Consider the following 64,025-nt stretch of genomic DNA (forward strand, 5'->3'; position numbering starts at 1 on the left):
TGGGTGTAGATTGATGAGGGAAAAAACATTTGAATCAATTTTAGAATAAAGCTGTAACGTAACAAAATGTGGAAGGGGTCTGAATACTTTCCAAATACTCTTCAATTGTTTACCCTTAAAGTAACTGTCCAGTGAAAATATGTTTTAGAAGTTCATATTCTGTTAACTCAAACCCAAATAATGTTATTGATTCATCCTATAGTCGTATTTGTGGTCAAAGCATAAATTGAAGAAAAAACATATTTAAATATTTAAAAAACACCTCAGATTTGTATTTGTAACTATTTCCTCTTAGAGGATGATGTCATCCTCCTGAGGAGGATGAACTGGCCAATCAGCAGTCTACTCGCATTAATATTTTTTATGACCAGTATATCCCACACCATTCTGTTGTTGGGGTACACTCCAACACTCCAACACAGAAAATATGCTTTTTAACATACTTACTTTAAAAAGATTAGAAGGAAAAATATGTTGCTCACATTGACATAAATTATAGAAGAAGAAACCCTTAAAACTCAAAAAGAGAAACTATACCCTCAATAGTGAGAAGATTTCATTTGTAAAATATATGTATTTTATTTTATTTTTTTAAATCACAGCATTTAAAAGTGCTTTTGTGGTGAACTAATTGGCAAATTAACTTTTAACGCTCAGCAATCGGACCCAGCTGAAGCTAAGGTGAGAGCCATGGGTCCAATTATGTAGTGGGACACAGAAACGTTTAGACAAGAAAACTAGCTGTGGACATCGGTAATATATCAAATGCAACTAAGCAAATAAGCTGTGCAATTCAATGACACACTTTGACAGAAAATAAATGATACACAGAGAGTTCAATTTCAGCCCTCGGCACAAATGAACCTCATAGATCAAGACCAAATGATTTTCCTCCACTGATAGTTTTTCTTTCTTCATTAAAGTGACTGTCGCTCCACATCTGTGCTGAACGACTCCATGCCTTCGAAAACCTCAGCGTAGCTGTTTCTAATTTCCAGTTCCTTACACATTATTAAACTTCACCAATAGGCTCAAAGTGAATGGGGGATAAGGAGGGTGGATTGGGCGCGGGGTGGAGGAGGACCCCAAAGACGTTAATAAGCACCCTGTGCATTTCTTCATGCTTGTGGGACTCTTCAGTGAGAAGGCTGCAGAGAGATGTGTCCAGATGTTTATTGACTCAATCCCCTGCTCACTGCAATGCCTTTTCAGACACAAACAAGTGGTCTTATAGGATGTGTTGGAGTTTTGATTCATCAATATCAATCAAACAAAGGGGGCATGTGGCAATTGAATAACATAAGGAATACATCAGATGTAACATGTTTGTTCAATGTTGCAGTTGATGCTAATCACTTGCTGTTCACTAATATTTCAAGCCCTGAGCTTTAATGTCTTAACACACACGTGGGAATGCTACAAACGGCTGTCTAAAACCCTGCAAGTCCCATTCCATTAGTTGTGCAATTCAAGCCCTTGGCCATTGGCAATGTAAATACAGTACATATACGTGATGAAAATCCATACCAAGTCCTGGGGGTGAGCTGTGTCGATTCAGCGCAGACATGTGCCTGGGTTTGGGGTTTATGGTCTGGCTGAGATGCCCATGGCCTGGCAGGTGCCTTTCCTCATTCTTTAGTGGATGTCGAGCTGAAGGGGCAAGCGCTCACTCTCCCCAAAGCGAAATGACCTGACCATAAGTGCACAGAGGGCCTATAATTTATTTGACATGGATGTCAGCCATACTTTAATATCCAAAAATAAAATAACATTGAGGGTGGAGTGCTTGGCTAATTATAGAAGTGTGAGAAAACCACACAGACCGCCAGAAGGCTTGAGGCGTGGGCTACTACCACAAAGGACCAGACGCTGTAATCTACCTCACATCGTGTTGTTTAAAATGGAGCAGCTCTGTGTCTTGGCCTCCCTTCACCGTAAAGGACAGAGACGAGAGACAGAGAGACTGGGACACTGGCATGGGGAGACGGAGGCCAGCTCTAGCTCATTAGAGTCCATGTAAGATTGAGCAGGTCTTTGAACGAGTGCAGCCCTGTGACTGTACCACCACAAAATAATGCATGGGAAAGCAGAAAGGTTGTCATGTTCATATTAAAAAAGCCACAGATGTTTGATAATGTGGTAAACCAGAAAATATGAAACATCTTTTAAGCTCTCTGGAAGGTGTACTGTGTTCAGGCAAGCTTTGATTTGATTAGAAATGATTTCCCTCAGAATCCTTGCATCAACAGTACGCACACATTTTGTTCTGTTATTTGTATTTGGGCATGCATGGTGGTCCAATCGCAGACATGGGGAAGTGATGTGTTCTCTCTCTGGTTCTTAATGGAGTTGAATGCTGCTATGGACAGGTCCTCACTAGCTAACAGGACAAGGTCCTTCTCCGGACACACCTGCAGGTAATTTGTAATAATTAGCCTTAGGATGTGAACATCCTCCTGGACCCAGAGAGTTACCCTCAGCATCACACGAGAGGGTCACAGCGATGGTTCAAGATGGATCACAGCAATTGTCCCCACATCACAGGAAAGGCCTTGCCCATCCATTTAGGGTGATTGCCTCATTTATAAAAATTTAAAAAAAACTCTCAACAGCGTGAGAGGGATGTCCCCTCCTTCATCCTGGCCTGGTTCTATGTTGTTACACAGCCAAACTGTTCCGCTACGAATCTTTAAAAGTGCTAGACTGCTATACAGGCCATTAGCTTGTTCAGGTCGTGGATCATGTACAGAGCCACGGTTTCTACTTATAGAGTAATACACACAATGGGACACATTACATTAACAGTGACTTATAAAGTCCAGAGATTTTCCTCAAATGTACTCACATGCCAAACAGTGGGCCTGTAGTCAATCTAACCCAATTAGTCTTGTCAAAGGTTACGCAACATACATTTTCAACAACCAAACTAACACAAGCATTATGTAACTACCCACTAACAATACCCCACTGATGTGGAAGGAGAGGAAGTTGATAACTAAACAAAGCAATGCCTTAGTGCCTCCACAGCAGAGGACCCCATTCACAAAATAGTGTTTGTTTTTTTACTAATGCCCACAGTTCGGCACAATATGACGTACTGTAATCAATGCTCTGATTTCTCTATGATTTAGCAAGGCTTTGATGTTGCCTGATTCCACACAGGGCTTGGATTTGCAGACACGTCCATTTAAAGGAGCTTAAATCTCTCTCCCGTTCAAACACTGGCCGTTAACGGAGAATGACCAGTCCGGGGGAGAAAATTAAGTTGCTCTGGATAAGAGCGTCTGCTAAATGACTTAAATGTAAATGTAAAATAACCAGTGAACCAATGAAGACATATTGCCCCATTCTACCCTCTTTGCTCTGGAAATAGAGTAATGGAGGTGTAAACAACTGTGAACAGACAAATGGCGTCTGGAGGACACATGATTCACTTCCACCTTCACTTGTGTCAGATCTGCAGATCCCATGCAGAGTAATTAAACATTAACTATTGCAAGACCTGTGCGCACCGTATCATGCAACTGGGATGACATAAAAAAAATGCTTTATGCAATTTAAAGGAGCTGCATCCTGCTACTGGGGTTAAATGGGTTCCCACAATGTTCCTACGGTGTGTGTGTGTGTGTGTGTGTGTGCGTGTGTGTGTGTGCGCGTGCGTGTGCGTGTGTGTGTGTGTGAGAGAGAGAGAGAGAGAGGAAGAAATCTGATGTAAAAAAGAAAGTCTAAATTCCTGCTCATATGTTTATACGTTTCATTCTGATTTTTGTGGATGGTCTGTGAGTGCAGCAGCTTTAAAAAAAAATGTTTAGCCTACAAGAGAGAGGTCAACCTTACCTCTCTAAATATACATGACTGTCTTTCTGAAGAGGGCTGTTACCTCCCCATGCCTCTAAGGAATGACAGATATCATCCCTTCAGAAATGTGCTTGTATGGCAAATACAAGCACGTATTTATCTGATGGTGAACATGGCTAATTGCAGTCCTCAATTGGTTATGAGTGACATGCAGCTTCAGTGAGCTTTACGTTAATTGTAGAGAGCATGGGTGAACCCATATAGATTCCTCACTGCACAGGCTTGGACCTTTAGCCATTTATGTAGCCAAGCTATCGTTACTCATTGTGTATTTATTCGTTGTTGTTTTTTCTATGTTTTCTCTCTACATTGTCGGGAAGGACCCGTAAAGTAAGCATTTCACTGTTAGTCTACACCTTTTGCTTGTGACGCATGTGATAAATAAAATGTGATTGGATTTTTAGATTTTTTTTTTTTACTAAGCAGTTGACCATAATATTTTCATTTTGCAACCGTGTTCAGAAGACACCAGATTCATGATTTTCAGTTTTCCCTCAAGGAGTCAACACCTGTCAGGCATCCGGACATTCATAACATGTGACACAAGTTAAAACTATGAAATGTATATAATAATGCATTTGTAATGATGCTTTTGGTATTGACCAGATGTGAAGACAGGTTTACTGGTAGTTTATATGGTGCCCACATTGCAGGGTGCTCTCTTGAAGCGGTAACACCATTCTAATTTCACAGAATGTTTTTTTCTGAACATGAGAGGCAGAGAGAAATAAATATCCAATTCACCGTTTCACTCTAACCCAGGGTTTCCCAGACTCAGTCCTCGGCACCCCAAGGGGTGTACATTTGTTTTTTTACCCTGGCACCACACAGATGATTCAAATAATCAACTAATCATCCAGCTCTGATCATTTGAATCAGCTGTGTAGTGTTAGGAAGAAAAGAAAAACCTGCACCCCTTGGGGTCCCGAGGACAGAGTTTAGGAAGAGATGCTCCAGCCTAATATTTTAATACTGTAGGAAGCATACATCACTCAGTTTGATTTATTTTACAACCCAGTGTTTAAATTCACTTTGTCATCATTCTAAAACACTAATTGATACAATTTGTATCACAGCTGGGATGCCGGTAGGGTGTTCTGGTCGCAATTTACTCATTTAATTGGATCTAATCTTACGATTGCAATAAATGTGTATTTTTTTACGAGGCTCATTTCTAAGTAGGTTTTTAGCTCCCTGAATCACAAAGCCAGCTGGCCATGTCAATGTTGTAATTACAAGGGTTTATAGCAGCATGGGTTAATTACATGCTCTGGATGGACCCAAGTCACTATAAGTCATAAACCCTGGTATAGAACCGAAGAACCGTAAGATGTGGTTGACAGAGTGGACATCTCTTGGACTGACTACAAATAAGTTGAAAACGCTTTCTGTGGTGCCGTGGAAATGTGACCATAAGCTAAACCACCCGTGTGGTTTTGTAAACGCAATTAGACAGCCACCGGTTGAGGTCGGACATCTTGATTCTGGTGGCCGACGAGTCATCTGCACTCAAACCCACAGTGGTAGTTGCTACAGACAGTTTCTACAGCTCAACAGCAAACAAATGCTCTCGTTATTAAAACTATCGTGCCCCTGCAATTAGAAGGATTAATCAATATCCTGTGAAAAGGATATAATTAGAGACTGTAAAATTTAAGGGGATATCTTTATAAATGTTTACCTGTCTCACAAAAGAGTGGATATTAATTTATACATGTACTTCTGAGAGACTGATTACCTACTAAACATTCTATCTGGTTATGCTAATCTGGCAAATATTTTGACAACAAATGACCTTAAACACGTTGCGTTTATTAGAATGCAATAACTTAGACAAAACACATTTCAAATATGGAACAAGGATGGGACCAACATTTCTAGAGCAATCCGAAGGACCTCACTAAGGACCTCACCTATCAGCCTATGCATGGTTCGAGTGGCGTGGCTATGTACGACTGACTACAATGCCTGGCAGGCATCAGAAAGTGCTAACACACCCCACAAATGCCCTTACCACAGACACGCACATACGCCCACATGCACTTCCATGCTCTCTCTCCCGTTCATTTATGCTCCTAGGCTGTGTGAAATACTGTCCTCTGTGCCAGCTCTCACATGAACGCTGTGTCCAGGGGAGAAGTGTCCTTTTGTCCTTAGGCTAGCAGGGAGCACTGCTACTCTCTGTGCCCTGTTAAAGATACTGAAAATATTGAAAATGGGTGCATAGGGTCAGTTCCCCATTTTATTTCCTCTTGTAGCTACAGTAGCTACTGTTGTATCATGTTGTATCAATGCATGTAACCTTAAATGTAGCACCATTGTGATAAACAGTAGGGAGTAAGGACTTCCCCAACACACACACACACACACACACAAACAATAGCACATGCCATACACTACCTGATCAAACAAAGTGGTACAAACAGAACCCAGCTCAGCAGCTTTATTGTGCCTCTGGCTGGATAGTGATTTTAATTGGGTGGGAGTGCTGTACTTCAAAGAGCCCGGAGACTGAACTAAACACTGTTATTTGACTGTGGGTGAAACAATGACTGCAAACTAATCAAAGAGGGAGGGATGTTTGTCTTTCCCTGACCGGGCTATACCCTCTCCTGACAGGGCAACCAGATAAATGAGGTATTCGTACCTACTATGTAAGAAAGAATCAACCTAAAAAAAAAACTATCGCATGTGAGAAAATGCTCACTCTCGGCCAGTGCCCATGATGCCGTTGGAGTCCAGTAAATTGGGGTTGATGCTGGCGAAAGACTGGACAACACAACTCAAAGTCCCTTTCCAGTGTGGCTGAGAATAATGTTCCTCTTCCATCTTTACATGTCCTGACCCTTGACACAGAAAGTCCTAAGAGAGCTTGTTCCCTTATCTCCAATGAAAGGGAGAGTGAGCTTCAACATTGCGTTACATAGTTTGAAGTAATTTGAAGTGGGAGTGCCAACCTTTGATTTCTTCGACCAGACCAGGCATGAAAGAAAACGTGAAAGTCCTGGAAAGCAACTAGAATGAACTTGAGAAATAATCAAACGCTATATAAATTACTCTACACTCAGACTAGTGTAGTGGTGGGATATTAGGACCCAGCAGCTTCAAGATTAATACCAAAACAGATGCACTACGTGACCAAAGGTTTGTGGACACCTGCTATTCGAAGATCTCATTCCAAAATGATGGGCATTAATATAGAGTTGGTCCCCCCTTTGCTGCTATAACAGCCTCCACTCTTCTGGTAAAGCTTTCCACTAGATGTTGGAACATTGCTGCAGGGACTTGCTTCCATACAGCTACAAGAGCATTAGGGAGGTCGGGCACTGATGTTGAACGATTAGGCCTGGCTCGCAGTCTGCATTCCAATTCATTCCCAAAGGGGTTGAGGTCAGGGCTCTGTGCAGGCCAGTCAAGTTCTTCCACACCGATTTTGACAAACCATTTCTGTATGGACCTTGCTTTGTGCATGGGGGCATTGTCATGCTGAAACAGGAAAGGTCCTTCCCCAAACTGTTGCCATAAAGTTGGAAGCACAGAATTGTCTAGAATGCCTTTGTATGCTGTAGCGTTAAGATTTCCCTTCACTGGAACTGAGGGGCCTAGCCTGAACCATGAAAAACAGCCCCAGACCATTATTCCTCTTCCACCAAACTGCACATATGGCACTATGCATTGTGGCAGGTAGCGTTCTCCTGGCATCTGCCAAACCCAGTCATCCATCGGACTGCTAGATGGTGAAGCGTAAATCATCACTCCAGAGAATGCGTTTCTACTGCTCCAGAGTTCAATGGCAGCGAGCTTTACACCACTCAAGCCGACGCTTGGCATTGCAGTTCGCGGCTCAGCCGTTGTTGCTCCTAGACGTTTCCGCTTCACAATAACAGCACCTACAGTTGACCGGGGCAGCTCTAGCGGGGCAGAAATTTGATGAAAAGGTGGCATCCTAAGATGGTGCCACATTGAAAGTCACTGAGCTCTTCAGTAAGGTCAACCTACTGCCAATGTTTGTCTATGGAGATTGCATGGCTGTGTGCTCGATTTTATACACCTGTCAGCAACGTAATTTAAAGTGGTGTCCACATAGTTTTGTATATATAGTGTATAAGGAAGTGGTTCAGGTAGGGCCTTATTGTTACTTTAATGTGTGAAGAAACATGACAGTTGGAACACACCTGAGAAGGAGAATACCTTTGAACAGTGACGGGTGTTGCAGGTTGGTGTTGGAATTCCCCATTTTAATCAAAAATAGGGCTCGGCATAGGCCAACAAAATCCGTAGGCAATTCGATTAACCTTATAGGCCTATTTAAGAGAACTTGAGTCTTTGATTTCCTACTCTTCGACAGACAGAAACGGCCTACTCATGAGGAAGAGTCTATAACGTGCACTTCGGTGAGCAAGGGGTTAGCGTGTTCCCTTCGCATCTAGACTGTGTAGACCTAAAAATATCCTCCGCTAGTGCTGGATCAACTGGGGCAGCAACACCGACGTGAATCCCGCCCCGACATTTAGCCTAAATCAACTAATAGGAGGAGCATGTAGGCAACTAACTCTACAGTGGCGCAAAAGGCCCACGATAACCACTTTAGAGCAGAGGCGAGTGAGTGGGTCGGGTTTCAGCTGTTCAGAGAGCGCTCTGGTGATCTTGCAGAGATAGAAGGCTAGATAGAGACTGTCGTCTGGGACACTGCAGGACCGCTTTGAAGATCTCGTCAAATGGCAACGCTGAACCACAAGGCAAATGAATAAAGCTCCCTTTCAAATCGGACATGACTGATTGATTGATCCAAATCTACAGAATGTCTCATAATACTTTGATATAGACACTCATCTGAATATAGTAAGGTGGTTGGAGAAGAGGACAGCTGCAACTTGCCCAAGGCAACTCCCCTGTCAAAAGTTAGGTCGCAAGGATATATATCCCTTACAATTCGCTTTTCACCTTTCTCCCGATGAATGTTGGAATTTCGTTGTGGATAAAAATCTAATAAACACAACAAACATGGAAGAAGATCAAAAGTGGGGAGTTGCTGGTAGAAGTGTAGGCAGGACTTGCAGTGAGCACCCTTGCAAAAAACGCTTTTGGAGGAATTGGAAAGATTTGTCAGGTATAACTGTCGGCATCGTATTCTCTGTATTGTCTCTTGGATTTTGCATTCTCGTTTACCTGAGAACCTCGGAGCTTCAGTCCAGGATCCTAAACTTGGAAAAACAGAGAGATACGCAGCTCTCCGCGTGGATCTCACTCGAGCAGGTGGAACCAGTTATCTTTGGCCGAATAGATCAGATTCTGGAAGAGGTAAGGATTATGGCCAAATTATTCCACATTAAACATGTATTTATCCATATTCTTACTTTTGTAGGCTTACTTACTGTACCATTGTTCAAATGATTAGGCTATAGGTTATGAAAATGTTTTTCACACCTGTGGGGAAACATTTTAAATGACTATTTATTCATTCCTTTGGTCATGCTACTGAAAATATTGACGAGCCTACTTTCTAAAAATCATATTGTGTATTTTGTTTACATATCTTATTTTAAAGGGCATGAATAGGATGTGTAGCCTACCCCGCATATCGATGTCTCTCACTCATTCCATAAGTGGTTGAAGCCGCGGCAGTTCCGATTGGTATTAGACCAGCTGCTCATGTTAACATGCACGAGAATATAATGTCCAAAGTACAAATAAGTTTGTTTATAATACTTTTTTAGCAAGAAAGATATTAATTTGCGGATACATACATGTAATATTGCATTTAATCACATGCACTCTCATTGGCTACCTCTAGATTCCGACGGAATAGCACATGCATGGAAAAGCGCGTCACATCCATAGCACGCTGGCTTTAGTTCAAAGTCTAGTTTATCCCTAAATTGAAACCGAATGGGAGGAGAATTTGCGTACGTCTTTGGGACATCACCATAGTTTAGATAACAGGACTGTGAATGACCCTGGGATCCCGTCTGTTGTTTTAAAATCTGCTTTTCAACGCACCCTTGCGCTGGCCTTTAATTAACCACTTCCACAGCTATACCAACAACTCCTTATCTTGTGATTGAAGTCCCGCAGTGCCCCTGCTTTCCCGTCCCTTGTTTACTTTAGCCCACCTTTGTTTGTTATGTTCCCCTCCACTTTTACTCGGGACATCATTGTAAATGCACTTATTGCAGAGACTGCAGTGCATAAGAAGACTCTTTTTACCAACTGCAATCCTGGTCACCACACTCTATTTTTAGGATACAAATGTATGTGTTCCTATAGAAAATGAACAACACAGATTACATCCTTGAAATCCAAGAAAAGAGAGCCTACAAGTGAAAGTGAATATCAGCTTTTGGAATTTGCCGACTTGACATTGTGCATGTCACAAATACCCAATGATCTTATAGGTTTGATACATTGCTTATCATTCTTGTAGTTAGTGAATATCTGCTATGCAGCAATGAGCTGGTGGGGCCCATAATCATAACCATAATCTTCATCCAGTCTCGCTGATTAGATCTGTTTATATAAATTCACATTATTAATGTGACGGAACAGCAGATGTGACCGCTTTTTGCTGACAGCTTTTGCCTGTTTCACACAACACATTCCAGAGCCTCCAACAGTTAAAAAAAAAAATTAATCTAGTACACGTTGAAATCCTCTCTGGAAAATGTAGCTGCACAGGCCTAAATTATTACTCACTATTCACATTCAGATTTTTGAGGTAATATCGCATACATTATTGGATAATGTACGTGGTTCATGTTTTTGTACTCTAATTTTTGTTGCTCAAATATTATACATATTTCCTGCTCTGTATCTCTGTATTGCTCTGAAAAAGCACAGCTGTATGGTAAAAATGACTTGTGAGCTTCCTTTCTATGCAGTTTAAGCCACTCCTGTAGAAATATAACATTTATTCCACTGATTGAAACACAAATCAAGAGTCTTGAGAGACACTCATTCCAAAAATGCTCTGACACCCCCTGAACACATCACCCTAAAACTGGCCTGTTCAACATTAAAATTGACCACAAAGTGTTCTCCGTAGGCTTGACAGAGGCCTAGCGCACATTTCTCCCTTTTCAAGCTCGTGTGAGTTTCAGTCCAGATTCCGAGGTGTAGAAAAGTGAGAAATACGTCTCCCCTTGCCTGGGTTTCCTCGCTCTGGTCCCTGCTGGTCTGTCACCCCACAGTGTGTAAACTAGATGTGGTGTTGAGGTGCTCTGGGCAGCCAGACCATTGCTGAGCACTGAGCACACAGCCACCTGCCATCTCTCTGCATGTAATCTACTGCTGCAGTCCGATAGAGCAGAATGCGCCAGCAGAGTAGCGGGGATAAATGCTCCATGCACTAATAAGACAAGGTAATAAAAACAACACACTCTAGGGGACGCCTCTGTGCTTTCTCAGAGTAAAGTTGCATGATAGAGTCAAGGCCATATACTGTAGGGCTGAGGCCGAGACCGGAGCTCAACCTCTCACGGGGATTTAGCAGTAAGAGGGTTCAGGTCTAAGTGAAGGATCGGGGCTGAGACTTCTGCAGAAGTGGATAAGAATGAACTCTCTAACTTTCTGCATTATGGAAACACTTTACAATTCTCTTCTTGTATCTCAATATTCTGGATACCGAGCCATTTCCAAACAACCATAGGCTCTAAGGAAAATGTTGTGTATTGTAGATGTGTACTCTTAGGGGGAAAAATGTGCTATATAGAACCAAAAAGGGTTATTCAGCTGTCCCCATAGGAGAACCCGAACACAGAGGGTTCGACATGGAACCCGAAAGAGTTCTACCTGGAACCTAAAAAGGTTCTCGTATGGGGACAGCTGCATAACCCTTTTGGAAACCTTTTTTCTAAGTGTGTATGGTAGAGTTAGGGTCCTTCAGCAAGCAAAGAAGTTCCTTTTACAGCTCATTTAACAATCTACACCTGTGGATCTTTTGGCGTGTCCGTTGGGTCCGTAAGGAGCAGAATTTATAGAGGGCAAACGAGTGTGGAGATTCATCTCTTTATGACACATGGAATCAATGCAGAGATTGTTGATTAGAACAAAAAGATCAGTAATGTACTTTATGTCCTGGTGTTAAATGATTTAAGACCATGTGACTGATGATACCAATGTGTTAATGGCACGTCTGTTAGAGAAATCAGTGAGAGTCAAGTGGGGTATAGGTTTCACAGCAGAGCTATGGAGAATACGCCCCAAAGTCCCTCATTCCAGTAACAGAGATGTAGCCACAGGACAGGAGGACAGCGCTCATTATAGTGCCTCCATTGCAGGGCCCCTGGGCAGCAAAGTCAGAGGGTCTTAATATTAATCTGACTTTGGAATTGTATAATGTTTTGTCATCCTTTTTAAAATAGAATATTAAAACCAGATCAAAAACTCTGGCGTCGGGTTACCATTAAAGTGGGGAGGCAGAGAGGCGGAGAATGTACCTTCCTCTTTACCCTCCCTTTCTCTCTCCCCTTAACCCAAAAGGAGCAAGAGCCTCAGCTGCCATGTCTGCACCATAACACCTCACCATCCGTCTATCCAAATCATGATGCCTGTTATCACTCTCAAGTCAGTCTGCTAGTAAAGAGACCACCCTATTCATTCTTAATCTAAATAAAGATATGCCTGTACATTTTCTTAATATTGGTCGTTTGAAGTCCTGTAATTACATATTTTTCTTCTCCCAGCAGACTTCTCTATTCATTGAGATTTAAAGTGGCTGTGGTTGTCAACTGTGACCTTTGATGTGGTTTCGGAAGCTTTTAGTGTCACGTGACAGATGAGATTCAGGACCATCAGCACTACGTATTGTCTTATTTTCTTTCCATTATCCAGGTGGGAGAATTCTTTAGAAATGTTGGTATTTCGTTTATTTAAAGTTTAGCTTGGCATTTCAGAGACAGTAGAGAAAATGCCTGGAGAACAAGTATCTCTCATTGTGGCTGGTCTTTTTTTAAAGAGATCTCCAGCTGAGTCTGAGAGAAAGGCTTGCCAGTATCAACTAAATACATTCCTGGACCCATTCATGAGTAATTTAAAGTCGGTTTAGAGAAATATGTCAAAAGCCAGTTTGAGATGGATTTCGCATGAGAGTTTTGAATGACGGTGCACTTTACTTCCAACCCTATGCTATCTGGAGCCAACCAGCCAGCCAGCCACATTTTAGGAGCATGTCTGGCTGGCTTGACATGACCGTAACCGCGTATTCCCATGCTGACCTGAGTCAGTGATATGTACGGAACAGCTATAACACATTCATAAATTTTAAGTTGATACCAAGAATGGATTCCCTTTTCCATGGCCAGTTTGCTCCATTCCAGAGTCTCTAGTGCAGTATCTTGGTGAGAGGCCGGATAGGAACATTGAGGTAACATACACAGTACATTTACTGTACCCGATGCTTAGAATGACAGAACACTCATAACTATAACATGTCAACTCCAGCACCTGTTTGAGGCCTCTAAACAGCACACGTGGCATGCCTCTGATAGTAAGTACTATGAATGTCCCTGACTGCTATGCAGTGGGACAGTACTGGCAGTTCTGTGTTAGTTTAGGGTTGAAAAGCAAACTGTTTTTGTTTATCTAATGAGGTCAATTGTCAAACTTTGATACCTTGATTAAAGACGAGAGGGGTCTTTGTCATTTGATAATTAGGTTGATGTGCTTTTGAACTCTGATTCATCACCATCCACAGACTAACATTCTCTTCCGTTTTTTTTCCCCACGTGCAGAAATTGGCGGCTCGACTTCCCAAAACACGAGAGGCCAGAGAAGCACCCCATAGCTGCGTCTGTCCACCAGGTAAGCCTAAGCCTCTGTCCCGCCAACTCTCATCTCCGATCCCTCACACTTGACTGATTCCAGCACACCTCTACAGCTGTGCTCAGGCGTAATCAAGGGTTTTATCCACCGCGACTAATCTGTGCTGTTCAAATCCCGCTTTGGTTTCACCCCTCTGGGCGAGCTCAGTTTGCCCTGCTTAAATGGGTCACTACCCTGAATATGTAAGCGTGGGAGGGGCGTTTACATTTGGCAAACCGCTGCTGTAGGCTGGAGGGTTGAGTAGGGATGGTGAGATCTGTGTGGCCTGGTGCCAGTCTGCTTCTGCTCTCTTACCAACTTCTTATGGAATTGTAGACAATGACAATGGAGTAGGCAAAAGCACAAACAGATCTGGGTTCAGGCTACCATACAAGGATCTTTAAACACCTCTAATAGCATGTATTGTTTTGTATAATGGTATTGCTGTAGCAACATTTCATTCAACAATTTTCTTTATTCGTGTTATATATTTGATTGTGGTCATTCACTGCACTTAGGTTGTCAATGGGAATAGTGTGCAACACTAATACATACGTGGACGATGAGAGAAGGAGTTTAAATGAAGTTATCTCAGTTGCCTAATAGCACTCTGTGCGCGTAAGGACACTTTTATGATTCACTGCTGATTGATGTTGGATACTGATACCTTGTGTGCATGTTTGTGCATGCTTCTGTTGTTGAACGTGTGTAACTGACAGCCATTAGAGATACGAAGCAAACCATGCAAACACTAAAAACGTCACAGCAAGGTTGGAGGGTGAAAAGACAGACCAAGATCAAAGCAAGTAAGGGAGGATTTTATTGATGCAGCAGCTATGGCACTGCCGCACAATGCAGGATTCATTGTCTGAGTTTTAGGAGGGGCGACAGATGCAAGGATCCAACAGGTTTTACTGGTATATACTATGGTTACACTTGATACTGTACATGCCAAATCTTGCTATCCTTTTGCACGTGCCCTCAGGCTAGCTTCATTATGACGACAGGTGTAGGTGTATTTTGGGCACAGTTGGCAGTGGTTGGCGGCGTAGGCATTTTGTGTCCCGTTGGGTCATGATGCAAGCTGGTGTGACGAGGGCATTCCTTGGCTGCACGACAGGGCACGGCAGCCCACTGATAACTAGCCACATCCGCTACACAACTAACCCTGTAGTTATAGTATGGGTGGACTGAACGGAACAGCAATGACTGTCAAGAAAAAGCATTCGTATTTCGTCCTTCGGAAACCTATGCCACACAGAGTTGTGCACCTACAGCATATATTCCATTAGTACCAAACATTCTGGAACATCTTAATTGGGATTGTTAGCAAACATGAAGCATAGTGTCTGACAAGGAAAACTTGTTGTTACGCGGAGTGGAACAGGGGAACCCAAGAGCACACTCAGAAGAGGAAACTGGGATGAAGTAATCAAGGTATTTATTGAAACACAGGGGGAAGATGGAGTGCCTGTCAGGGGAAGCTTGGGTGGGTTGCAGGGAACCAGGTGCAGAGGCTGAGGCTGGAACAAGAGGGGTTGGAACAGGGTAAGCAGGTCCGGATGGGAATCCAAGGGAGCAGTAGAGTGGGGAATCCAGGACAGAGTAGCAGGATGACGATACGTGGAACTGGAGACAGGGACCAGAGTCAGAGCGGGCGGAACTGTAGCGGAGAGGAAAACAGCGTGAGGCAAGGAAAACAGGTGCAACAGGATAACAGGATCTAAATGGTAACAAACAGATAGAATCGTAGACTGACTGAGCAGAGATTACGATCTGGCAGTGTGGAAGTGGCAGGGCTGAGTATTTGTAGAGGTCTTGATTATGGAACAGGTTGCAGCTGGTGGGGATCTGCTCTGACTCCAGCACACCTCTCGCCGCCCACACACAGAGAGAGGGAGAGAGTACTGGGGGAGTGGCAGCAGGTCAAGGAGACACAGGATAAGCAGTAGAGGGTGTGGCAGGAGCAGATGGAACACTTGTATTGGTAAAGGTTCTTCTGTCACTAAGCCCACCTGCTGTTTCTCTGCTCAAACCCCCAGGTGTCAGTCATTAAGTAGTAAAGAGTGTGTATGTGTGTTTGTGAATGAGTGGGCCTATGCGGAACAGGCCTGTGAGAACCAGTGGAGGTGAGAGCGTACACACATTAGTGCTAATTGGTCTTGTCAATAGGATGTCAGGGTCTTAACTGACCGGTAAGTGTCTTCGGAGGTTCCGTGAAAACCAGTTAAGGTGGACGCGCTGTCAGAGCTTCTGAGAGAAACCCTTTCTTTTCAGGTGTGAGAGCCTTTTAACTGGAGGAATCCCAGATGGCTTGTGTTTTATGGCCTGGGCAGACTGTTTGGCAGTTGCTGGTCACTCATTTCGAAAAACTGCTGTTAAATGTACATCTGAGGCCTTGTTTCTATTTTTATTTTGGAAGTATTTCAACATTTTCTCAAAATATATGTTTTCTAAGTACATTAGGCTAACCATTCCTGAATATACTTAATGTGAAAATGTACTTTTGGTTTGCTGACTTAAGCTGTCAGTGTATGAAGACAACAGTTCCAAACAGTAGCATAGCCAGACATTTGTTGGTGGGTGGGCCTGCAGAGATTTGGCTGCCCCTCCCAAAAATTATAACAAAATAAAGCTAATTAAAGCTTAAATATAGGTGTGTTGACTGTGATAAAGGCACTGGACCACGAGCTGTCTTGTTTAATAAATGAACAAATGAAGTAGGCAGTGGCATGTCTAGTGGTTAGGATTCGGCACTCTCATGGCCCGGGTTCGATTCCCGGTCAGGGAACTAAACTTTGGGGAGGTAGGTAGCCTAGTGGTTAGGAGTCGGCACTCTCATGGCCCGGGTTCGATTCCCGGTCAGGGAACTAAACTTTGGGGCGGCAGGTAGCCTAGTGGTTAGAGCGTTGGGCCTGTAACCGAAAGGTTGCTAGATCGAATCTCCGACCTGACAAGGTAAGAATCTGTCGTTCGGCAGTTAACCCGCTGTTTCTAGGCCGTCATTGTAAATAAGTATTTGTCAATAACTGACTTTCCTAGTTAAGTAAAGGTTCAATTTAAAAATTGAACATACCCATACAAGCACCGTGACATATGCCTCAATATGGTCATATTGGGGGTTTGGCTTTCAGTTAGTTATTTTTGGCCACCCATCCCATGAGACTGAATGTCATTGTAGTTCTGCTGGAACCGTGAGGCAAATTCTTTCATATCCAGGATGAAGTGTCAACCACTCCACCCCTCCTGCCACCTGAGTGCAGAAGTCCATAACCTGTAATACATTACGTAGATGGAAGGGACTTCATCACCTACTGGAGAGTTGAAGACAGAACCTCACCCAGAGAGCTGTGTGTGTCAGGGTGTTACACAGACAAATCCTTAGATTTGGGAAAATAGACCATAATAATGGAAATGCCATTCTAGTTCTGGTTAGACAACTGAAGTTGTAATCGACACACAGCATATTTTGATTTGTTAGGTTAAAAATCAGTCTTTATAAGCACATCAATATGATATTTACATCAGAAAGGGTTTTGTCTTTGTAACACGAACACATCCATACATTTTTTGTTGTTGATGTATCTACAGTCAAGCTGGACAATGTTTGTGTAATGTCTACATGTAGCCTACACCTATAGGGATATTAGTTATGGGATTTGTCTTCCAGGAAAGACCTAACAGTGGACATAAGGAGAGATGAGACTAGACAAAACTAGCCAGCATATTGTGTTGTAGGACAGCTGAGCTGACCGAGGACCGCAGGCATTCCACTCGCTGTAGTTTATATCGTTTTCGCACTAACATGTATTTACATGACATGATGAAACGTTGAAAACAAGTTGCAAGCTACTTTAGTAGCAATGCGTTGTAGAACGCGTGTCTTATGAAACACATTCCAGACACTGACTCTCGCTGTCTTGCCATAACGCAATTGACAGAGAAATATACGCGAGATAGGATAGCCAGCTGTAGCGATCACCAAGCTATGCTAGCTAGCTGCTGTCAGCGCAGGCTTTAGCCTACACATGGAACTGAATTAGCTGACTATCTCGAGATGGTGAGTCAGTCAGGAGGGGAGAAGTCCTCAACTTGAATGGCAAAGGCACACCCAAGAAACACCCACATTAAACCACACCTCCAAGACCACTCTTGTTTGCCTTCAGTAATGGCTGCTAGCCATTCTTAATGGTCATTGAGGAAAAACAAGGCCAAATCAGGAAGTGCAGTCGCCCTTTAACAATGACAGATACCCCGGTTCGGTTCATCGGGACAGTGTGGCTGTTGTCCCTTTGCAGCCTGCCACCAGGATTCTGAAGCAATGCATTGTGGGATATGTGTATGTACAGTGCCTTCTGAAAGTATTCATACCCCTTCAATTATTCCACATTTTGTTGTGCTACAGCCTGAATTTAAAAAATACATTTATGGAAAATTAAATACAGAAATATCTAATTCACACCCCTGAGTCAATTCTTTGTAGAATTCCCTTCTGCAAGAGATTATAGCTGTGAGTATTTCTGGGTAAGTCTCTAAGAGCTTTCCACACCTGGATTGTGCAACATTTGCCCATTATTCTTTTCAAAGTTCTTCAAGCTCTGTCAACATGAAGCAGCCACCACTGTGCTTGAACATATAGAGTGGTATTCAGTAATGTGTTGTATTGGATTTTCCTCCAAACATAGCACTTTGTATTCAGGACAAAAAGTTAATTGCTTTGCCACATCTTTTGCAGTATTGCTTTTATTCCTTGTTGCAACAGGATGCATGTTTTGGGATATTTTTTATTCTGTACAGGCTTCCTTCTTTTCACTCTGCCAATTAGGTTAGTATTGTGGAGTAACTACAATGTTGTTTATCCATCCTCAGTTTTCTCCTATCACGGCCATTAAACTCTGTAACTGTTTTAAAGTCCATTGGCCTCATGGTGAAATCCTTGAGTTGTTTCCTTCCTCTCCGGCAATTGAGTTAGGAAGGACGCCTGTATCTTTGTAGTCGGTATATTTATACACCATTCAAAGTGTAATTAATGACTTCACCATGCTCAAAGGGATATTCAATGTCTGCTACCAATAGGTGCCCTTTGCTAGGCATTGGAAAACCTCCCTGGTCTTTGTGGTTGAATCGGTGTTTGAAATTCACTGGTCAACCGAGGGACCTTACAGATAATTGTATGTCTGGGGTACAGAGATGAGGTAGCTATTCAAAAATCATGTTACACACTATTATTACACACAGAGTGAGTCCAACTTATTATGTGACTTGTTAAGCACATTTTTACTCCTGAACATATTTAGGCTTACCACAATAAAGGGGTTGAATGCAGATATTTCAGCTTTTCATTTTTAAATCAACTTGTAAAAATGTCTGAAAACATGATTCTACTTTGACATTATGGGGTATTGTGTGTAGGTCAGTGACAAAAAAATCTACATTTAATCCATTTAAAATTCAGACTGTAGCACAACAAACTGTGGAACAAGTCAAGGGGTGTGAATACTTCCTGAAGACAGTGAAAATATGGCTATACAGTGCTCCCAGTGTCCATCCTGGCCCTGCCAATCAGGGTGGCACACAGTGTCCACATGGCTCCAATTCTTTTGTTTATTTAAGTAGTGGTTGCTATGTTGACTGAAGAGGAACGCTTTCGTCCTGAAGAGCTCTCCAATTGTCCCTCAAACGTCAACAGATGTAGTATTTGATTGATTGTGACCTTGTTGTCAGCTTCACTTGACTGAAAGGAACGTATCATTGTAAAGTCTGCATAGTTGTCCCTTTGGTGCAAAGGTGGTAAATTATGTATGTATGGTGTGCTGTTGAGTGGAATCTGTTGAACTGTGGTCAGAGTGAGTACTTCACTCGAAGGACACAAGGCATTAATTACGGCTTGACATGTTTGTGAGAAGTTGGGAAGAAAATATCCTCTCGTGGGACATGCTAAACGGAGCTGGGTAATTAGCATGCTTTAAACATTTCACTTTTCATTTACGCTAAGTATCATGATTATGATATATTTTTAGAACAATTTGTGACTCAACTCCTCATTTGCCGTTATAACACTGACGACTCTCTAATGTTGTCTAATACCAAGTTCCTGGATATAAAAAGTCAGACATGGCCAATGGCTGAATTGTGCCCATGAATCGTCTGGGTATGCGGAGATGTATACTGTACATCCCTGAGTGTCTAATAAGCATCACATGCTGCCATAGCGAAACATGGCGAGGGGGTCAGTAAGACCCATGTGTCACCTTCCCATTACCTCATGTTAATGGTCACATATTGACCAACGCCAAATAGGGCGATAGTCGTATTCTTAGCAGCATGGATTAACGTATTTCACAAAGCCCTCGGCTCTGAGACTGTTGTTTTGGTTGGCTGGTCATTCACAAATTGTTATTTGTAATGGCTTGGATGTTTGTGGTGTTTATTCTGGATTTTTGGAAATGTGTTAGCTGAACTATTTCACATAGCTGTGGTGAATTGATTATCACAGTGAAGTCCCCCAGTTGCATAAATATGATTTTATGAATATGAAAATAAAACATTCTCAAATGTATGTAAATGTACAGGTAATTCAAGGAGAAATGCTCATCAGCATAATGCTAATGTGAGATGATCTTGGTAACAGGGACAGCAGGGAGTTTCATGTCACAGTCAGATAGACAGATAGACAAAGGGAGTGAAGCATTTGTGTTGTTTCATGCGCGGACGATACAGCGTGTGTATGTTAGCCCTCTGATTTATGGGTGTAAAAATGTGTGTGTGAGTATCTATCGGCTCTGTCATCAACGGTGTTGACATCGATGTCTATGCCGTCAGAGGAGTTGCACATGGCGATATGGTGACTTTGTGCGCGTTTGTAGCAAATTAATAACATTCATGTATACATGTATATCAATATTTCAATCATTATAACTATATTGTGTGTATATATATATATATATATATATATATATATATATATATATATTTATATTTTGTACCGAATACAAGTAAATAATAATCTGTTAAAGTGTAGGAAAATGTCTGTGACAGGGAGATTGATCCAGGCCCTTGTTCCAAGAGTTGACCCCAGATCTGACTTGAATCAACACATTGGATCTAACGTCCGCAAAAAGAGAGCGAGTGAGCCCACCCCTCCCCCTCTTGTCATTTGCATTTCCGCTTCACCAAAGAAGCTAACTCCCTGGATTTAGCTGGTTTGTGGCTTGAAATCACAACAGTGACCAACATTGAGCTAGGAGGGATGGGAGGGTGTATGTAAGGGTAAAGGGGGGGAATCTATCTTTGGAAGAGCATGTCACTGCCACTGGTTGGACAACATCCTGGGACAGGCAGGCCAGAGTGGATCTATCATCTCCACATTGCTTTGGAAAAGAGCAGGGCACAAGGTCTTGTCCCATCCATCTGGGAGGATTAATCCAGGGGAAAAAGGGGAATGGGGGATAGCAGGAAGGCGGCAGAGGATAAAGGCCTTTAAAGCCTGCATCCCGAGAGGGGGGAAGCGGGCTTTGACAGTTTACCTGGCCGGGGTCCGAGGGGAATCCATATCCAGAGACAGAAGAGGGTGTAATCAGAACCCCTTGCCACGGGGCTGGCAGCCTGGCATGGTTGGCTTAGCTGACCCCTGCTCTACCCCTTCACCACCCACGCCACCCACAGAGTCCAGGGCAATGAGGGAGCCAGCCAGGCAGGCAGGCGCTGCCACCCACTGTCCTTCACACAGCCACTATCTGGCCTGAGGCCGGGCATGAAAGCCAACGCACAGCACTGCACGACACACACAGAACTCTCTCCAGGACACCGACAGAAATCTCTCCATGACACCGACAGAGCTCTCTCCAACACTACCCCCATGTGATACATTAGCATAATGCATATTCTTTATTTCCTTGTATTATTTTGTTTACGATATTAAGAGAGTTTATTTGTATTTATATTGTTGTTATTTTAGTTGTTCTTTTTCAGATGTTTAAAGTACAGTTTGAAATGGAGATGTTAAATGCACATCCTGTGTATCAAAATGTGTCAGCGTTCTGGAAAGACAGTCCATTCCTATTGAGTCTACATTAGCATGCTTGTCCATGAATCTAAATTGGACTTGTTTAGAGGAGGTGAAGGACCACTTGGGGAGATAACGCTATGTACAAACATTGACTTTTTTATTGCCCAAGGTACAAACACTTGTCAGTGTTGCTCCAGTGCCAGTTTCTCTTCAGGGTAGTGGCGCTCATTGACTAACTGGCATGCTGGGCACTCAGCGCATGCCTATAGCACGCTCGCTGACAGACCAATGCAGCTCGTGTGTGTGTGTGTGTGTGTGTGTGTGTGTGTGTGTGTGTGTGTGTGTGTGTGTGTGTGTGTGTGTGAGAGAGGGAGAGATCAGCAGAACGGGAGACGAGAGCAGCAGAGAGTGTGTGTAAGAGAGAGAGATCAGCAGAGGGTGTTCAGCAGAACGGGAGAGAGAGAGCAGCAGAGAGATGCAATATGTTTTTTATGTTGTTTTTTAAAACTTGCTTTTTGCCTGTGTAACCTCTGGTGGCAGTGCATTCCACAATGACATGGCTCTATACATAACTGCGCGACTCATTAAATCTGTTTTTGGTTTGGGTACAGTGAAGAAACCCATAGTGGTGTGTCTGGTGGGGTATGTATGTATGTCTGTTTGAAGTGTATGCAAATAGATTATACAAATGGTTAGGCATTTTCAACACAAAAATGTTTCTTAAAAAGACTAGAAGAGAAGTTTTACATTTCTTCTCAACCCTCAACCATGAAAGACTATCAAGAGTAGCGGCCCAAGACAACTGCCCTGAGGGATACTGCACTGTTCCATTTAAGAATACTTTGAGTTCTATTGGATAAGTACCTCTCCAACCATGTGATGGCCATAACAAGTGAGTTTTAGAGTGAGCAAGTGAGAAAGAGAGCAGCAGAAAGAAAGAGAGAGAGGGAGAAAGAGCGAGACGCTGGGAGTGAGCACACACATGGCACCTAAATTAACCCGGTGCAGTAAAGCCAGTGAATCCAGAGTCTCTTTAAAAAAAAAAAAATTGAAACTCTCCCTGTAGATGATAATGTAGTTCAACAAGACCCCTGTTTGCCCTTATAAACAAGAGGTTTCATCTAATCTTTGCGCTGGGGTGGGGGTGAAGAGGTCGTGGGGTTGGTTATTTAAGGAGTCCCCAAGTTCACCTTGATATCCCTGCTGACAGGAAGAGGGGTTGGCGGATCCACTTTCTTCGCCTGTGATTAGTTTTCAGCGCAGCTGCCAGTGTGTGGCCATACTTGGGGAGGGCTGTCACCTGCTACAGACAGAGACTAGATGAGGGAGAAAGGTGGACAGAGAGCAGTCAGAGCACAGTGGAGCTAGCTGACCATCTGGTTTCTACATAAGTCTGGTCCAGACCAAAGAGCTTGCTGCCACTCGATCCCACTACTCCATCTCCAACCGAACAGTCACATCCTAAACTTGTTAGCATCTTGTTTGTAGAACTTTCACAGCCAACCCAATGCTCCAATCAGGTGGAAACGCCTTTATGGCTATTTGCCTTCCTACCAGTTATTTCCGTATTGAATTTGAGGAACGGTTGAGCAAATAGAGAGAGTATGCTCTCTGCAATATCTGAAGATTGTTTTGCTGATATAAATACCAGTGAATCAGACTCTGAATTAGGACTGGTGCTATGTACATATAGGCCTACACTGTGTGTATCCAATTTCACAATGGGCTTTTGGTCTGTATGTTGTGTGAGTAGGCTTTAAGAAATGCATGGTCATTCAGCTCGGGTTGGCCACCAAGAAGCACCAGTTGTGCTGCTACAAATAGAAACATGACAGGAAACACAGAGGTGAAATTAGATGTAGAACACTGAGCCTCCAGGACAATTCTAGTTGGTTAGGAAAACAGAAATGCACCGTCTTAGCATGGAGAAGTTTAATTGTGGGTATAAAACCCAATACAGTACAATGCCATTCTGCTGCGATCTGACCCTAGATGATTCATTAAGGAATTTTTTACATGAATGTGTCTCTGTATGGTTTGTTTTGTTGGAACGTGCCAAGGGCTGTAGGCTGTAAATGTAACTGAGCTTGATAGCCAACTCTGCAGCGTGCATATTTTGCATTGACTTTGACAAATAAACAAAGAAATGGAGGTGCCATTAGATATGCAAAAGACCTAGCAGTATACCTAAATAAATCTCCCCTCTCACAGTTTCAATTATCCTTGACCATACAATGTTCAAACTCCTGTCCTGCATTCTCAGAGGAATACTGGAATACCAGGGCTATTTTCCAGTGTTCCGGAGAACATTACAGAAGTTTGGCCTATGAACATTCATGCACTTATGCATGTGAAGATCTAGAAATGTCAAACTTAGCAAGAGCAAAGAATTTGATCATTTTCTCTGGATGGAGACCAACCAACACAAACATCTATGCTTCAATTTCAAATTCAGTTATGGGATTTGGAGCGGGTTCAGTAGTTCTCCAGATGGTACAGAAGTTAGGCAGAACTCCCAATACAATGGGACTCCAGTCTGAACAAAGCAGAGATATCCGATAGAAACGCTCCAACATTACTTCCATTGATTTTGAAGCAGACATCTCAGCCATGTTTGAATGCCAATATCGCAATATAGCTGGCACTGGTCTGAGCTGAACTTATAAAATCTTTTTGGCTCACTGAACGAGTCACTCAAACTACAGTGTGTGTGTGTGTGTGTGTGTGTGTGTGTGTGTGTGTGTGTGTGTGTGTGTGTATATATATATGTGTATCTGAGTTTCTGCTGACACATTGGTCACAACCACAAACCTCAGACATTTGCAGCCGATTTTTAGTCCCTGTGTGTCAAACTTGTTTCAATGTAACTATTCTAGCAACAGAAAATCTATCAAATGGAAGCCACATTCGATATGACAATACAGTACTTCTAAGTCAGGCTCTGCTCGGAAAGGAGTTTTAGGGGACCATATCTGATCTATCATCTGTATATGCAGAGAATTTCATAACTTCATCATTTTGAGTTATGCATGAAATATAATAGAGCCTGACAACTGTTTAGAATACAGAAAGGCTGCTGTCTTGGAAAGATAATCATGTCCTAATTGGCGTCACGGCCGGACCCTTTAGGTGTGGTAAGTATCAATGAAAGTTATTGGTTGTTAAAACAACACTGCGTTTTCAGTTTGTCAAGTAATTTTACTCTCCCTGTACGATGGAGATTATCCACATTTATCTAGATTTACAGAGTTCTTGCTGCCTGTTGCATTTGACCGTTTTAATGCTTCTGAGAATTTGCTGTGTCATGAATGGAAAATATCAACTAACCACCTCAACAGTGAGCTACTTCAACGTGACATATATATTTTTCAACAATAACAACAAAATATGCCCCTTGTGGCTGTGCAGAGAGGTTGATTATACCTACCTCATTTTTATGAAGATACTTTATTCAATAATGGGCCAAAACGTGATACCATGTGTAATGTGAGTGTGTGGCCCCAGGCCCTAAGGGGCTCTGTATGTTGGCACCGTTCACAGTGGCCCCTTTGCTCGCTCCAGACATCCTGTGGGTATCAGAGCAGACCACAGCCAGAGTACCACAGGGAGCACGGTCTTATGTTAACAGAGCTCGGACGCCTGCCAACAGCAACATATTTCATTGAAATTTAGGGAAAACTGTATTTCCCTATTTCTCTCGTCGGCTACGGAGGGCAACGGTAGTTGGAATTGCAGTAGCTCATTTGCTAAAGGTCATGTATTACCTTTAGGAGTTCAGGCATAATTAGGGAGTTGAAAGTTTGGGCAAGAGGGGACACCGTACACTGGCGCCGCTCAGAATGGCTTCCTGCCACCTCCTGCAGATGGATCGCGTGAATTGACGTCTATAACTCGGACAGCAGATTGGCCAAATGAAAGCGCTTGAGTGTTGATGGTTAATAAGGGCTATTAGGAGCGTGGATGAGTCTTCCTCTTGTCTAATGGGGCTGAAGAAGTGGGACATCTGCTTCCCATCACACTCTGATTGGGCGAGGGACTGGAACCTTGAATAAGGAAAAAAGTCTCTCTAGAACTATCCTCCAATACCTCTGTTTGCCAGTATCCCTTCAGCTGAAACATCAACATCCAATAGGGGGGAGAGGGTGGTTTATTTACCATTTTGACTATGATGGATGTTGCCCTTCTCCTGAGGCCTGGAGAAGTTTCACATAAGATTTTCTGTTTTACACTCTCTTGTCTGACACGTCTTGGTAATGATGATAGTATAATATACAGGATGATAAGGCTGTGTCAGTGAATTTATTTCAGTGGTTGTTACCGTATTAGGTTCTGTTGACATGTGTAGGGCCTATCGTTCATTACCCATTCACCTCAAACCAAAAGTGCTGTGCCTTGAGTTCTGGAAAACCTGTGGAATGTTGAAACACAACTTCTGGATATAATGTACAGGATATGATGCTAGATCTGGGCCAAAAGTACACTGTTGTCTGTACTGCTTTCCCCTCAAACAAACAAGAGATTTAATGGTTGCTAAGTTGCGCCATGCAGTCAATACGAACAGACTTTGTGTACTCTCCACTTTTCAGCCCATGGAACAGGAGGGCCTCAGAAAGCTAGCAGCACTGGGAGTTCTTTATTTCCATATCCCGAAGAATAAGGCTTTCGGGAGGAGCTTGCTCTTATGTTAGAGGTGGAGCTCTGTGGAAATGTAGCTCTTCAATGAATGTGACTTGACACACTGATACCCTGTGTTGAAAATAGGATTTGAATGATCGACTGCATATTAAAGGGATCCGAATCGGAGTGATCCCTCTAATTTTAGGATTATGTTTCTTTTGACTGACTAATTCCAGTGCCTGGGGCTGCATTTAAGCATACAGGCAAATGGTTTTCGAAATATATAAATGGCTAAAAGTATGGATATTGGTGGTCACATCAGAGAGAGCTATTTACGTTTCTGACATTTCAGGCGTTTCAAAGTAAGGTCAAATCAATGACAACACAAACATTGGCACAGACACACATACACACGCGCGCACACACACACACGATAACATACGCACTACACATACACATGGATTTACTACTGTAGATATGTGGTAGAGTAGGGGCCTGAGGGCACACCGTGTGTTGTGAAAGGAAGAGTAGCTGCTGCTTTGGCAGCCTTGGTGCTTGGCTTATGCTATTTCCCCTTATGTTCAATTGCCTTCTGATATGAAACCATAACCCACACATAAACTTTATATGGGTGACTTTTTTAAAAGTGATATTGCCTGGTAAAAATGTGGCCTTCTTCTTCTCCTTTTAATTGCAGGACTGTAAACTTAGACAAGTTAGGGAAACGATTGTCAATGTTACCTGATTTGACTTGAATGAGTATGACTCACTTACTACAACTCAGTCCCAAGCTTTGAAGAGGCCAGTAATGGGGTAGAGAAGGTGACTCGTATCTCTCCTATACTGTACCTATATATTCACAGAGTGACACATTGTGTCAGGAATACCAGTGTGAAATAAAGAGTGTCTCTCCTGAGAGTTTTAGTGGCCTGCCTATCACAGTCATGGCAGTGGTCCTCTCAGTGCCTGGGACATAGTAACTAGCTTGCAGGGCCCTACTACAGGGAGGAGTTAAGTTGCATCACAAACAGACACCAAAGGGCTGCCTCCAGTCCAGGGGAGCGGGATCCATTTCATGCCCAAGAAACTCTTATGGGTCGCTTTGACCTCTGCCCACCCCCAGTTGCCTAAAATGACCCACAACCCTTTGGGAATGTATACTGGAGCCCTGTGAAGGGCAGAGTACAATCACATTCTCATACTCTCTCTCCCTCGAATCATGTCTATCTACGTGTCTACAGTATGCAGTGTATATTACAAAATGTTTGAATTGTCCATCACTCACTCACTCACTCACTCACTCACTCACTCACTCACTCACTCACTCACTCACACAACTCTCATCATTAATCTACTGTTGGTGTCTTATCCCCCTCATAAGAACACTTGGTCTGAAGAAAATAATATGTTGATAAAATAACTCAAATCTGATCTGGACAACAGTGGATCTGTTGTCTGCAAATTATGATGCTTTTGTATGTGTACCTTATGGATGTTAGTAACTACAAGTACAAAAATATAACTGCAGAATTCAGTCAAGTAGCTTTGTTTTGTTGGTGATCTCAATTGCGTGTGAAGTCGGTATAACTTGTTACTGTGTTCGAGCTGTTTTGTGTAAAGTGTTCACATTTATCTAAATTCAGAAAAATGCTTTGGGTGAACGGTAGCTATCAGTTGGCCTATCCATGGACTTCCGAGAGGCACAATATTAACGTTTCCTCTTTGGAGTCAAGGAGATTGAAGGAAAAGGTCAGGTCTTCATATTTCTCTTGAATTTAGTTTACTCTGCAGGACTGTCACCCTTGCTCTTGACATTCAAGCCTTTTCGGAGTTCCTTATTGCTGAAACAGTGGAAGGAATAGAACATGTTTTACATTTCTCCTGCAATCATAATAAAATAATGTTGGTTTCATTCTAAGTTACACCTATGAGGTGTCATACTGGATCCAACTGTAGTGCACTTATTGGAGTCCTCTCAGTAGAGAGGTCAGGTTTGTGTGACAACTTCAATTCAAATAAATGATTGTAAGTTCATTGGTTTTATTCACAACACTCAATTATCTTCAAAAGGTAAATATCGGAAGGTTCGTATACAAAAAAGACCAAGGAATTCATCTCATCTCCGTTTTAATACATCCGTTTCTCATCCAGCTATTATTTTGGTTCCTTAAGGAAACAATCATCTCTCCACCTTCAATGGAAGCTTTGTTGCTGTTTTGACTTGGAAGTAAGTCCAGAGTGCTTTGGATTCCTCTCAGGTCAAAGAATGCTCCTGCTCCCACGTATGAGCTACTTCTCCCCTTTTGTCTTGCAAATACATTAGAGCCTCAAATCTCTGAGGTGAGGAGAAAAATGTGGAAGAGCTTTATGCGTTTAACAGGGACACTGGTTGATCCACCACAAGCACATAGCGGGGACCCTGGTTGACTAACGGGTCAACTGAGAAATGCTATTGCATTGCTGGGATTCCATTGTTACATGAGATACCAGTTACCTCAGAATTCTGCTCAGGCACAATTGGAGACAAAAAGTGTATCCAGGCCTCACATTTTGAGTATAGACTATCATCGTGACTGCATTATCAGAGGACCTGTTAAGGCCATCCCTAGCGGGGTCTGGGTATCCATCCGTCCATCCATCCGTTTGTCTTATAGTGGTGTAGTGCATTTTTTGTTGTTGATGTGGGAGCGCAAAAAAACATGTCGATGATCATTTCCTCAATCAAAGTTTGTACCGACAGATGTAGCCTATCTTTACAGGGCCCTCCAACCCTGTTCCTGGAGCGCCACCATCCTGTAGGGTTTCACTCCAACCTACAGGCTGGTAGCTATCCAGGAACAGGGTTGGAGGGCCCTGTTATAGAATATGCATAAAATGCATCCTCCAATTGCAACATCTGCCTATGTCCACACATATTGTCATATTGTAAGTTAGGTATACCTACTTTTAAAATAGGCCACCATCAATGTCCATCGTGAATGATAATTCTTCACGTGAAACTGCGTCTGCATGTCAATCATCTGATTGATCTCCATCAGTTTCATGGGAATAGCCTATTCATGGTGTTCACAAGCAATTAGCCTTTCTTTGTTTAAATCATGTCTAGTGGCTCTGTTGAGTTTTAGTGCATGAGAATATTTTGACGATTCAGCTTCAGCTAACCATCCTATAATCTCATTAGAAATTAGGTGTTTTTGGTGTAAAAACTTTTTAGGGCTACTATGCTATGCTATTATATCCTGTTCTGTTATGAGAACTAGACATTTATTCATGTTTCTCAAACGTCAAATTTAGACGTTTATAAGGTTAAGTTTAGGCATTAACTGCAGAATCTTAAGGTTAGGCATTAACTCCGAATGGTTAAGGTACGGGGTAAGGTTTGGGATAGGCTTAAAACAATACTCTCAAACAACTTTCTATCGCTGGATTCGAACTTGCAACCTTTGGAATCGGAGGCAGATACCCTAGCAACACAGTAGCATAACCGAAACCTACTTGAAGGTAACAGAGCTCACTGTTGCCCCTAGTGGCCAGTTTCCACGCCATCTGCCGACGTCCTCAGGCATTGCTCAGACGTGGATGGACACACGATCGTGAGAAATAGGGATGAGAAGGACTAGCCAACAGATCTTGATGTGTTTATTCATTGGAGCGCTAAATAAACTTTGATTTGATTAGCTTGAACTCATGTGTACAATATACCCTATTTACAGAATACAACTATCAATTCATGTCATTTATTTACATGGATTAAGTCATCAAATCAATTGACAATTAGAGAACATAAATTATTAATATGTAGAATGGCAGGAAATGTGTCTAAAACAGCCAAAAAAATCAAGGTTTTGGTGTGGTGTATTAATGCATTGCAAAGAACTATAACTTAAAGGCATCATTACTTCCAACTTGGCCCAATTCACATTTCCAATTTCCCACCTCAACCTTCCCATCTCAACCAATAGTCAATATACAGTTGGCTAAATAATAGAAACAGGGCTACAGCAACTTGGCCTTTGTGGTGACCACTGGTTTGGGTGTCCTCGGTAGAACGGTGTCGCCGTAACCAAGTGGTCACATATTGTTCTGGGTTCCACTGCACGAGAGGGGGTTGGTGGAGTTTTATGAACATCAAGGGAGACACGGTGAATAAACATTTTCTTTCAACGTTCTGATTGGCCAAAGCTGTCAAGCATAAGCCTCGAACAGGCCTCCGCATTGCACACACAACCTACAGTTTTTTATCATTCTCGCCACCGCCAGGGAGAAGACAGGGACGAAACCACAATTTACCGATCTCTAGGCTGCTGTAGCCTATATATTGGATTGGTTTGTCATTCTATCTTTTTTCATGGGATTTTTGTGGTAATTAAATTAAAATGAATTTAAAATGGATGAGAATACATTTTCTGTGTTTTTTCAAATTGAAAAAAGGGAGGTAGTGCCGCTCTCTCGTGCTCCCCCAGCACTACACACCTGGTCTGCTAACAAACTCAAAAGGGAACTATTTGGAAACAGGACAGGACAGGCTATGTGGTGGAGGTATGGGAAAGCGTAGCGCGGGAGATGAGGGTAGAGGTCAGAAACGTAAAGCGAGGTTAATCATTTCCCCAGTCCCTCTCACACACAGCAGAACATATAACAGGGCTCTTATCAATTACAGGGCCAAGAAGCCCTAACCAGGGAAAGGGTTGTTCTGTCAGGGCTGCAGGCCTGTCAACAGAGCTAAGGCTTCCCAGATACCTGCCATCAAACCCACATCAAAAGACGGAGAAAATGCCTGGTTTGACTGTTAAAGGCTCCATGCTCCTTGTTGAGAAATTACATTAAACAATTTGTGAGATCTGGAGGTCATAATTGACTTGGCGATTCCAGAAAAAGCAACTCAATAGTTATGTTGACTGATCTCATATAATTTGTCAATTTCCCAATTCAAAGTAATTGGATAGACATTGGCCTGCTTTTTAGCATGGCAGTAGTATTTTATAACTGCAATATGTACATTTTGACATCTTGCTACTTGTGTTTTTTTATTGTGTTTGAAACCTCCCCTTGTCACGTTCTGACCTTAGTTCTTTTGTTATGTCTTTGTTTTAGTATGGTCAGGGTGTGAGTTGGGTGGGTAATCTATGTTCTTTTTTCTATGTTGTGGTTTTGTGTTTGGCCTGGTATGGTTCTCAATCAGAGGCAGGCGTCGTTCGTTGTAACTGATTGAGAATCATACTGAGGTAGCCTTTTCCCACCTGTGTGGTGTGGGTGATTATTTTCCTGTTATGTGTATGTCACCTTACAGAACTGTTTTGTTTCGTTCTCCTTTGTTATTTTGTTTAGTGTTCTCTGTTTTAATAAATAATATGATGAACACTTACCACGCTGCGCTTTGGTCCTCACCTCATTCCAACGACGAGCGTTACACCCCTGCTTAGATAAATGGGTATGGAAAGGTGGTCTGAGACAACAACGACAAAGAGACAAATTGACTTCCTAGAGGGTCTTCACACTTACTAGACTTTTTTCAAAAATACCCTCACATCCAGTACCTTCAGTATGTATTCAGACCCCTTGAATTTTACCACATTTTGTTGTGTCACGTTTTGTTATGGATTAAATTGAGATTTTCTTTGCCACTGGGCTACACACAATACGCCATAATGTCAAAGTGGAATTATGTTTTTCAAAAAATAAAGAAAATGTATTACAAATTAAAAGCTGTCTTGAGTCAATAAGTATTCAACCTCCTTGTTATGGCAAGTCTACAGTGCATTCTGGAAAGTATTCAGACAACTTGACTTTGACTCAGCTTTATTCTAAAAGGGATTACATTTTGACACAGTGAAAACAGGTTTTAGATTTTAATGTAAATAAGAAATACCTTTTTACATTACTATTCAGACCCTTTGCTATGAGAATGAGCTCAGGTGCGTCTTGTTTCCATTGATCATCCTTGAGATGTTTCTACAACTTGATTGGAGTCCACCTGTGGTACATTCAATTGATTGGACATGATTTGGAAAGGCATACAACTGTCTATATAAGGTCCCACATTTCACAGTGCATGTCTGAGCAAAAATCAAGCTCCGAGGTCGAAGGAATTGCCCGAAGAGCTTCGAGACAGTATTGTGTCGAGGCACATATCTGGGGAAGGGTTCAACATTTTGTGCAGCATTGAAGGTCACCAAGAACACAGAGGCCTCTATCATTCTTAAATGCAAGACGTTTGGAACCACAAAGACTCTCCCTAGAGCTGGCCGCCCAGTCAAACTGAGCAATCGGGGGAGAAGGGCCTTGGTCAGGGAGGTGACCAAGAACCCAATGGTCCATCTGACAGAGCTCCAGAGTTCCTCTGTGGAGATGGGAGAACCTTCCAGAAGGACAACCCTCTCTGCAGCACTCCACCAATCAGGCCTTTATGGTAGAGTGGCCAGACGGAAGCCACTCCTCAGTAAAAAGCACATGACAGCCCGCTTGGAGTTTACCAAAAGGCACCTAAAGACTCTTGGATGATGAGAAACAAGATTCTCTGGTCTGATGAAACCAAGATGGAACTCTTTGGCCTGAATGCCAAGCGCCATATCTGGAGGAAACCTGGCACCACCTCTACGGTGAAGCATGGTGGTGGCAGCATTATGCTGTGGGGATGTTTTTCAGCGGCAGGGAATCGAAGAGTAGTCAGGATTGAGGCAAAGATGAACAGAGCAACGTACAGAGAGATCCTTGATGAAAAGCGTTCAGGACCTCAGACGGGAGCGAAGGCTCACCTTCCAACAGGACAACGACCCAAAACACACAGCCAAGACAACGCAGGAGTGACTTCGGGACAAGTCTCTGAATGTCCCTGAATGGCACAGCCAGAGCACAGAATTGAACCAGATCGAACATCTCTGGAGAGGCCTGAAAATAGCTGTGCAGCGACGCTCCCCACCCAACCTGACAAAGCTTGAGAAAATCTGCAGAGAACAACGAGAGAAACTCCCCAAATACAGGTGTGCCAAGCTTGTAGCATCATATCCAAGAAGACTCTAGGCTGTAATAGCTGCCAAAGGTGCTTCAACAAAGTACTGAGTAAAGGTTCTGAATTTGTATGTAAATGAGATATTTCAGTTTTTACCTGCTTTGTCATTATGGGATATTGTCTGTAGATTGATGAGGGGACATTTTTTACAGTCCATTTTAGAATAAGGCTGTAATGTGGAAAACGTCAATGGGTCTGAATACTTTCCGAATACACTGTAAATAAGTTCAGGAGTAGAAATGTGTCACATAATAAGTTGCATGGACTCACTCTGTGTGCAATAATAGTGTTTACCATGACTTCCTCATCTCTGTACCCCACACACACACAATTATCTGTAAGGTCCCTCAGTCGAGCGGTGAATTTAAAACAGATTCCACCACAGTGCCTCTATTGACAGATGGGTAAAATGAAAAAAAGCAGACATTTTAATATCCCTTTGCACATGGTGAAGTTATTACAAACACTTTGGATGTTGTAACAATATACCCAGTCACTACAAAGATACAGGCGTCCTTCCTAAATCAGTTGCCAGAGAGGAAGAAATTGTGACTTTAAGGCCAATGGTGACTTTAAAACAGTTACAGAGTTTAATGGAGAGCTGAGAATGGATCAACAACATTGTAGTTGCAATACTAACCTAATTGACAGAGTGAAAAGAAGGAAGCCTGTACAGAATAAAAATATTCCAAAACATGCATCCTGTTTGCAACAAGGCACTAAAGTAACACTTTGAAAAATGTGGCAAAGCAATTCACATTTCATCCTGAATACAAAGTGTTATGTTTGGGGCAAATCCAACACAACACATTACTGAGTACCACTCTCCATCTTTTCAAGCATAGTGGGTTTGCTTTTAATAGTTAAAGGATAAAAAAAGAAACAGAATGGAGGTTATACTTTTGAATCATCTGTCCATGAAACATTCTTCCAAGATCATCCAGGTGCTTCCAGGTGCTTTTTGGCAAACTTGAGTGAACTTTATGGATGAGTCCCGATATGTCTAAAATAAGGAAAAAAACAGGGTGTTTTCTGCATACAGTATATCCACGGATGAGCCAGTCACAATTCATATGCATTGTGGGATGGGATGGTAGCTAGCTAAGTGCACAGACGCAATGCACACAACACAACATACTTTCTTCAAATGAGTTAACCACTGTAGCTAGTGATTATGATTAAATCACAATGTATTAGCTCATTTCCATGAAACAGCTACATTGGCAGTATGGGATTATGGAGCATAAATTCAATAGTTTTTTTGTCATCTTAAAAAAAAACGGAAATACTTTCTACACAACAAACATAAGAAGATAAAAAAACGAAAGAATAACAATAAAAATGAAACTACTAAAAAGCATCCAAAGGAAAAGCAAAGCTGAAAGGTGTGTTTTAAGATCTCTTTTAAGTACAGTACCAGTCAAAAGCTTGGACACACCTACTCATTCAAGGGTTTTTCTTTATTTTTACTATTTTCTACGTTGTTAGAATAATAGTGAAGACATCAAAACTAGGAAATAAAATGTGGAATCATTTGTAAACAAAAGTGTTAAACAAATCAAAATATGTTTTATATTTGAGATTCTTCAAAGTAGCCACCCTTTGCCTTGATGACAGCTTTGCACACTCTTGGCATTCTCTCAACCAGCTTCATGAAGTAGAAGTAGTTTTGTTTGACACTTTTTTTGTTTACTACATGATTCCATATGTGTTATTTCATAGTTTTGATGTCTTCACTATTATTTTACAATGTAGAAAATAGTTTTAAAAAATAAAGAAAAACCCTTCAATGTGTAGGTGTGTCCAAACTTTTGACTAGTACTGTATGTATGTCCACAGTTTCGGCCCCCCTCTGGTTCTCTGGCAGGCTATTCCAGTGGCTGGGGGCATAATAACTAAAGACTGCCTCTCCATGCTTCTTGGTCCTAGGCTTTGGGATAGTTAAAAGGCCAGTACCAGAGTACCTGAGGGACCTCCTGTGTACATAACCCAAAAGCATGTCTGACATGTATTTGGGTGCACAATTGTGGATCGATTTAAAAACCAATAGAATAATCTTCAAATGAATTCTAAAGCTCACAGGCAGCCAGTGCAGATACCTTAAAACTGTTTTAATGTGTGCTCTTTGTCTGGTCTTGGTCAGTAACCGTGCTGCAGCATTCTGTATGTTTTGCAGTTGACCAATGGTGTTTTTTCTTGCTAGCTAGTTATCTAGCTGTGGCCATCTGGGTAGTATCAACAAGGGCTTTCTACAAAATAGCAACTTTAGTGCAGACAGCTTCGAATCTAGACCGTAAGCAATATGCACAGATGTGTTGCCAAACAAAACATTCACTGCCACCTTCTGGTTAGGAGTATTTTAATAAGGCTGATTGGCTGATGACTTCCAAGGTCTTTGCTGTGTGAACATTCTGTTCAGAGGTGATAAAGTTCTGTCGGCAGGCAAATGTTTGACAATCCTACTGGTGTGTCTGAGCTTTAAGATCTCTTACTGTATCTAGCTATAGTTCAGCTAAACATCAGCATTCAGCTACAGCCAGTACATTTATATGAGAATTCAGAAATGATTTTGTTTCGCTAGCTAGATAGCTAGCTGTGTAGCTTATATTATAATATGAATGACACGGTATGATAATGTTAATTGGTGGGTAAGCTTACCAGCTTCGTCTACTTCTCTGCTACTCAAATCTGGAGTTTGGACAAATAATTATATTCACATTAAAAGTTACAGCAGTTTAAGTAACCGCATCAATGCCATTTTCTGTAACATTTTTGCAAACAACTTTCGTTTTGACCAATACCGCAACAAGTTAGTCAAAAAGTTAGAGCGTATGGGATATTCGTCTACTTCTCTGCTATTCATAGCTATTGGCGGGAATCAAAATATTCCATACGGAACTTACGGTACAGCTGTTTTTGTAGCTGAATTGCCACGTGTTTTTCAAACTTTCTCAAACAGCTGCCGTTTTGACCGCTAACACTATTACATAACACAACTTTACAACTTATGACAGCAATTACACAACTGCTTGCCATATCTAGTGACAACAACCACACAATTACATACCACAACTGCACAATTTCTGACAGCCACCACATAACTTCTGACCTCAACTGCACAATTACATACCTCAACCACATAACTTTTGACCACACATCTAACTACTTACCATATCCATACAACTTTTCACTACAACCACACAACTACTGAACCACATAACTACTGAACCAAATAACTACTGAACACAACTTCTGACCTCAACCACACAACTTCTGACCTCAACCGCACAACTTCTGACCACATCTAGTGACCACAACCACACAATGACATACCTCAACCACATAACTTCTGACCGCAATCAAACCAATTCTGACCACATCTAGTGTCCACAACCATACAACTCCTGACCTCAACCACACAATTACATACCACAACAACACAACTTCTGACCACACAACTTCTAATCATACATTTAACTACTAACCATATCCAAACAACTTTTGACCACAACTACTGAACCACATAACTACTGACCAATACTACCACAACTTCTGACAAAAATCTACTGACTTTCGATGAGAATTAAAAATGACATTTTAACACTTCTTTCACTACTTCAAACGTTTAAAGAGCTTTAGCTAGCCCCACCAACTTTACTTGTAAAATTACCATCTAGTGTACTTTTATATTCGTATTGGAGGGGTAAAGGTTCATTGTTGATATGCGAATGTTACTTGATCATGAAGCATGTTGTTAATGTTAGTTATCTATCTATCTAGCTAGCTAGCCGGAGTTAGCTGTGTATTCTCAGCTAATGTAATATGTACAGATGAGAAAATAAACACTAGAATTGTCTGCACATGCTTGTGGATTGTTGCATTATTCAATATTTTTTACATGTTTTAGAAGAAAACTTTCTCAGATTGTTAAATAGCTTGTGCTTACTGGCTATACTTATGGTCAATTTGAGCTGCGGACCAAAAATGTTGCCTTTCCAGCCACAACGAAAGGTAAGGATGTCATGTGAATTGAAAGTAGAAATGTCTTTTGCCATTCTGCTCCTTTCATCTCTCGTAGTGGAAATAGGGCCCTAGTTCCTAGCAGTTATAATGACACATTCCCTCAGATATCAGAGGGCATTGTCAGTTGTTGTGAATAGAGGTTATCTGGCTCTGTATCTCTGGTACCTGGAGGCCCTTATCTAGGGGTCAGAGGTCATCGCTGCTGCTGTGTCCCCTGGGGCTGTGAGAGAGGGGAGATGATGACACCAATCCGTCACAATGACTTCCCCAGCTGTGAAATGAGAGAGCCTGTGCACCGAAAGCAGGGAGGAGGGGAGGAGGGTGAGAGAGGGGTGAGAAGGGCGACCTAGCAGAGGCTTGCCAGTCGTTGGGAGAAAAAGGCCCCCGTCCAGACAGTTGGTTTGCTCATCTATCCGTTAAACAGCCATTTGATGTCCCCAAGATAAACAAGGATATTTACAGTGCTGGAGACCTGTGACGAGCCAGCATCGGTGGCCCCTCTATACAGAACAGCCCCTCGGTGGGTTGTCTGGCAGATGTGTGTTTAAATGTTTGTGTTAGCTGTGTGTGTGTGTGTGTGTGTGTGTGTGTGTGTGTGTGTGTGTGTGTGTGTGTGTGTGTGTGTGTGTGTGTGTGTGTGTGTGTGTGTGTGTGTGTGTGTGTGTGTGTGTGTGTGTGTGTGTGTGTGTGTGTGTGCCCGCGAGACAAAAGGAGAGTTGGTGTTCTCGGCCATGGTGTGTCTTCAGATCTGAGGGTTAGTGTACATGTCACATACACTGTGTACATTAGTGTCCCACAACTGCTGTGACCCGAGTCTGCCCTTTTGACCTCAGGAGCCTCTGTTCCACTGTACTTCAAACTGGCCACTCTTCCACACCACGTTCACAGTAATGAATAAGATGGTAGCTAGCTGCTTTATTTGTTAGAAGTCCCTTTTAATCAGAGTGATAAACACGTTTCTGGAGGTTTGAATCTCTTTTCAGATGGAGACCTTCTAATTGCCTAAAGGAACCTGTGACTCGGGGAATAAAAGCAACGACGTTACTTCAAAGCATACTCAGTCATAGCATTTTAAATGTATTTTTGAGAGCGGAAGTCTGTTTTGCTGTTACATAATGAACCAAGGCAGATATTGTTATGAATATAAACTCTATTAAAATTCTTCAAAGACCTGTTTTGCTTGTTTAAGGTCCACCTTGGGCCTCCTCTCTCTGTGTGGGAATTTTTCTGACACGGAAGTGCCAGCGTGACGGCTAGCTTGTTGATATGGCCGGTGGTTTCCCCCTCCGTGTTTTGGTGCCAAGAGCAGGGCCTCACAGTGAAATGTAAAACACCCTCCGGATAAAGCACCCCTCTGCTCTCCCAGGCACAGACCCACCAAACTTGATATCATAATTTACTGTAGTTCACTACATCCCCCAGCTCAGAGCCAGGCCAGGGGGGCAGACAGGCTTTCACAGCCAGGTTGAGGTGGTGATGGGGGCTGTGGGGTAGGGGGGGCAAGTAGTGTTCTCAGCCTGTCAAGACCCTTCATAGTAATCCAGGATTAGATCCCCCGCTGTGTGTGTGTGGAGGTTGTGTTTGTGTGGGTTGCATCCCCCCCCCGTTTACCCGTCATCAATATCAGCTCGACAGGGAACTTATGTTAGAGTCTAATCCACTGGGGGTTGGTCGAAGAGGGCAGATGCGTTTCTCTCCCCCATGGTAACAGTGGCCATCTATAATACAGCCAACAATGTATGGGTCATTCAATTACCGAAGATGCTTAGATGGTAGAGACGTGCCAAAGACAGAAATACTGTGTTAAGTTTTGTGTTAGAAATTGTGAACTATCCATCAATTATAGAAGGGAAAGGTTGTGGATCTGACTTGTCTGGACCCCTCTTCCCGACAGCAAAAGGTCCCGTAGCTTGGGATTCTCTACTTTACGCACATTCTCTGCTCTACTGGTTGAGAACAGGCTACTCTGGCAAATTATGTTTGTTTAATAAAGTTTGAACAACGCTGAATCAATGTCTGCAAGGTCACATAATGATAGTATTCTACATAACAGAACCGACTATAATAGCATAGTATAACGTTACTGTAAGACAAAAAATACCACCTATTTTCTTATTCGATTTCAAGGTGATTGTGCAAATGGTCAAATTGTTTAGTCATGTGGCCAAAACTCAACAGTGTTGTGTGCCACTATGCAAAATACAGTTGTAGTCGGAAGTTTACATACACTCCGGTTGGAGTCATTAAAATGAGTTTTTCAACCACTCCACAAATTTCTTGTTAACAAACTATAGTTTTGGCAAGTCGGTTAGGACATCTACTTTGTGCATGACACAAATCAAATCAAATCCAATTTTATTTGTCACATACACACGGTTAGCAGATGTTAATGCGAGTGTAGCGAAATGCTTGTGCTTCTAGTTCCGACCATGCAGTAATATCTAACAAGTAATCGAACCTAACAATTTCACAACAACTACCTTATACACACAACTGTAAAGGAATGTAAATTTTCCAACAATTGTTTACAGACAGATTATTTCACTTATAATTCACTGTATCACAATTCCAGTGTGTCAGAGGTACATACACTAAGTTGACTGTGCCTTTAAACAGCTTGGAACATTCCAAAAAATGATGTCATGGCTTTAGAAGCTTCTGATAGGCTTTAGGCTTTGACATAATTTGAGTCAATTGGGGGTGTACCTGTAGATGTATTTCAAGGCCTACCTTCAAACTCAGTGTATCTTTGCTTGACATCATGGGGAAATCAAAAGAAATCAGCCAAGACCTCAGAAAAAAATTGTAGACCTACAAGTCTGGTTCATCCTTGGGAACAATTTCCAAATGCCTGAAGGTACCATGTTCATCTGTACAAACAATAGTATGCAAGTATAAACACCACGGGACCACGCAGCTGTCATACCGCTCAGGAAGGAGACGCGTTCTGTCTCCTAGAGGTGAACATACTTTGGTGTGAAATGTGCAAATTAATCCCAGAACAACAGCAAAGGACCTTGTGAAGATGCTGGAGGAAACAGGTACAAAATTATCTATATCCACAGTAAAACGAATCATATATCGACGTAACCTGAAAGGCCGCTCAGCAAGGAAGAAGCCACTGCTCCAAAACCGCCATAAAAAAGTCAGACTTTGGTTTGCAACTGCACATGGGGACAAAGATCGTACTTCTTGGAGAAATGTCCTCTGGTCTGATGAAACAAAAATAGAACTGTTTGGCCATAATGACCATCGTTATGTTTGGAGGAAAAAGGGGGTGGCTTGCAAGCCAAAGAACACCATCCCAACCGTGAAGCAACATCATGTTATGGGGTGCTTTGCTGCAGGAGGGACTGGTGCACTTCAAAAATAGATGGCATCATGAGGGTGGAAAATTATGTGGATATTTGGAAGCAACATCTCAAGACATCAGTCAAGAAGTTAAAGCTTGGTCGCAAATGGGTCTTCCAAATGGACAATGACCCCAAGCATACTTCCAAAGTTGTGGCAAAATGGCGTAAGGACAACAAAGTCAAGGTATTGGAGTGGCCATCACAAAGCCCTGACCTCAATGCTATAGAATATTTGTGGGCAGAACTGAAAAAGCGTGTGCGAGCAAGGATGCCTACAAACCTGACTCAGTTACACCAGCTCTGTCAGGAGGAATGGGCCAAAATTCACCCAACTTATTGTGGGAAGCTTGTGGAAGGCTACCCAAAACGTTTGACCCAAGTTAAACAATTTAAAGGCAATGCTACCAAATACTAATTGAGTGTATGTAACTTCTGACCCACTGGGAATGTGATGAAAGAAATAAAAGCTGAAATAAATCATTCTCTCTACTATTATTCTGACATTTCACATTCTTAAAATAAAGGTGTGATCCTAACTGACCTAAGACAGAGAATTTTCACTAGGATTAAATGTCAGGAATTGTGAAAAACTGAGTTTAAATGTATTTGGCTAAGGTGTATGTAAACTTCCGACTTCAACTGTATGTGCTTCGATTGAAACTACACACAGGCAGGCTATGCTACAATTTGTTAACACCATCTACTTTGCTACATTTGCTTGCTGTACATATTCAAAACAATACTGTAGGCTACTTTGAAACAACACTGTAGGCTACTTTGAAACAACACTGTAGGCTACTTTGAAACAACAGTAGACTACCTCGAAACAACACTGTAGGGTACTTCAAAACAACACTGTATAACTCAAGAAGATGTAAGTGCATATCCAGATGAAACTGACTGAGATTAAATGGTTACGATGCAGATGCTGCATAGACATTTCACCAGGAAACAAAACCCCGCAAAATTATTCTGTGAGAAATGTGGGAGGGTGAACACAAAAATGTGTGTGTAAAACAAGCACCTTTTGCCAGTGTAGCCTGTTCTCTACGAGTAGAGCAGAGACGTGTGTAAAGTAGAGAATCCCGCACACGCGCAGAAGCTTCGGGACCTTTAGCTGTTGGGATGAGGGGTCCAGAAAAGTTGGATCTGCAGCCTCGGCTAGTCCTGGATAGACTATTTTTGCTCGTTTTGACGGCAGGCAAATATAGCCAATTTTCAGTGCGGCCTTGAAGACCAAATGCGGCCCTCAGCAATGAGCCATGTGGGATATTTCATCAGAGAACACTGGACGCAGCATTTTTCCTAGGAAGCCTGGGTAATATGCAGCCTGTCAGAAATGTTTGGCTGTGGGTCATGGGTGTCCATGCCTCTGATATGGAATGGACTCAGGAGATGCAAACACCTGTGTTTGGCAACAGGTTGAATCTCCCTGGCCCAGCTTGTGATGTGTGTCAGTTCTGACCTAGTTACCAAAGTTTGTTTCCTTTTGTGAAACAGGCCTACACTACCATCATAATACTGACTCTATAAGAGAGAACTTCAAAAGGCTAGTTATTTCAGTAGGCTTGGGTACAACCTCAGTGAATTGGAAGCTTAAAGATAGGCCTCTTTATCAGTATTTGCCGTCACGCTTGAGCCTCCTGTGATTACTGATGTGTGGTGACATGGATATCCCAGATTATGAGGGCTAACAGAGAGCTGTGTTGGACACCACTGTGTAGCCATGGTGGATTGGTCTCACTCCAGCGAGCCAAAATGGATTCCATGACTCCCTAGCTTGCAGCACCATATCTATGTGGTTGTAGTTTGTAGTGGAGGTGGGCACTGCAGTAGTGATGGGGGAGTTTGGTCAGGGGTTCTGCTTGGCCAATCTGAGATGCAGGGCTGAAGAATGGCAGGCGTTGCGCAGGGGAACCCGTTGTGTTCTGGAGATAATAATCAAACAGCATATGGTTTGTGAGCCCATGTGGTCACCAGCTCCAGCATTATCAGAGAAAGGCCCACTTCTATATCCTGGAGCTTCCTTTGTCCGGAAATGTCAAGATTTGAATTATCACCCCAAGGAATCCGGTGCAATTCGGTATTGTTTTATTAGAGTTAATTTCTGGCCTGGGGTCCATATTTCATTGTTTGAAGTCTATAATTCCCGGTGCATGACCAGAGATCACCCCAATGTCATATACCCCCACTCCTTTCATATTGGGAGGTTTTACATTAAAAGGCCTTATTTTACACAGTCATGGATGATGACTGTGGCCAGATGATCCGCCAGACAATCGTCACAATTGGATCTGGTGAAGTAGGGAGAAGTAGTTGGAGACTGATTGGACGGGCTTGAGGCACATGAATGATGTAATACTTCTATAACATGTCTCGAACGTGGGAAGGCTGTTCTTGAGCGTAATCAAACACTCATGCATTTTGATGTTAAGCAGAGAATTAAATCATCCTCATTGTCCTCAGAATATACAATAGGTAATATTGTTGAAAAAACTCAACCTCTATCATCTAGATGTTCTCAGCGCAAATCATTTTCTGACTGATCAATTCAGAAATTCCCTGAGCTTTTCCTCCTCTTTTCAGAAAACTTCAGGTAGGTACAGCCTCAGGTGTTCTCCTTTGGCCTGTGAGTGGAGCCTGTTGAGCCCCTAGAGTAGAGTGTAAGATGGAGGCTGGACATGTTTTCTCTGAAGAGCTGACTTCCCCGTGTTTTTGGAATGCCCTGGAGCAAGTGTTCCTTATGGGAGTTCTCTGAAATGAGACATGCCTAATTTCTGCTGTGGACTGTGAGAGAGTCCATATGCTCCAGTTAAATGGGATATGGAGACAAACAAGGCCTGTTCCCTGTTTATTGATGTTGTATAATGTTTTTTGAGTGTGCGTGTGTACATGGAGGGGGGTCACTACGCCACAGATGGTTTATTATTGTGTGTGTAACGTGACGGGTCTCTTCAGACTGTTGTGTATGTGCTTTACGCAGCCATTCAAACCTATTAGCTAGACAGTGTTTTGACATCCCTTTCGTAGATCCACTTTAGAACATCACAACACTCTTTTGGTTGAATCAATACACAAATAATGTATGCTTTGTGGAGCCGTGAACTTTGGTGTGTGTGTGTGTGTGTTTAAACAGAGCCGTTTCAGTCCCTTTCTCATTCTCTGGCCCTTTTTCCCACATTGCATGCATCCTACAGTGGAATAGGTTCCCAGGTGGAAACAGATCTCGGTCCTGTCTCCCAAAGGGAGTGCGAGCTGGAATCTATGCACCTTGATTGACTCTCCTGGAATGCAAAATCTGATTCAAACCTATCCACCTCTTTGTCCATGTCACCCGTATCCATGGAGAACAACTGCTGTTGGCAGGGCAGGCCCAGAGGCCCATAGCAGCCCTACCTGCCAGTCTGAGACCAGCGCCAGCAGTGTTTTTGAGAGAGACCAGTAGGCAGGTTTAGGACTTGTTTGGTCTATGGGAGAGATCCAGTCTCAGGGGGACCCTTGGAATAGACCAAGTTTGGGTTTCAGGGGTTCACAGCTGGGGTGGCATGTGCAGGGTATAGGGGGGAGTTGAGGTTTGCAGAGGTAAATGCCTGAGCATTCAATGGATAGGAGAGGCAGATGAAGATCACAGCAGGTCTGTCTTCTGTGTAGCAGCGGAAGACATCTGGAAAGAGAGAGAGAGAGAGAGAGAGAGGTGGATGTTTGTATTGACAGAGCAGCTTCTGGGAACTGACTCTGGTCAGTGTTGTCTGTAGTTACGGCCAGACAGGGACAGATGAGACAGATGAGAAATTCAGCTTTTAAAAATCTCTACAGATTTAGAATGAATGGCGCCTCCCCTTTGACATCCCCATGACGACGTGACGCAAATATAGAACAAAGCCAGAGATACTCAAAAAGATTCTGCCGTTCTCAGAAATATGAACATGCCACCGTCCCATTTTGATTACGAATGGAGTCCTCAAACTTGTTTTAACCTAAAATATTGAATCCAATAATAACCTGATAATACCCCCCCACCCCCACCCCCACCCCCCACCCAAACACACACATACACACCTTAAAGTAGACCAGGTCACCAACCATATTACTCACTGAAAACGTTACGTTTTATTTGGTGCCACACAGAGCTTATCTTTATTGTGGTCCTTTACTCTTGTGTGGTTGTACAGGATTATCATTTAGAGATGCAACCCAGAGGGGTGAAGAAAATGTTATCGTGACCCTGGCAACAGTCCTTAGCTAAGCAATAGGGATCGGTGCTAATAGCGGTAACAATTTACAAGCAGCATTAGGCATGGTTCATGTTTGATACTTTTTTTGTTTTTGCTCAGTTTTATAAGACAAATCTCAGAACCTCTGTTCCAGCTGAAAGGGAGGAGGGAGTAATGAGGAGGGGAAGGGGGAGATGGGGTTCAGGGGGGTTGTGGTTGAAGGAATGTAAGAATGTCTTGTCAGTCATAACTCCACTCTGCTGGACGTACGCTTGTGTTTGCGGCCAAGTCTGTTTTTCCCATTTAGGCTTCCACCTTCTCGAGGACGAAACCTGATGCTTCGTGTGATTTGGGTTTTCACTTTGTTTGTCTTTGCTGTGGACATGTCATCCTTCATCAGGCCTGTGTTTATTTTGACATTCTGTTTGGGGGGGGGGGGGTTGACAGAAATAGACAATTGATTGGGCACAGTCTTGATATTTCTCAGGGGAAGTGCAGTGATATCCTGTGGTCTGAAGTCCTCCATCTTGGTCTGAATGTGCTTGGTCATAATTTGTAGAAATTATATAGCAGCACCAATAAACATTCTTTATGGGAAAATACAGAGTGACTGACCCGAGCTTCGTAGACAGACAGGACATAATTCTTTATTTCTCAGAAGCCACACTAGACCACTTTTCTTTGCGCAGTTCTTATTTTCATTCCCTCACAGGTATGTCTCAAACTCAGCATCACAACGAGATGAATGGAAAATTAATGAATTAATGGAAAATCTCCACCCAAAAACTATTAGTCCATTGTTGATATAGTACCAAAATGTTTTGCTTGTCAGCAATCAAGTTTTCAAGATACAGTATGTAACTTTCAAAATACAGAAATCATCCCCGTATGATGTATTCTGCATCATATGCTGCTGCGTTTTGTATCATATAATGCAAAATGCATCATATATGGGGAGGATTTCCGTATTTTGAAAGTTACATGTCTTGAAAACTTGATTGGGAATATGTCAACAATGGACTAATGAAACAAATAGCAAAACATTGTTTTTGGGTGGAAATGTCCTTTTAAGCGATTAAGTTAAGTGTTGCTGCATTGTTTTGAAATGTTAGTAGATTGTTTACAGCCATCACAGCTGTGTTTGATTAATTTGTTTGGCCACAGGATCCACTGCTTTGACTAATGAGCCCGATGACAGTTTCCAACACATTTCCAACACATGAGCCTCAACTTGTGACATTGCGGTGTCCACGCTAATGACAAACAGCAGACTTAGTGCAATGGACCTTTTCTCACTACTGACATTGTAACATACTGTATATGTGGCTGCATACCTGTGGTTGGAACACTGGATGCTTTCCTAATTCTAGCTCTTTTCTGACTTTCAGGGTCCTCTGATAGAGTGAGGTAGGGGGACATGAGGGACCATTAGGGAGGGAGAGGGACGGGGCAGTTTGTAGACAGGGTATTATTTCAGAGTATCTGAAGGCCAAGCTTTGCAGCAATTTTTCTGTGAGGCAAAATAGGCCCGGCAGGAGCTTAGATAGAATCAGAAGCTCATCTTACTGTTCTCCGAGCTGCAGGAACACTTCAAGGACTCGGTGCACATTGGTGTCCAACTGGTAATAACTCTAGCATCGGGGCTGGATACATTCTGGTGTACATGGAGATAACCCCAGGCACTGGCAGTTAGCTTTATTACCTCTGACAGTCTTTACTGCTCAAATATCAAACACATAGAGATACAAATCTTTTAAGACAGGGTAAAATATTTTTGCTCGTACACTGTTTTTCCTTTCTAGATTTGTAGGCCTACAATTCGGGGTTGTTCCTCTTATAATCAAACTCAGGCCGTGTTGTGGGTCCCTTTAAGCAGGTAAGATTTGAGTTGTTTATATCACTGCTGGCTCTGTTTTTCTAATTGTCCAACAGCCAATACTCATTTAAAGCCCCTTTTAACACGGCTCGGTGTGTAGTGTAAAGCTGGCCAAATGCCAACCCTTGGTAAAGACGTACATGGCACACATGGTAAAGACATTGAGTTCTTCCCCATTTATTTCAGCAATGCAACCAATGTCTGCTCTCGGAGCTTCTGTTTTAATAACTTCAAGCACGGCAACCTCCCCCTTCTTTCTCTTGTAACCCTATAGGAAGAGGCATTGGCTCCAAAAATCCACATTGCACCTCGTTTTTTCTCTTGGCAGCAGAGTCGTTGGTTATGAATTGAAGTGGGGATTGAGCCTCCAACCCGGTGGTCCTAGGAGAGTTCTGATGTCTGTGCTATGTCACATTACCAGTGTGTCTTAGCTGGGTGGATGCATTTGTCTAACTCAGCACTGAAAGATGAGAGAAGTCGTTATGGAAGTGGAACCTCAGGGAACCTAACAAGCTTGTTTTGGTTGTTTTAAGAGCTGGAGAGATTATGAATATGACTAATTGCCATGTAGAAGTCAAGCTGTGATTTGGACCAAATTATGATATATGTCAGCAGCACACTGAGATATATGGAGCACTGATGTCATATATAATATGCTAACTGCAGCAACCCTTGGTGGTCACAGCCAAGAAAAGGTTCTTAGCAGTAAATCCATAATGTCAGCTTGAAAAAACAAAGGATTATAAGAGTAAACATCAACTGCAAGGTCTTACGTATTCACAACTCTTGAAACACTAGAATTGTATGCATAACAGTCATTTGCAGACATGACAAAATATTCCATTGATATGCCTTGGCGACCTGTTGATATGGTTTATGTACCGTACCTCGTTTGTTTTTGTAGGTCTGTTTTTACAGGGGTCAACTGTTGATTCATTCATCAGATTTGGAAAACAATAACACACACCTAGATCACGTCTCAAATCCATCTCTCAGCAAAGCCGTCAGTGGATATGCATACACATTAGCCCTGAAAGGATGAATGGAGGAATGCTAGCTTGCATAATGCATTTACTGTTGTAAGCATAAAACATTCCAAAGTGCTCAAATGTTTTGTCCCTCGTTGTAGAGATGTTTTAACCTGACCCACATGGCCATTTTTTCTTGGGTAAATAATGTTTGTGGGTCAAGGAGTGCTGGCGTTTCCTCTCATTGACGCCTCCTGCCTGTGTGGACAAGAGGGAGAGCATGGCGCCTTGTTGCCGCTAGCTACGTACTGTAGCTAACAGTCGTATGCTCCATGGCCCACCATGCAGATGTGCCAGGCCTATTATTAAAAAGCTGTAAGAGAGGAAGTACTGTAAATTAATGTTATTGTTCCTAATCCAAATCTAGGTACTGGCATTGAGGTAACCTTTAGGCGCCAAACTATTTGGACAGATTGACATAAGCTTTCCCTAGATGATATCAAGTCCTAAGCGTTTTATTTGGGGAAGTAGGCATGGTAAATAAATCGCAATTACGCGATCAGATGAGAGGAAATCAAGAGAGCCCTAACAGTTTCCCTATCATAGGCTTTTTGCTCCAGTAATTCTTTGCTAAGCATTGTATTTAGCTCTACAGTACTATACCAAATCCCTCCCAATAAACCCTAGCAAACAGAGCACTGGGTCTGCCCTTAAACCTCTCCACCTCTGACAAAACTAAACTCACCCACTTTGGGCCCCGGTCCAAAAACTACAGGATAATGTCCAAATAACTCCTGATGTTTTAATACATAAGCAACTGAAATGTAGCTGCCACGTGCTCTCCCAGCCATGCATTCAAATCACACCAATGAGTTGTTTCCTTTGGCTGATAACAAACAGCTTTAGGAAGTGCGCAGTGCATGACATATTGGTTTTCATGACAGGCCCGTGGACTTGTGAAGGTTATTTAACAGCTACATTAAGGCCTTCTAGGGTTACAGTGGGAGCATCTTTGAGAAGGCGTTGAGGAGGCTTTTCCGGAGTTCGCTGGTAAAAGCTCCTGAAACACAGCACGTATTTGCTCGGTGGACTTTCCCCGTTTCCCGCGGTCCCTCCCTGTTTTAAAGTAAGTAAGAGCCTCATTTCTTTAGCATCTGCCGGATTATGCAGGTGTTAGTACAATCCTAGCCCTTTTTGTTGATCATAGCTTTATTTGTGTGAGCCTGAACTGCAGACCAGTAGCTGTGGTGTTTTAAGAAAGGTGAGGTTGCCCTCCATTTCACATTCCTGTCTTTTCAAAGGCCTCCTCTGGCAATGAAGTCAAATCCCCCCCCCCTGTGCCACTTTGGTGTCCTGTTAATTCATGGCCTTAAGGTCCAACAACAGCTCCGTCTGTACAAAAGAAAATCAAGTCGGCTTGAATGAAACTTCAGTACAATTTGAATGCAAACCCGCTATTAAGTCAATGAAAGAGGAGACAGGGTGAACCCTCATTAAGACCAATGCTCAGTTGCAAAAACCTGATGGTGTATTTCCAATGATTATGTGAATTAGCAAGTCAGGGAAATGTAACCTAGTATCCTGCAGCACTGCTGTTTAACCTAATTGTCTAATGACATACATTTAAAGCATAAACTATGTTTCAAATGCTCTGGGTACAGTGCTAGTTACATAGTGTGGCAGCCAGTGGGAAGTTGTACTGCCACTGACTAGAGTGGTATACTACAAAGCAAGCTAGATCTACTCAGGCTTTTATAAAGCTAGCTTCACATTCCAGGTCAGGCTTCAGCCATACTACGGTGATGGATATTGCTCGTCCTCTTGCTGCCAACTCTAGCAGGCTTGCAATGTCGCACATGGCTAATCGAATGGCCCCCTCTTAATTGAGACAATGCTGAAACATAAATCCATGGGCGAGTCAGTGCCACATTTTAATTTTCGATGAATGATAGAAAGGTTATCTTGCAAAATCAGAAGGCAAATGGTGTGAAATAGGCTTTTAGAAGTGCCGTCATTGGTGTGCTTATCTCACTCCTATCGCACCTTCTGTGGAACAGCTTGTTGCGTTGTGGCCATATAGTTTAATCAATAAAATGGTTTTGGAACCTCTTACCCTGGCAATTTGACCGTTAAACCCATGGGTACACTAACAATGGCTGCCAGTCTTGACTTGAATGGGAACTTCCATCTATGGATTATGTTTCTACTATGGTTCGTTGCTTGACGCTACAGAAGGTAGTGCATATGGCCCACTACGTCACTGGGGCTGAGCTCCCAGCCATCCAGGACATCTATACCAGGCGGTGTCAGGAAGGTTCTAAAAATGGTCAAAGACTCCAGCCACCCAAGTCATACTCTTAATTAAATATTTAATAAATCATCTTGCTCAAATGAAGGAGATGTTGACATTCTTTGTGTGAGGGAGGGTATCTGATTACATTGGTCCCCAACTCGTGGTCTAGAAACTTAATTCAGGATAAATGTATTAACCTACCCCAGAGCAGGTTAGTTCTGAAGGATTCATTGCCATATAAATGTGCCTGGCTAAAAGGTGAGCCACTTTCGTGGTACCGTGAACTCAGTTGACCAAAGTCACCTCGCTAACTTCTCAAACCTGATTTGTAGGATTGGACTCCGAGCAAGGTTTCTGATAGGCGGCTCATGATAGGAAATAAAAGCTCCGTTTTGAATTTACCCTATAAAAAGGTTACAACCTAAATTTAATTAAAATGTTCAGCAAATAACTTGCAAACAGAGCTACCTGCTCGCTCAGGCCTCGCTCTCGTGCGAAACCAGCAGCTGATAAGTGTGGTGGCTGATCGAGTAGCCAGCCACACCCTTAATGAGCCTTTTGAAGTCAGCTGTGCCTGTGTTCTCATGCCAGTGGGTGCATACCAGGCTGCCTAAATGGCTTGTGGTGCTGGTGCCCCTCACGGCGCCACACTTCCTTCTCATGAGGAAGGCTCGTAGATCACCCATCCCAAGGCTTCAAGCTAATGGGCGCATTCCAGGCTGACCACATGGCTTGTAGTGGCGCCCCAGTAGTAGGGTAGAGGATTTATTCTGTGGCAGCCCCAGTGGCACAGGACTTCTTTAAGGCATAAGGGCAGTGACTGTGCAGGCTCTTCTGGTTGACACTGAACAGGTCAGCAGCAAGTCAGCTCCAGCAGACCACCATGGAAGGAAAGTCTTCTTCTGCAGAGTGAGTCTGATAGAACCTGCGCCACGTCCTTAACGGTGGTTTGGGGTGGTCGCAACTATTGTAACTGAGTCAATCATCTTCAGTAAGACCGCATGGGCTTCAGGATTCATGGGGACGTGGGCATCATTTTCACTGTTGTCAATCCATTTCACAGCTGCCACACCAGTCATCACGACAGCAAGGGCACAGAGTCAAATGGTGTGTGGTTTCTCCACACCATTCATACAGACCAGGGAGTTCTTCAGGGACACTAGTAGACTTATTGGGAACAGAGGGAGATCAAAAGTACTCCACTGTTCATCTTCAGCCCACCAATAATTCTCCTAAAGGTAGAAGCGCATGACATCAACTGCCTTTAGTGACCTTTTCAGATAGTGCTTGCTGTATGTATGTAATTCCACTTTTTTTTTTGGTTCATCTTACATGAAGTCCAGAAGGAACCTTGCACCATTTTCTTCCAGCCACTCACACACCATACTTGCAGTGATCTTGTCTTTGCCATCTAAACCCCAAAACAACTCACCATGCCGCCAAGGAGCAATGTACCAGAAACACAACCTAGCTCAAGGTCATCCGGTAGAGCTCTGCCAGCATTTTCCACTGAATGTGGGGAGGTGTGGTGCAACTGACCAGAACTAGGCTAGGTTTCAAATAGAGGGTAAATTCAAAACAAAAGCACTTTTATTGCCAAGAAGGTTACAACCTAAATGTGGCTGATTGAGTAGCCAGCCACACCCTTAATGAGCCTATTGAAGTCAGCTGTGCCTGCGTTCATTTTCAAGCCAGTGGGTGCGTTCCAGGCTGACTACATGGCTTGTGGTGCTGGTGAGGGCATGGACACCAGTGGCTGCCATTCATAGGAACACCAAAATACTAATGTACAGCAGCCTACATTTATAGTATCTTTCATCACTAGACATGCAAAACCATTAATATACTGCAAGTACATACAGTACTCACAAGTCAAAGGCGGACGGGTACAGCTATCCGAGGGTGTTCAAATAGATTACATATGTCAAACTCATTCCACATAGGGCTGAGTGTCTGCGGGTTTTCGCCCCTCCCTTGTACTTGATTGATGACTTAAGGTCACTAATTAGTAAAGAACTCCCCTCACTTGGTTGTCTAGGTCTTAATTGGAAGGATAAACCAAAAACCCACAAACACTAGGCCCTCCATGGAATGAGTTTGACACCCCTGGAACAGATCCTGCTCTTGGAATTTAACCAGAACCTGTAATTGGAACTAGATTCCACTGGAGCCACAATTAATTTGTTGCTGTTTCAAGTCCATGATTTAAATAGAGGAAAATATGGCGGTTGTAGAAACAAAGGGAGATTTCTGCACCTCTCCAATAAACCACTCACTTCAATGGAGTGGAGGAAGCCTTTCTGCCCAGTCTGGAGGGCTGTTCAACTTTTAAATGTATTGCTCTCCCCCCCCGAGAGCAATTTGGGAGAATAATGGTAAAGTCAGATTAATGGTGGCTTTTCTGGCACAAACACAATGGCGTCTTTGTGGTGATCTGCTTTAAGAGGCACTGTGTAATTATTTAATCTCAGGCTTAGTGACGTTCTCTGGTCCAACAGTTGTTTGGGAAAATATTTCAGTCTCAACCAAGCCAATCGGCATAGGTGTGCTCCCATTTTCTCTCTTTCAGACATTCCAGGAAGGGTGATGGACTGAATCAAGATGTTTTATTTGTGTGCAGAAAGTAAAAGGCAGGTCCTCTGATCAAGGGGTTTTCAAACTTGCAACCAGGGACTCCCATCATATGTTAGTAAAAAAAATGTAGTCTTGTCTTGTCATCAGGTGAATAATAATTGCAAAGAGAAGTAATTAACATTTTAAAATCAACAGATTTGTTAGACAGTTTCATTACTTTGACCTCTACATTTAATTGGAAAATTATGTGTAAACATAGCATATTAGCTAGAAAGGTATCTTGGCGGTTTTTTGCTGTTGTAAAGCTAATTTCTATCAATTCTACACAGTTTGGCATGTAGCTGAGAGACAATTTTGCAGTTTTAAAGCTAATTTATTGAAATTCTATACATTTTGCCATGGCTAATGTTGTGTTCCTCTGCTCAAACAGAAAATCAATGGTCATGTGTCCTGAATGCCCCTTTTTATGTTTATTTGATTGTTACTTCTCAAAGATGGTATTATTTAACATGTATATATTTATAGTTCAATATCTTTTCTGCATGCTTTCCATCTGGTCGTTTAAGTTGACACTGAAACAGTTTTTCCATCCACTTAGATGGCCAGTGGTAATTTAGACAGGCCTACTGTGATCGGTGTTACCCTGCTTTGATAACCAACAACAGAAAGTCATTCTTATTACATTGGTAATTTACTTCGCAGCATTTGAAGATTTTCTCATGGTCTGATATTGCAGTGCTTTTACATGTATCCATCAATCTGGTCACTTCTCTCTGCACACTGTACAGTATGTAAACCATTGGAGTGGGTGGGGCATTTAAACGGGGTACACCATTTGGTTCCCCCACTCCCCCTTAGCTTATTGACTCTTTATCTAAAGTTATTTTCCAATGGCTTCCATGTTCCATGGTAACTAATGGAGCCAGAGTCCCCCATGCATCTACACCCACCTTTTCGCCATGAACAAGCTTATACACTAAACGGCACATAGGAAATGTGTCTGGATGTGTATGTTTGTGTTCCAATGAAACGTGTACACAATATTCTGCTTTTGTTGGACGGCCAAAGCAATATCACTCGTGGGGTTTAAAAGTCATTTCTCAGTAGTAGTATAGAGCATCTTTTCATGAACATTGGCCTCCCCTCTTTTCACTGTGACATTTTCTCATAACACGACGTCAGCGAAGCATGAGCCAAAAAAAATCGCTCGCGCCTTTAAAACTATGAGCCGTGTTTAACAAGGCAACAAACCTACAAGGGCTCCTTGTGAACGGGTCTGTGAACTGTCCCCTTTGGATACACTGAGTGGATGGCGGGACCTCTGTCTGTCTTGGATCTCTCTGCTTAACATTGGCTCCCTCTGGCTTGCTGTCTACTGTTCTAGACATGCTGTCTTTTCACATGGACTCTCTCCCCAGGACCAGCCGAAATGAGCAGAGGAAGGGATTCGTGATGAACTGTTGATTTGTCTAAACGTGATATTTTTTGTGGAGCACTGGGAACCTGATAGGGCCGTTGTTAGCGTTTATTGGTTCCCTGTGGATGGCAGAGGTGCAGGGAGAGGCCAATCCCATTCTTTAAAAGAAGTCAACTAATCTCCCTCGCCTTTTGGACCAGCCACATATCCATATTTTTTGGGGGAAGCCGAGAAAGTTGTCATGTATATATATATATATATTATATATATATATATGTATGACAAGGTTATATATAACCATAGTGAAGAGGCATGAATTTTGCAGAATGATTTTTCCAGATTTCAATAAGAGGTGGACGTTTTTCTCTCATTGACAGAGGTGCAAAAGTTCAGTCCCTTTTTATTCTTCAACAGTTACAACCCCCTGAGTAAATCCTGTCCTCTGTTTGCATAATTGTAACTGAAAAAGTGTAAAAGTACATTTACAGAGAGCCAAATTTATTGACTGTTAGTGCAAAGTATTAGTTTCCCCTCAAAAATCAGGGAATGTGAATGTTTCGTGTCTTGAGCATTATGCGATTTATGATAGCCCTTCGGTGTGTGTGGTAGAGCAAGTTCTGTTGATAATGAAATTTGACCCTTTAACTGCCTAAAATAGCATCGTTAAATTATCACCTGGCTGTGGCACACACCCTGTTGTACTTTTGGCTATTGAAAGCATTGCCCCCTACTGCACTTCCAGCATCAACCTGTCCTGGATGATCTTCAATAAAAGTGCCGAACAACCATACCCAGCCCTGCTTTAAGATGCAACAGGATGAGAGCAAGGGTGTTCTTTTTCAGCATTAGCACTACCACGGTCAATTCAATAGCATGGCTCCAGACTTTCCACAGCACAAAGCTGACTTTTTCGAATACTGCAAGGTTCTCACCCTAAAATGTCCAATGAGACTGACCTCTGAATATTGGCTATATCTTACATAAGGCTAAAACAGACAGTGTCCTTACACTGCAGCCTATTCCATATCACCCTGTGGGTTCTCCTGTCTGGTCTAGTGTATTGGAAATGTTCTACTACCCTTACAGTACATTTCACATTTGTGCCGGCCACTTGTTTACAAGGGCAATTGGAGAAGCAGGGAATCCAGGAGATTGGCTCAGGAAGAGGGGGTTGGGAGGGTATTTTCAGCACCGGAATTCTGTGGGTTATTCCTGGATATATATCGCAGGACACGGATCATCTCAAGATGGTAACCCACCTGCCCACAGGCCTCTGATCCAGTGTACTCAACCGACACGAAAGGTCATGTGAATTTAGCCTCAAGCTAGGGATATGACAGCCTTTTTGAAGTTTTGAGTTATTGTGGATGGATATGAAAATGTCCCCCCCACCCCTAAAAAAAAAAGTATGTGTTTTGGTTATTAGTTTTGTAGGAGGAGGTGACACTGAAACTCTCATTGTGCAGAGAGAACAAGCTTTGTGTCTGTTGTGGAGTTGAAGACAGACATAACTATCACTCAAACCAAAGCTCATTGTCACTGGCGGTCGGTGCTGTTTAAGATGAGGGAGGACATTTATTATTTAATTTGCATGGCCTTATTTCTATTACAGCATATTGGATGGCTGTCATTCACATTCCATTCACCCAGTTCAACGTAACAGCGATAGGTTTAGGCTACTACATGATACTCAAATTGTCCCTATACCCATCATGAGGTTGCTACAACCTAGCCTATGAATGAAAGTTTACAACGTAGGTGCACACAGGTCGAGACAGACAGTGACACATTCAATTCCGCCTTGCACACTTTTGCCTGCATCTAGCTGATATAGGATGTAATCATTATTCCAACAGTTGCAAACGAGTTTCTATTGGACAAATTCAGGTATGTTTATCCCTGTTTCCTTCCATTTGCTTCCATTTAAGAACCGTTTTTCATCTGAATTGGCGGAATGATAGTAGTAGTTAGTTAATAGAATTAACACGTTAGTAAACCCACTACAATCATGCAGTAACGTTACAGTGTACAGTCATTAAGGAGTGACAATAAATTAGTAAATCCAAAAGCTTACCGTGACTTGGAAGTGTTCCAGTGTTGTCTGATAGTCATAGCCAGCTAGCTAACATAGCATCCCTCTGTTTGAGCAGGGTGTTTGAGTAGGCTAAACTAGCTAGCTGCATTTGCTAGCTAAGTAAGTGAAACTGAAAGTGAACAAAAGGGACAATCTCTCTATCTCTCTCTTGCTTCTCCTTCATTTTGGAAGAAATTAATTTGCTCAAAACTGTTCAACTATTGTCTTTCTCTCTTTTTGAATGAACAACTCACCACATTTTATGTACTATGGTGCTAGCTAGCTGTAGCTTATGCTTTCAGTACTAGATTCCTTCTCTGATTCTGTGATTCGGTGGACAATTTCAGTTAATTCCTCAAAAGATCTGATAGGTTGGAGGATGTCCTCCGGAAGTTGTCTTAGTTACTGTGTAAGGGGGTGGAACCATAAGCCTCCTAGTTTTTGTATTGAAGTCAATGTGCTCAGAGGAGAACGGAAGCTAGCTGTCCTCCGGCTGCACCATGGTGCTACCCTACAGAGTACTGTAGACCTTCATTGCAAAAAGTGTGTTTTAATCAATTATTTGGTGCCATTTGAATATATTTAGTATAGTTTTATCTAAAAAGGATAACTTTTAAAATGTTTTACTATTCTTATTTTTATGAAATTCACTGAGGAGGATGGTCCTCCCATTCCTCCACCGAGGAGCCTCCACCGCCCAGTGTTGGGTAGATGCTTGCCCTCTGAACTATTTATTATAAGTGGTGAGGGACGGGGACACGCCCAAGAGATTGCATATAGACATGCAACATTATACATCCATTTCCGACCGCAACCAGCTTCTTACATAAGCAGGACAACAGGTGTCAGTCGCAGTTTGACAGCATTTAGCTCGACTGAAGAGAAGCTTGGTGCTTGGCTTGCTCGATATCACTGCATCGAAACAACTTCCTCTTTTATGTGTGTGTCTGTCTGTGTTGCATGTGTCGCCTTTGGCCCGTAGCGTGTAAAGCTTTGGCCTCAGCACCCCTGCATTGTATTACTGGAGTTGTGTGGGCGCCATCACATGGGCTATATTTGCAGTGCCATGCCTTTGTACCAATGCTGTCTGTAGATGTCCCAGAGTGGCCTGCCGACCTGGCCAACAGGATGTGATGGTGAGCCCAGAATGCTGCTTGAATCAGAGTCCATGCTTGCTTCCCCATGCTTACGTGCTGAGGGTTTAGGCTTTTGCGTCTGGGGCTGCTCACCCCCCCCAAAATGTTTGCTCCGCCCATCAGTAACTCCGCCTTTGCTGGATGGGCGTGCTTTGGCGAGCATCCCATCTCTTAGCGTTGTGCACGAGCTTGCAACGCAATGCTTAATTTCTGTCTTTTTTAATCATTGAATTATTCCTTTTTTTGGCTGCATATTGAAGACTGACCAGCACTTCCACACACAGTTCAGCACAGTTTCTCTAGTTTCTAGTTTCCAATATCCCTTTCCAGGACATTCAGAGCTGCATATACACAGTCAGTACAGATCTAGAATGACTGTGCAATATGTGAAGATGTTGGCTTGGTATGAGTAGGCCCAGTCTGGGTAAAGGGATATTGCTTTAGTGGGTGTGGAGTGTAACCGGTGACTAACTGCCGGTTGTTTCTCAACCAGGGCGTCCTGGGTCGAGGGGAAAGAGAGGTCGCAATGGTGATCCAGGTAGGTTTACAGTACTGTACCTGCCCTCCACTGTCCATTAGACACCTATAGGCCTGTAACACAAAACAGGTGAAGAAACATCATAAGCACACTATATCCAATGAAAACAGCAATCTCTTCTCACATGTTACGCTGACAATGACCTTGTTTGCGAAGGCAATATAAGAAGTGTGTGTATGTGTTTTTTGAGGAATATATTGTGGCGAGGATATTGGTGAATGTTCCACCAGATTGAGTTTAGTGTTTTGATTCTGCATTGTGATGCAGTGAAAGCAAAACGTGTCAGCCAGGAACGCGATCACCGCCCATTCTGGTGTAACCAAACATCTCCTGTGGGTTTTACCCATTCAGGTTTGAAATTCCTTGCACCTGGGTTGACTATAGCCGAGGGTAGCGTCCAAAATAGTTAGCAGAAGTTGAGACAGAATCCTCCTCAAATACTAGAAACAAAGCCTCACAAAAAAAAACAGGAAAGGGTAATGCAGCCCCCAAAGGGAAAGTTTTGTCACCCCTGACCAGATCATCTGTTATTCCTGGATGTTATTGCTCATGTCAGACTGAGCTCAGGCCTGTAGGAGAGGCCAGACAGTCTGCACTCCCTCTGTCCGTTTGGAGAGTCATTTGGGTAAGGGCGGCTACCTCTTTTAGGGCTGTTTGTCTTACGTCTGTGACAGCTACTTGCAGTATAATAAGTCAGGTTTAAAAGTGACCTTTAGACTCTGGCCTCCTTCATTACAGTGTGGCTCCATGTCGGGGTTCTCGGGATCCTGAGCCCCAGGATTCTGTCTCCTCCTCACTGAACAGAATACTTGTCGGGCTCCAGACCATTTAACAGACAAACCATCATGTGCCTACTTCCATTCCCATTTTTCACACTGTTTTTAATGCAAACAGTCTGGAAAACCCTCATTATCCAATTTTCTTTCTTCCAGTTCAGGCATTTATTTTACTCATACACTCCTTAACTAGGACCAGACAAATATGCCACTGAGAAGATAATGCTGGTGATTTGATGTGACGTTAAAGGGAAGGATTTGTCATCAGTGATTTTCCTCACTGTTCTGTGATTGATGTGACGCCATCTTTTGTGACCCTGTCTTGATTTTGCAGTAATTGATTCTGTCTGGTGACTGAGGTCTTTCTGATTAGCCTTCTGAAAGGTCAGCGGGGGGGGGGGGGTCACAATGTAAGAAATATACCTGCTCCTAGGCTCTGATTACTAGTGGAACATTGCCTCTGTAGCTGCCATGTTTTTCTGATGAGAGTTGTAAAGGTTTATGTAACCGTTCAGACAGGGCTCATGGAGTACAACGTAGGACTGAAATAAAATGTTCATTCAGGGAAGTATTTTCAAATAACCAGTTTCCAGGATTTCGAGTAAGCATGGTGAGAAGAGAAACTCCATTGAAAGTGCTTTTTATTCCGGGAGAAAGGGTGTCTGTGGAGATGTCTCTCCGCAATGGAAAAAAGTCAATGCAATGAGTAGTGCATTAATCTTAACTGGGTGTGGAGGAAGCTCTTGAGGAGCGACGCCGGTTTGGCGTTGGGCTCAGGCTACAGGCGGTGTAGTGTCATTTGGCATCTTCCTGGCACCAGTTTCCCTCTCTCCATCCCTGTTCTCATCAATCCAGGAATTGGTAGGCAGACAATTTACAACACTGCCAGGGAGGGCTGCCAGGGAGGTCTCAAGGCTAGGAATGACCATCTTATGGGAGGGCTGAGAGAGATTTTGGAGTCGGGCTCCCCAAAACGAATATTTCGATTTATGCACCAATTTTCTTGTTGTGACACATGGAAAATATGACCTGCCTATGTGTGCACAGGTCCCGTGTCCACCAAGAGTCTCAGAGTAGGAGTGCTGATCTAGGATCAGCTTTGCATATTAGATCATAATGAATAAGATTGTACTACTCTGCTTCTACTCTGAGACGCTTTGTGGATACAGTACTCCCTTCTATGCGTTTTAAAGGTGGTTAGAGCTACACAAAGAGTTTGGAAGAACTTCTCACTGGTCTGATGAAGTCTTCTTTACCTTCACGGGGGCTGGACGAGACATCCACCTTTTGTTATTTGTGTTTTGTAGATGGACTTGGCGAAAATACCGTCTCATAATTAAATAGGCATGTTTGAGTCATGATATTTGCTGTTCTATGAATCAGTCAATGGCAGGAAGGTTGTTAGGGTGAGGCATTGTACCGCTCCAGAACAAATCCAAATGCAGACAGCCACTGTAAACTGAACTTCAGAACAATTGAAAAACTTTCCAATTCACATTGACTTAACTCAATTTGATCAATGTTTTTCTACACTATGTGACTAATTGAAACTTTCTCCCTCTCTTTTGCAGGACCTCCTGTAAGTAGACCCGATGCCTTGTGTGACCATGCAGAGAGTGGTAAAGTGACTGTGTTTTTGTGTTTGGGAGTGTTTGTACCATGGATAAGTCCTTGAACGTCCAGTGAAATCTCTGTTTGATAGCAACCCCCCCCTCCCCCCCACACACACACACACACACACACATCTTCCATGGATGCACCCTTTTGGTGTTGCTGTGCGGTGTGTTTGCAGAGAGCTTGTAAAGAGTGGTGACATGATGATTTTCAAAGCATATCGTTGAGCACATCAAGGCAACTATTTAAACATGGTCATTATAGTTGCTCCTCCTTGCATTGTTTGTGGGGTGGGAAAGCTTTGCGTTCGTAAGTGAATCAGTTTTCCTTATTCAAACATACATGTGACGTCTCTCTCTTTTTAGTGCACGATAATTACATTATCAGGACTGCTAAGCATTTCACTGGTTCGGCTCAGTGGAATATCAAGTGGACTTGACATTATGAATAGCATTGTGGATGTTTTATTAGGCCCTTTAACTAAAAGTCACTCCTTGGAAAGTATGAATCATAGGACCACTGAGGAGTCTTTAACGGTGCTTCTGAAGTCAGGAGCCCAGGGGTGTTTTCCACTCCCAAACTCCACCTCCATGCCTCCATTTGAAACACTCAAAGAAGCTTTCTGATGTCTGAGAACATGTCTCCCCGGTATCCTGCCAATACTCCGGGATCCTTAGCCATGTCAGCCTTAGCCTAGCATCTCAGAGCTTACCTTCTGGTTCTGTGGGGGGACAGTACGGAACACCTTGGGCAGGGCGTTAAAATTGGGCACGGCTGCGACCTGGTGCTAAGAGAGGGTGAAGGTCGTTGCCTAGCTTCGGGCCATGGCAGTGATTGATCAGTCAGCAGCAGCCAGGCAGGGATGGACATCCAGACCAGGCCTAGGTATAGCCAGAGACAGCCAGGCAGGCCAGGGAGGAGTGGGTTTGTGGGTTCCGGAAGAAGACACTCCCATCAGGTTGGCTGCGTTGCACATTTGATGAAAAGTTAATGCTTAGCTATTACATAATGACGAAGTTGGTAGCATGAGGATATACAGATTCACATTTCACTGGGTAGGCATTGCTGTCACATACTTTTATTACGTGAACAAAGGAAGGAACCTTTCCAAATGATTTAGTGGAAGTTTGAGTTCTGGTTGGAATCGTTTTGGAAGTTAAGTGTCATTATGTGCTTTTGTGTTAAACCTTTCCACTTGAAATGCATTAGCTATTCATACGATTACATAAAGAAGCACTTACACTACATGACCAAAAGTATGTGGACACCTGCTTGTCGAACATCTCATTCCAAAATCATGGGCATTAATATGGAGTTGGTCCCCCTTTTCTGCTATAACAGCCTCCACTCATCTGGAAAGGCTTTCCACTAGATGTTGGAACATTGCTGCATGAACTTCCATTCAGCCACAAGCATTTGTGAGGTCGGGCACTGATGCTGGGCGATTAGGCCTGGCTCGCAGTTGGAATTCCAATTCATCCCAAAGGTGTACAATGGGGTTGAGGTTAGGGCTCTATGCAGTCGAGTCAAGTTCTTCCACACCAATCTCAACAAATCATTTCTGTATGGACCTCACTTTGTGAACAGGGGCATTGTTATGCTGAAACAGGAACGTGCCTTCCCCAAACTGTTGCCACAAAGTTGGAAGCACAGAATTGTCTAGAATGCTGTAGTGTTAAGATTTCCCTTCACTGGATCTAAGGGGGTCTATTTTTTTAACCAGGTAAGTTGACTGAACACATTCTGATTTACAGCAATGACCTGGGGAATAGTTACAGGGGAGAGGAGGGGGATGAATGAGCCAATTGGAAGCTGGGGATGATTAGGTGGACATGATGGTATGAGGGCCATACTGGGAATTTAGCCAGGACACCAGGGTTAACACCCCTACTCTTATGATAAGTGCCATGGGATCTTTTAGAGAACACAGAGAGTCTGGACACCCGTTTTACATCCCATCCGATAGATGGCACTGTACACAGTGGGGAAATGGGATATTTTTTTAGACCAGGGTCAAGAGTGTCTCCTGTCTGGCCCCCCAACACCACTTCCAGCAGCATCTGGTCTCCCATCCAGTGACCAACCAGGACTAACCCTGCTTAGCTTCAGAGGAAATCAAGCATCAGGATGCAGGGTGGTATGCTGCTGGCCTAGTCCAAACCATAAAACACAGCCCCAGACCATTATTCCTCCTCTACCAAAATGCACAGTTGGCACTATGCATTCGGGCAGGTAGCGTTCTCCGGGCGTCCGAAAAAACCCAGATTAATCCGTCGGACTGCCAGATGGTGAAGCGTGATTCATCACTCCAGAGAACGCGTTTTCATAGCTCCAGAGTCCAATGGCAGTGTGCTTTATACCACTCCAGCCGACACTTGCCATTGTGCATGGTGATCTTAAGTTTGTGTGTGGCTGCTCGGCCACGGAAACCCATTTCATGAAGCTCCCGACAAATAGTTATTGTGCTGACGTTGCTTCCAGAGGCAGTTTGTAACTTGGTAGGGAGTGTTGCAACTGAGAACAGAGGATTTTTACACACTACGTGCTTCAGCACTCGGCGGTCCCGTTCTGTGTGTTTGTGTGGCCTACCACTTCGCAGCTGAGCCATTGTTGCTCCTAGATGTTTCCACTTCACAATATCAGCACATACATTTGACCGCCGCAGCTATAGTGGGGTAGAAATGTGATGAACTGACTTGTTGGAAAGGTGGCATCCTATGACGGCGCCACATTGAAAGTAACTGACCTAATCAGTAAGGCCATTCTACTGCCAATGTTTGTTTATGGATATTGCATGGCTGTGTGCTTGATTTTATACACTTGTCAGCTATGGGTGCTACGAATTAGCTACAAATTAGCCGAATCCACTCATTTGAAGGGGTGTCCACATACTTTTGTATAGATAGTGTCGCTATACACAAGATCCAGAATTGCGCAGGTCTCCCGGAACTTTCACATAAGGAATAGCACTGTGAATTTTTTATCAAGTTAAGTTTTATATCACTACTTAGATATAAAAAGGGTATTTTAAGAAATGTCCTCTGTGTTTGATTAATTGCCTTAGCTCTTTTGAGTGAGGAGTTGAGGACAGACGATTTGTATAAATAATCTCTGCCTCTATTTAAATTGGGATGTTATGCTAACACAATTACCCATGTGATTGCAACTGTACAACGACATGAAATTGGTGCTTCCCTGTTCCCCGAAACCGAGGGCTTTGGTCCTTTTAAAAACATAATAGTCTATAATTTTTCATAGGTCACATCACAGGGGCTTGGCCTCCTGCCCTCCCTGTGGCCGTGTGTGTTTAAAACACTCTAAAACAATCAGAGTTGATGGGAAACACCTTTAGACTTAAATGAAACTAAACAGCTTAAACGCTCTCCATCAAGCTCCACCGTTCTCAAGCTCAGATTCAGGTTCAGCATTGCTCAACACACACAGTTGACCACTATAAAGTGTACATTTGTCTGAGAATAACATATTGTTCAAATTTAATTGCTAACAGGCCTGTTTTTTCAGACCTGTTTTTTTGCCTTTTCTGGCAGCCTTATGGTTAGATAACAATCAGCTTCAGATCGACAGTAAATCCTGCTGCTGCCAGTGTCTGAGGGAAGTAATGAAGTCCAAACCTCTCTCCCACACCTCAACCCTCACCACTAAGGTTACAGAAAGGCCCCAGGGTTCACGGAAGCCCCTAGCGGAGGCCCTCTCATTCGTCCACTAGCACCCGGCCCAAATGGGAGCCACATGTGCCAGGTTACTGCTTAATTCCAATGAGGGGTTTCTTCCGGAGGTAGGGCACCCCTGACCCCTGCAGACGGCCCCTAGAGGCCCTGTAGCAGGCAACCAGACAGACACCCATGTGCAGCGTGTTCT

At 42.9% G+C, this 64,025-nt stretch overlaps 1 long non-coding RNA gene across 1 annotated transcript; it reads left to right on the top strand.

Moving 5' to 3' along the window:
* The first annotated feature begins 8,345 nt into the window (after window positions 1-8,345).
* On the top strand, window positions 8,346-57,757 carry LOC135573678 (uncharacterized). The gene is made up of 3 exons (XR_010464830.1): window positions 8,346-9,159; window positions 13,587-13,656; window positions 57,712-57,757. It is a non-coding gene; the product is annotated as an uncharacterized LOC135573678 (long non-coding RNA).
* Window positions 57,758-64,025: the final 6,268 nt, after the last annotated feature.

This window comes from Oncorhynchus nerka, linkage group LG10 (assembly GCF_034236695.1).
Source record: "Oncorhynchus nerka isolate Pitt River linkage group LG10, Oner_Uvic_2.0, whole genome shotgun sequence".
NCBI classification, from domain to species: domain Eukaryota; kingdom Metazoa; phylum Chordata; class Actinopteri; order Salmoniformes; family Salmonidae; genus Oncorhynchus; species Oncorhynchus nerka.